Below are 63,628 nucleotides of genomic sequence, written 5' to 3'. Positions count from 1 at the left end.
TAGGCACACTTCTCAATCTTTCACATGACCACACCGAAGCTATCCTGCATGAGGGTCTTTTCGAACCCCACGTTTCGACCAACGGCGTATGCAGCTCTTAAGGAAACGCAGCTTCGAATGTCGTGTGACCGCCCAGTAGGTGGTGTTTGTTAGCCCACCGTAGAATTAAACAGTCGCCCCGGAAAGTCAGTCAAGACGGAAAGAATGAATTGAAGAACGGAATAACATTCCCCTAATCGCCACACAGAACACCGGAAGATTCCTGTTCGGGTTTGTACGGTGTTCTTTTTCCCGGCCCATCGCCCGGTGCTCCTTTTTCCGCTCGCTAATTGATGTCTCATTTTCAGTCACACGTGGTGGTCCACCGGACGGGTGGTCCCGCACGTACGATCTGCCATTTCGTTCGCCGTACGCGACGAAACCAACCCAAAAATGCCCATCGCACAGCGAGAGAATGAAAATTGCACCGCGGACGATCGTGATCGTTTCATGCTTCCTGTCGTTGTACATTGTTTGCTTCCGTTTTTGCTATCATTATTGCGAAACGCATGTAAGGGAGCTGGATTGGGCGCGTAAAGAAATTGGAGATAGGGTGTACACATCTCGTCCATCAGCCGGCAGCCGAGCAGGAAATTATTAGCATACGTTAAAGAAACTTGGACGTAAGTTTTTGGAGCGATATTGCGGTCTGTGGTGACCGCATGGGTTTGGCCAAATTTTCTAAAAATGTGTACCAAATATATCGACCCACTGCATGCGGATTCCCAGCATCCCGCATATGTCTACCGATCCACCATTCGAAGATTGTGTTATATTGCGCGCGTAAGACGAACGATCTTCTCCGACCGATAAGCAACATTGCACAGCGTTATCGATTGTTCGGCACTTTCGCTCATTCCCCCTTAATCAAATGCAGCGTAAACGCACAGAGGCGCGCACAGAAGGAAACCAGATTCTTATGCTTTGGCAGTGCACCCGCGGCGCATAATGCAACCATTCGTATCTGGGGCGCCTTTCAGCTCTAGCAGGCATCGCGGTTGTATAAGAAAAGAAAACCCTCTCGAAACAATAGGATGACCTTTACCACTCAATTGTTCTTCGAGCGGACAGGAGCAGGAGCGCAATATTGCTTGAGAAAATGTTTGCTTCACAATCGCTACTAGTCCGCTGGCCGAATAATAAGTGTCAAAAGATCGCGAGAAACTTCGTTAGTCGATGCGAGTTCGTCTTGGTGAGAACGTGTTCTCATGGCTAGTGTGACTGTGAGATTTCTCCGTTCAAGCGTCCTGGCGTTTTTTTACACACTTTATCCACACCGCCTACTGGGTTGCCGTTTGCTGCGGGGCCTAGCTCATGGGCGAACCAACCGTGAGAAACTGTTTATGTGAAGCTTCCTGTGATAGTTAAAAAGATCGTTAATATGATAATGAATGCTGCGCACAAATAAATGGTTTAAATGCAGTGATACTGGCATATTTCTCGAATTAGTTGTAACTTTTTGCTTGGTTGTAACTTTGCAAATTAGTTGCAGCTTCACAGGGATCATCTCGTGACGATGATTCTGCTCCTTTGGCAACCTTCGTTCGCAGCGTATATCGCCGCCCACACGAACACATCTGCAGGCCAGGAGCGTCGAAGTCGTGCGAGGCAGCCCACATCCGCAACACTAGGATATGGCTTGGCCGTTCCTGGTGAACTAAACTAAATCTCAACGATACTATGTGTATCACATCGTGGGAAGATTATACTTAGGAAAGGACTAGAAAAATTATAATAACTACTCACTTGTCAGACTCTTGGCGATCTTGGTTTGCTCCAGATAGATTGACGCCAAACTTTCCATTGCTGTTTCAGCGTACCACGCGTGCTTTAAACCCTACGTGGACGGCTCAGAAGCACGGCCCCAATTACGGGTTGGTTCGTACGGCATCGTTCTAATGACATAACCAACCCTCTAGAGCCTGACGCGTTTAATTTGTCCTCAAGTTTTTAATCAAATCAATAGAATCTCTTTGTGTTATACACCTTTCAGCCCGTGGCATATTTGTTTGTGATATTATCTATCCTTATGTTCTGAAACGAACTTATACGATGCGTATTAAAACCATTGATTTGGTTTTTTGACGTGGAAAAAATAAATAATCTAAATTCAAAATTAATAAAGTGAGAATACACCACAGCCGTCGACGCTGGCGACTCCACTATAATTATTTCACGGCCAGCAAGGAATAAGGTGTCCTAATTCAGAGCCTTACGGGTTTAACTTGCCGCGACATTCAAATCCTACAGCTGGAACAAGCGGAATTAATATGAGGTGATGTCAGGTGATGTCCAGGTTAAGGGTTGATCATACCGTATTTCCACATATATCGTTTCGTACATCGTTTTGTCGAAGTTTGGCCATCAAAATCAGGGACAATGCATCTGCTTACTCACGGGTGTCACTATTTATCAGTAAACAGAATACAGAAGTCATAGACGACGCTGTTGATGAGGACAGTGATTCATGTGAAGATGAAAGTGGTTTAATTGGAATTGCGCGGATATGTCTGATTATAGAGAAAAGACATTTATTTGCTTGTCTAGTGAATAAAACTGACATTTTTAAGCATTTACAACTTTTTCCTAACCCGTGACTTTTACTTTTTACTGGGAGCACATGAAGAATAATAAAAGTATCAAGGAAGATGAAGTATACTACCATATAATCAATGCTTTCGGATTACAAAATAAGGTCCCATTTATCATGCGTTACTTGATAAAAGTTGCGTCAACCGTTTAATATTCATATATTACGGTTAGGTTTTTAATTTTATGTTCCATGCAGTAATGCGTTCAAAAGCTGGTTTCACGCTGACGAAAGACCACACACGCATGAGCCAGGGGGGTGCGCGGAACGCTTTCGCGCATAGCAGATGTACTGCACACACCCACCGAGTGTCAAACTAATTACAGGGAAAAACGTACACGTTCAATGATACAAATGCACTTTGTACGCTGACGATCAGTCATATATAGTAACGCTACCACTACTACCATGATATCTATCAACTTGCACAGTTTTTTTTTTCTACATCGGTGGGGCAACGTAATGTTTCTTCATTGCAAGAAACAAATGAATAATTTGCCCTATCGAATCGTGTTTGCTGTCCCTAATCGCCTTACAACGAATCCCTTTACTTGCAGCTTAATTTCCGCTTTATAAAATACTCCTATTTGTACCTTACATTCAGGACAATAATAGGTTTTTTGTTGAAATTTAAATGTTGCTTTGCGCATACTTTCTAGCTTCGGCCCAAATCCATTGCACCGTCGTGCAGTTTTACATATTTGAGAAATGCTCGATTCCCGAAAGAAGTTGAAATTGAACTTATCACAAACGAAACTAAAACCTCGGAAGGGAACGATTCCGTCCATTAGTATGGTCTGCGCTGGTTGTTAAACCGATTATTTCTGCCCCCTCTCGACGAACCATAATTGTTCTGTCCGTAGCGATTGTTGTTGTTGTTATTATTCCAATAGTTCCCTCCTCCACCACCATTTCCGTAGGGTCTTCCTCCACCACCACGACCCCCAAAACCACCACCACGGCGTCCACCGTTGTTGTTCGTCCAGTTGCTATTGTCGCGGGGATTGTCGTAATTGTAGTTAACCTGATTGGCGAACGGGTTTGGCAGTAGGTTCGAGGCCGAAGGCGTCGGTGAGGTATTGCGCGAAATTTCGTTCATCATCTGCTGCTGGTACTGCTGTATCTGGCTGCTGAGCTGCTCGAACACGCTCCGATTGCCGGCGGTGTCCGATGCGCCGTTATCCTCCTGGCCATCATCACCCTCTCGGTTGTATTGCCGGTTATATGCATTGTCCGCTGTATTACTGTCGTAGCCGGAATAGTTGTGCATACCTGGAGAGAAAAATGGGAAAAAGGGAAAAAAGCTAAACATTCGGAACACATTGCCATCATAACTATCGGGGCTCTTTCGAAGCGTAGCATATCAAGCAAGGAAAATTATTTTCAAGCACTGTCAAAACAAATTTGCAACACTGCGTGCAACGCAACCACCCATCCCCATTGTGCCCCATTCCAATATGCACCCGTTGCTATTACATCACTTGAGTTAGCGCGGTACATCGGCACATCTAGTGATGATCTCCACCGACGAACCAACTAAATGTAGTACCGTTGCTCCAGTTCTTCGCAGGTTGGGACATGAACGTCCCATTCCTGCATGTCCTACAACCTCAATCGCACCACGTCGTAGTGAGCAGCACTCGAAACAACACTCGTCGCATAATTATGCCCCACACATACGCTTCGTCGGTACACGGAACCAACCAACCAGCACGGACGCTTGCCAAAATCAAACCGACAAAGAATAATAGGTCAACTCCTACAGCGAAGGATTATTCCTGCCTGCCTGCACTAACAAACACCACCACCACCTGCCTGCCTGCTGTATCGCTCCAACGTTTTTCAAGTGTCGAACATTTCCACACCAAGGATTTGAGTGGGCCCAAAAGAAGACTCAACCCCGCGCGAGCCAGCAGAGTTTTCTCACCCCCTTTGGCAATGTATCCTGGCAGGCACAATGCTTGCCAAACTGCCAAACTCCACAATAGACCGCATCGGGAGAGTTAAGTGGCCAAACCACAGCCAGCGTCCTTGCGTCGATGCGCGCCAGTGCTCTCTAGTGACAATTTGTATTTGTTCCGCTTAAAATTTACCGATGGTTCCACACTTTCGGGACAGAGCTCGGTGTGACCGGAACGAACCCTTAACTTTATTATTTTTACTTTTCAACCGCACGACATTACCCTCGTATCTATTCCATATACTAACGATAGAGGTATTGTTAAGCGAAAACCTCACGTATATGAGTTTAATATTAATGGAAATAGAACGAATGACTATTTATCGGTAATCTAAGCAAACAATTTTTAAGCTAATCTCACTCAAACTGAACTCAACTGATTCATTATACAGATAATGATTTATCTATTTACTTTGTGTCAAACAAACAGCAGTCAGCCCTATCGGTTGGACACCATCTATTGGTGTTGCTAATGCTTCTGCTACGGTCTTTCATTCGTCCAAACGTCACGTCACACCTGTGCAGAACCTGCACAACTGCATCATTAGCGGGACGAAAGTGCACCGAACAGATGACCATGATGAACCCTTCAACTAGCGGTGGACCTATGCAAATCCTGGCTTTCTGTTGCATCAAGGGTGCCGGAAATCACTTGACTTACAGCGCCTTTCTTTGGGATCGTTCCCTAGGCGAATATCGTCAATTTCAATGATGGAAGAATGAATGAATACAATAAAACCATGGCTGGCAGAAGGCTTTTGGATGATGAGATGGTTTCGAATTTTCAATACCCGACCTCCGTGTTGAGCGATGCGAATTTATAGGAGAGTACTGTTTTGACGTTGAAATGCGCCCTGCATTAAGCCTCTCGAGATCAAATTGCAATTTATTGTCCCATTGTCACACGCACACGGGGGGGCAATGCGTAATGCGCGATAGATACAAGCGACAAAAAAGCGTGAGTGTGAGGAAAAAATCTTACACAAATTACCCGGCATATATGCCACTGGAGACAGTATTGTCAAAAGAAGGAATAGAAAGTCCCTCTTCTACTCGAGAATGCGAAACACAGAGTCGAACGAGAACGAGAAACATAGAACAGACACGAGTGTCTCAACCATATATAGTAGAACCTCTTCTTAAAAGTCAACTTAAATACGGGAATTCTCATAACTACCGACTTAGTGGGATGGTGGGATCAACTAGAAGTTATGTACTGTGAGCAGCTCGATTCGTACTGCAATTAGAGGACATTTGGAGGACACATTTTGTGAATAGTGTTCCGACACGTAACACAACATCCAGATGGTAAACCAAACGGGATCACTGTGAGCTGTCGGCCACGTTGACAACTACCAAGAGTAATTAGCCACCAGTAAAATTCGAGGCCTAACCTAATTACCCTTAAAGAAAACATTCCGAAAGCTTCCAAGTTGCATTATTTTTTATCTAAAATCCCGATAATTATCAGCTTACAAGACAGGGAACGTATTTTCAACAACAACAAAAAACAAAGCACATATTTTGCTAGCTTTCACTGTGGCGGCTTTTTAAATCTTGCTGTCTGCATGCTACACTTCACTTCAATGCAATCGATCGATCCCTGAGCTTGTTTTCCAGAAGCTGTAATTTGATACCAATCGCAAACCTAGCCGAACGGTAGTGGAGCAGACCATTATATGACTTCGGCAGCAAACTAAAAAACCGCCGTCAGGTAGGAGAAAGCGGCCACAACCAAACAATGCATTTGTTGGCAAACAAAACTGCACCCACAAGCATAAGCAATGCTACGGCAAACGGCAAAGCAAAACAAAAAAAATGCTACGGATTAGTTCGAACACATAAAGATGAGTCCGTGTAATCGGTTCATCATCGACACCGGGCGTATGGTGGTTCGACAGTTGACTCCTCAAGCCTCAATTATTATCTAATCCAAATCCAGTTTCGCAAAGCTCTACAAAGAGAAAGAAAGCCTTGGATTGGTAAGGCGCAGAAGAAGGATCGGTCCTCGTTTTTTTTACAAGAGTTCCACTCTTGTGACACAGTGATAGGGCCGATTTCGAAGAGAAAGGATACCTGCCCAGAAATTTCGTGGAAGATCATCTGTTCCAAGGATTTTTTCCACATTAGCAAAAAGGTTCATTCAATACCAACCGAGAGTCGAGCAGGAACAGTCGGGTGCGATCAGTTCAATGCTTCTTGATCCCCCGTGTTATATGCGCCTTTGCGATGCAGACAAACGGATGGATGTTATCGAGCTGATCTTATTAAACAAAGCGCATTTATTTCCTGCATTGTCACTTACAACAGAACCTATTATTAGCCTCCCGATGCTTAGATTAATTGAGACTCGTATCTCCTTTATGTTATTTTCCTGATTTACAATAAAAAGTGTGAAGCACATAACATAAACTAATATACACATGGCGCTAATGGGGCGACATTTTCCTATATCTACGGATTGTACCCGTAATGGAAATGATACAATTTTTACGTAAAAAATACAACCTTCTTCCCCTTATCCATTTGACCAGGCAATTATCACGTTGGCTAAGCCGCAAAAAACGGCTCCATTTATACGCTCTTTCGGATACTTCTGCATTATTTCCCAAACTTGTTCGAGCCGTAGTTTTCGCTCCGTGTGGTACCTACACTACACGTTCGATTATTTGATCCAGCAACACTTCAAAATTGAAGCTTCACATGTTTTTAGAGATTTTCACCCAAGCGTGTACACGGCTGTGTCCGCGCATATATGAAAACACATTCCAGAAGCACAATATTCGGAGATCCTATCTTCCAAATCGGTGCTATCGTGCCACACCAAAAAAAAAAAACAACAAGGAGGTTTGTTTTCTTTTCGCTTCTATTCATTTTATCCCTTTTCCAAACCGTTTTTCCTTTTCACATGTTTTGTTTATCTTTCTTCGATACTAACGACCGACGGGTGGGAAAAAAAGAGAACTGTAGAGTGGATATCCTTATTAGAAACAAATAATCATTCCCTTTCTTCCTTGCTTGTGTGGTGAAGCACTTGTGCATGTGAACCCTTTCCACTTGAAGCGTGGCTCTAGGAAAAATTTCTTTCAAGTCCGCAAATAAACAACAGCGAACGCGACAAAGCATGTGAAATGGAGAAAGGAATGGTATAAAAACGAAAGGAATTGATAATCTTGGTATAAAAGACAAAAAAAAACCTTCTACACGTCCTCAATTCACACATTCCAGCAGCATAAGAATATGGTTCTATGTGATGACATCATACGAAAATATTCTATTTAATGCGATGTGCTCACAATTTGCTGCGTTGCGTTTTGCTATTTAACAACCGATGTGTCTTTGGTTGAGAAGCAAATGCAAACAATACATTTTATATTTCACCCACCAACACCGTGTTCTGCGAAATATAAAATAATTTGCATTACGTTTTAAAATAGAATTCTCCCTCCACAGGGACAACAACACGCACTTGAAAACACTGCCAGTGAGCACGATAAGCATCTTCCAGCCCCCGTGGGGCTACTTAAACTACGCTAGGCACTGAGAAATAGCTGATGGGATGCATCATTTGTCGATTGTCCCCGAAAAAAAAAACACACCGCCGTACGTGCGTTTGTGCGATTGTTGATGTTGATTGCATACGCTTATCATGCTTCCGTGTTGTGCAAAACCAAACCAAAAAAAAAACTTCCCACTAAAACCCACAATCCATCATTATCAAGTCACAGCCGCCATCCAAATGAGCCGCTCCTTCCATCCATGCACACACCCCCACACACACACACACACTCATTAGTGAAAGATATTGCAACCAGTCCGAAAAAAAGTACTACCACACAACAAAACCACACTGTCGGAACTAATTAACCGAACAATATCAAACCCGGTGTCGGCAGGCACGCGTTGGCCGTGGCGCTCGGGGAACGGGAGTAGAAGGAGGCAAAAAACGTGCCAAAGTGGCAATCCTGGTCCGGGATACGCTTAGCGTGTCTCGCCCATCCGGAAGAAACAAAGGCCTCAACCGACAATGAGCGATTCTGTCAAGAGGACACTTATCGTTCTTTTGGGGTTTACGTGCAATGGATGTGCGGCGGGCGAGACAGAGACAACACAATATTTAGCAAAACTGCAGGACTGTTTCTAAACCAACCTCGTTTGCCACCGTAAATTCATCATTATCTGGAGGCTGGTTTCCAATCATTCCTTAATTGATGCCTAGAGTTTTTGACGGCTTGTATTACGTGTCCAAACTGCACTGTGGAATGGCTGACGCGAAGGAACTGCAACATGTTCCGTGCATTAGATTCGTACTATTCAAACCATACATTATTCGTATCATACGATATACATTATTGGTTTACGATTCTCCTGTACAGCAGAAGCATACTAAACGATCGTGCAGACTACGAAATAACCTTGGGTTAGAGATTAACGTGGCAAGGAAAAGTTTAGATCGTCCACATGGACACAGGAGGCGTGCTAAGGACAAATTGACCAGGAGTTAAGGTGTTGCTGTGTCCGCCAGAAAGACCGAATTATTACCGGCGCCTGACCATGAGCGGTATAGAGGAATCCTGCAGCAGGACAAGCCGATGAAACGGGTGTAAACGAAATTTAACTATTCAACGTTCAACACAGCCTCCGTATGATTAATACAGCCTGGCACCGAAAGCTTCAGTAGCGTTTCGTTACACTAATTGTTTCTAAATCGCTAAAATTTACATTCATTCCTACATTACATTCATAGCTTGTTATAAACTGTACAATATTAAAAGAAGACTTACCACCTTCACGGCCACCGTTGTGGTAATTGTTGTTGCCATAGCCTCCCGATCCCCGGAAGTTGTTGTTATATCCTCCTCCTCCGCCTCGTCCGCCACCACCGTACCCCAGTCCTAAACGATTATTCAGCATCCGATGACCGGACTGATCAAGTTGCGCTCGGTCTGTACGTTGACCGAACCCAATCACTGGACCTTCGCTCGCGCCCAGCACCTTCGGTTGATCCGTAGCATTGGACAGCTTTCGTGCGGGGAACACGAAATCGTTTGCAAACTTTGGATCCTGGAAGCGCACCGATAGCACCTGATTTTCGGTCACTGCTGGCAGTCCAGGAATGGGCGATGGAAGCATACCCTCCTTGGGTACATTTTCCTTCGTGGGAATTACAAAACCCTGCAGACAATCGACCGTGACAGGCATCTCGCGTTCGTAATCTACATCGTCACCATCCGCATATAGGCCGGCCAACGTTTTGTAACCGGCGGAACCGGGTAGAATGAAAAGTTTCGCATCTCCATTCTCGTTGCGAAGTCGTTCTTCTACCGTTAATAACGGTACCTTCGGATCCGTTGCCTTGAACAGTCGTTTTTCGTCGACGAACGGTAGCAGGGCTACACCCTGCCAGGCAAACTTTTTCCCATTCAGATCGATGCGGAAATCGATCGGATAAAAGTCAATAATTGGACTGCGCGGATCGATCATCAGTTCGGCGAATGCCTCCGGTACGTGACTACGACTGGCGGCCGGGAACACGCCCATTAGCTGCTGAAGTGGTTTGAACGGTGTGCCACGATCGAAGTGTGTGTTTACATTATCCAGATGCTTCAAGTCCGATGCAAACGGTGCATAATGGTACGGGAAGTACCATTCCCAGGAGGCACAGCCCTGGTAGTAGTATCGTAACACCCAGCAAAGCCCTCGCACGTACTCCCAGGCAACCGTTTGCCGGAAGCTGATATTCTGCGTCGTAACGTCAAACTTTGATTCGTAGTAACGATCCTTAAATCCGTCCTCCCACAGCCGTACCTCGTCAGGCGTTTCTTCCTCGGCTAACACTGCCGCTAGTGATTCTTCTGCTTTGTGCTTGGTGCCACGCCGTCCTTGCTGGTATGCACTGTTACCTGCGGCGTCATCTTCCTTCGCATTCCCATCTTGTCCAAGCATTCGAAAATGGGCCGCTTCTTGGCGCGGATTCACAATTGCCTGCGGTTGCACACCACGACCGAGCGGCGTCGGAGCGAACTGAGAATTGTTGAGCCGTTGAAAATTTGGGCGCTGATAGCGTTCTTTCTGCATTCGCATACGCTTGTTGCGCTCCTTGAATCGATCCTCGCTCACTTTACGCTGCCGAAAGATTTCGTCCTCCGCATAACCCAGATCGGTCATGATCATTTCCACCCGGTCGAGCAACACGCTGCCCGAGTCGGTTAGATAACCACGTGTTTTATACACACACTTCTTGTAAAGCGTCACCAACCGATCGATCGCGTTCTCGCGGATCTCCAAGCTGGGAAGGTGTGGCAGGAAGTCGTTACCGACGAAAAAGCACATAAACACCCAATCGTCCAGCACGCGCTCGAAATCGTACTCGAACGGTAAGTTGGGCATATTCAGTTCCTTCTGCAGATACTCCTTAAGCACGTTCAGTCGCACGAATATGTACTGCGTCTCCTTGCCCGGTCCTGGTGGCGTCCGGTTTGCCAATTCGCGTTCCGACTGTAACCCGGTGCAGCACTTCATTTCGTGCCCCATCTGCTGACAGATGTCGCACGGTCGTTCACGGTTCGGGAGGAACTCCTCACGAATGATGGTAAAATGCGTTTCGTGCGTGGCTAGCCCCAGCATGATCAGATCCGCATCGGCACCACACAGCACGTGATGCGTGTTCGGATCGTAGTCCGGCTGCACGCGCTGTTTCCGAATGTAATCCATAATTTTGTGTTCGCCCTCGCCGGGCACATTAGCATCCGACAGAATAACCTTCAAATTCTTCCATCCCGGATTATTGTTCATTCGGTCATGCACATAGTACTGCAGACACTTGCTCAACCGATCCATAAACGGTGTGCCGGGTGTAATGCAGTTAGAATCGAAGTGACTTCCCTTTTCTTTTTCAGGTGGCAAAATTGCACCCTTGGCCGCCAGCTCCTCCCGGATACGGGCCATTTCGGCCGCTTTTTCGGCCGACTCCTTCGACGCCCGGAAGCGACGAGACCGCTGCTGGTTCATTTTGGCGCGTGGCGCGACACCATCAATGGCCATGTACAGCACCTTTCGCGGTCGAACGATGTTCATCAGCCGATCGATGCACTCGAAGATAGCGACCATCATCTCGTCCTCGTTCTTCGGTGCCGGTTTATCTTCCGGGTGTGTACACGGATGGATGATACCGTTCATATCCAGGTACAAATTATCAAACTCCACCCTGTTCGGGTTCGCATCCGTAAGATTTTCGTACACAACATTTCCCTGATCGTCCACCGTCTGCGGAAGAATGAAACCTGGTAATGGCAGCACACTCACGTTCGCTTTGGAAAACACAAACGCACATTCGTACGCATCGCCGAATGTCGCCATGCTCCATGCCATACTTACCTTCTGCTCCACTGCTTCGATTATCACGGACGGATATTTCCGCGACAACCAGCGAAAAAATGCTGGTACTCCCATCGTGTAGACAAATAAGCGGTGGTTTCGTTACGAGAACTTTAAATTTCCTAAATATTTGCCCTAATTTCTATGAACGTGTTTATGTACCTGCAATGCTTTCCCACGAGATTTTGTAGCTGTCAAAATCAAGCATTTTCCACATGTCAAAACTTTACTTCAAATTCGAGAGGAGTTGGGGAGGATAAAGACAATTACCGCCAAAATTGTTAGCAAAACAAATTTCCACACGACACAGGCAGTGTACAGCAAACAAATACGATTCTGCTCAAAGTAATGGGGCTAAAATCGTTAGAAGAAGCGCTAAAATATTAGAAAGCGCGATGAAAAAGCACAAAGAATACAACAAAACATCAAAAAGTTGGTCACATACCTTGTGCAGACACCTTGAGCGCGTGAAATATTTCTGAAATATTGCATTACGTTATCACATGTACTCTTTTTTATGATTAATATTATACTTTCGATACATAGTAAAGTTAAACAACAATTAATAAAAATGACGAAACTCTCTTAGCCGCGTTCGAGAGGAAGCACAATTCCATACATAACTGTTTTACAACGCCCTACTTTTGCTGCACGATTCTCGTTATTGAAATATTTCACTTTATGTACACAAGATGTGTACATAAGTTTTTGAATTTTTGAACCATTCTTTGAGCTTCAATATGTAGTCCTCCTCGTCCCTCGTTCGGATTTTTAAATATTATTACCAATTAGCTGGAACTTCGCTAAAGATTATAAATATACAACGTCGTTTCTAAATTTGTTTCCCGTTGTTTTCGAAATGTTTCTGTCAATAGTTTGACATAACGCAATCCCTTGGGTGGCGATCTCACCACTACCAGCACAGCTAGGCTATGATCGTCAACAAAGTGGAATCGAACAAATTGATGACGGACGTGCGCGGCAGAAGTTGGTTTCATTTTTAGAAGAATTTGGCCATTTAGCTGGGTGCTGCCGTAGCAAACCGTTGCTGCTTTGCTCAGCATACAACCGTGAAAGATGTAGTGTATACAATCAACCCAGCCGCGCAATAATCGTACGTGTCTGTTTTATCGGCAGCTATCTGGTGTGTTTGTGTTCCTATACGGTGATACGTTTTGCATTTGCGTCGTAAAAGATTGGGGCAAGTTTGCTAGTGGTGTGGTCCCGTTTCAAAAACCCACACACGGGGTCAGAGAGTTGCATGAAACGAATGGTTGCGAATGGATTAGTGCGATTGTTGAAAGGGGAACCCACTTCAGCCGACGTAGCGCAAGAGTCGTCGCTGGCGAGCGAAGACAAACCTCACATTCCCTTTTTTATGGTGCTACCGTACGAGGGTTCTTATAATCGCACTCTGCAGTGCAACTACGCTTCCGTGCTCATTCTCGTGTAGTGGTGTGTAGTGTAGAAGATAAAGAAACGAATTGTGTGGCTGAGCTGCTGTGTGCATGCTATACCCATATCCATGCGACAGACCATACATCGCAGCAGCCGTGTAGACATACACGTACCAAGAACGATTCAGCAAACGTTGTAGCGAGCTCGAATGGTGAAGATGAAATCATTCTGCACGCGTATAGGTGCATTTCTTCAAAACATGCATATGGTGTAGTGGTGTGTGCTCGTGTGTGCATCAATGTGTTTTCCAAGTTACTCCGACTAAACGGTCGCTACGGTTTGAAACGCTCCGTGTGTTGGGCGTCTGTATTCTGGTTACTCATTGTCAGCCAATAGCGAGCGGATAAAGTTTTTCGCTGAATTAGCTAAACCACCAAACAAAATAGACTGGGCCCCAAAAAACCCAATGTTACCAGATTTGGAGTGAGCAACGATTTCGTAAAGTTCAGTGTCAGCGTTACCGACAATTTAGATTCGCATCAGCAAAACAGGCAACCGGATGAACAATAGTGAGAACGGCCTAGAAGGCGCCTGCGATGGTGATGAAGCAGAATATGTCCCACCGGAAATACCTGCTTCCTCCACATCGTCGTTAAGATGTCCAACCGACTGGATGGAAGTGGACAGTTTGAGAGATATTTTCGATACGGCAATTCAGTCGAACGTGGACGCCGTACCGGAAGCTGCAGGTAAGTTTAAGTCATCTCCAACATTGCCCCTTATGTTGACGGTTTGTTTCCTGTTCCTACCAATTCTGCAGGGTCCAACGATGGAGATATCGAACCATCGCTGTTTGCAAGCGGAAGCAACTCGCTCGATTACACACCGGCTCCATCCACACCGGTGCGAGTTTCCCGACCAAATCGAGAGTTTTCCCATGCCATCCAGAACGCTCTTGCGGAGGAATCCCCCTACATGTATGATACGAACGGTGGAGAGCCTAGCTATTCATCGGCGACGAATCGCCGATCATCCGCAGCAGTTGATCCGCCAATAGCACCAATTCCTATTATGCCCATTCCACCGGCCGCCGTGTTTCCTTCGGCATCTTCATCTCTACCGTCCCGTACCCGTGTGCGTTATGACTATTCAAAGCACAATCAAGTAGGCTTTGGTTCGATGTACCGGCAGTACCCCCAGCACCATCATTCCAGCGGCAGCAGCAGTTCATCGTCGGGAACATTTGGGGCGCATGCGAGTCATGGTGGACGTACGTTTGCCAATGATACACCCGTGCCAAATCAACACCCCTACCAGGTGCACTATCGCCATCAGGGCACATCATCATCGTCATCGGAATCGCTCGGTTACACTACTAACGAGAACGCCGACATGCCACCGAGGGCGACTAGCGGCGAGGTAAGACGCGCTCGCAAACGATACATCGACGGTGATAATGCGGAGCGGTGGCAGAACAGCCGCTGGAACCGAGCCACCGTATGGTCTATGGCACAGTTTGAGGAACAGATGGCAAGAGAAGCAGCTCAGCCACAAACTGCATCTTGTCCTGGGGTGACAAAGCTCGAACCAAACACCCAAGGCACATCCACCGCAGTGGTCAATGGGAATGGGGCTACGGTTAAAACTGAACCTGAATCAGCAACACCAGTCCACCATGAGATTCGGTGCCGGACACCTCCCACTCCGACAAGGGATGAACCACCGATTCCAATATTTTCAACACTGTTTAAAGTTGAACCGCTGGAAACGGGGACAAGTGCTGATGATACGCCAGCGACAATACCACCAGAACCTACCGACACAGTCGGTTCTTCTAGCGTGTTTGGACGGGTGCAGGAACAACCGAACGTTCGTCCACAAGCGTCCACTAATCACCCTGCGGTGAAGCAAGAAACTGCAGACTGCTTTTGTCAGGCATGTGTACATTACAGCACGCCAGTAAAGCGAGAATGTTATTCGTGTGCTCCACCTGCTCCACAAGCGCCCATCGTTGCCCCTTCTACCTCTGCTGGTGAACAATCGGCCGAAACGTCGATGCCGGAGTCGAAACACACAGTCGTTAAAGTGGAACCATCGGAAGATCAAACGAACCCACCGCCTGCTCATTCTTTCCTTCCTAATGAGATTGGTGTGATTGTGAAACAGGAACCCGAAGCATCTTCCGCATCGAAATGCTGTAACAATGCTGTCCCGACAGAAGCAGATGTACCGATGAAACTGACTCCAATAGATACAGCCGCTGAACAAACGATAACATCCGCGCATTCGGAAGAACCGACAGTAAACGGTGCAGAGTCGGTAGTTGAATCGGCCCGGCTGGATCTGACCAACAATGCGTCCAAACTCAATGAAACGACTGTCGCATTGTCGCAATCGTGCCTTTCGGATTCTAGTTCTTCTGGTACGGTAGGTACTAACGCAAGTACTGGAGCGCAACGGGGAGATTCCTCGTCGAATGGATTGATGGAAGAATCAGCGTCAATGCCGGGACCTAGCGGGTTGAACCGGATTGGAAGAAACAGCCGATCCTTTATGCGTCGTCCAACGTTTGTTAACAGTCGGTTAAATAGACGAAGAAATTACCTTCCGTACTACAGTGATGATGATGACGACGAGGACGATGAAGACGACGATGATGACGATGATATAGATGATGATACAGACGATGTTGCTATCACTCATAGCTCCACCAGCTGTATCAAAAATGAAGCGGATGAAGACGTTATCCTTGTGGAGGACGATGGCAACGGGAGGAACGACGAAAAATGCTCAGTGGACGCGGTACAATCGCAAGCCAAACCATCCGTTCCGAAGCCGGCAACGGATCAACCGTCGGTTTCGACCAATAGCAATGGGTCGGACATAACGCCGATAGTTTCAACGGCAGCCAAAACGGAAGAAACCCCAAAAGTCTCATCCAGCGGTGGTAGATTGTTCGGTTCCGATGCACTCGATCCACATCCGGATTTGCAGCTAGATTGGATTACGGATTCGAGCAGCATCAGCATTAGCGATGACAATGAAGACATGGTTATGCTGATTCGATTGGACGGTGGTTCGTCTGCTGCTGCTAGTAGCACCAGCGCGGCACCGGGCTCTAGTACCACGAACCATAGCACACCCGGGCCAAGAAGGCAGCGTCGTACCAGGAGCCGACAGCCGGCGACTCGTGGCGAACCGATCGATTTAACGAACGATTCGGACGATGATACCGATCTGGAGGTACGGTCAATGTCGGAACACTACCCGTCCCTAACATCCCGCCACGAGTTCGCTCAGCGGCATGTCGTCGGTTTAGGGCGAATCCACCCGGAGCGAAACGATTCGTCCGCTATGAGACGGTACCTAGTGCACACGCTACTGCCGCACATTAATGCCGAACGAAGCAACAGATCGAGTGATTTTTTCCCACTTCATTCGATGTATTCGCGTGATCTTGAGTTCCTGTCGGGTGGATCATCGGGTCGTTTGTTCAACGCGAGCAATATGCGCACGGATACACCTCCACCACCACCACCACCCCGTTCGTACCGTAGCTACACACCACCACCGCCTCCTTTTGCACACCGGTCCTGCCGGGAGAGTACTAGTCCCGGCCGGCACGAAAGATGTGCGCTGTCGATGAACAACACGCCCCCACATGCGTCGCACCCAATGCGACCGGGAACTCTCGGTCATAATCGTTTTCAACTTTATACGCGGGTACGGAATGCTGTCCGCCGTTTTAACGTGCCTTATCATGGGTGTGGTACGCATCATCGCACCGGTCGAGACTATCGCAGGGCGCGCTGCCCGGCACCGTACCGTTCGGCGAACGAGACCGTTGCCGAGCGACCGGGACTGCTCGGTTCAATGCGTCCACTGCCCGTGCACGGTGCGCGCAACGTGCATACACATGCGCCTGGCTGCACGGTTTGCCAGCATCGATCCCGCGGTCGTCAAAGCTCACCCGCCCTGCAAACGATCTCTCCTTCGCCGCTGCTTTCTACCTCATACTCTCCCGCATCGCGCTCGATCGATACCGGCAACGTGAACGGTGATGCAGCGGCGGAAGTTCCCGACGTGCCACCCGATGTTGTGGTTGATCTCGTCGCATCGAACGAGGAGGAAGAAGACCCGTACGGTATGCCGCACTGTGATCGTGCGGATGTGCTGGTGCCATCACCCGGTGGCGAGGGTGCTGCTAGCGTTTCGGCCGGCGCTGCGTACGGTACAACTGCCGCCGGTGCTGTAATCGACAACACGTCGCTCGGTAGCTTTGCCGGGTGCAGCAGTAATCGCAATGCGAATTACACGTCCAACTACATATGGCAAAATCCGGCAAGATCCGGCTACGAACCACCGTTGCTAAGAAGGCGCGATAATGCTGCTCCGTCCGCCGTCATCACCGTGAGCGATAGTCCGATTGATTATTCTGCCTCCACAACTCCGTCCCCGCAGCAGCCAGTCGTCGCGCCGGCACCGGACGGTACGGCACAGCCCGCGGCAGGAACGTCTACAATCGGACGACAGCAGCAGCGTATCAATGATCACAACAATAATAATGCTCCGTCTGCAGCGACGAGACCACCGCCAACGGACGGCCGGGATCTCAGGGCAGCATTCGACGGCATAGTCCCGGATGTTGCCTGGGGTCCCTCCGCATCGCTCGACGCACGTGTTCCTTTACCGCCGGCCTCGGTATCACCGCCACCCTACGGCAGCTCGCGTTACACCACCGATTGGCGACGGTACGAGCCACCGACCATTTTCAGCGGCCTCGGCACGAACCGTTTGCGGTCGCAGCGGCTGCCATATGCGCCCCACGAATCGCTCTGGATGCGGCAGCATCAAGCGTTGGAAACGCAACGGCGCATGATGACGGTCGTGAATGCGAATGATGTCGCTTCGCCACCGCTCCATCCTTTAACGGCCGGTGGTGGGGGTGGACCACCACCACCATCGTTTGCTAGCTACGCGGCCCGAAACGGACAGTACGACTCGATGTACCAGTACGGACCCCCGACTTCGAGCACAGCAGCTACCCACGGTTCGTCCGCTTCTTCGTCCTCCTCTTCATCCTCGTCCGGTTCGAACGTTGCCCAGGCAAATGCTTCCTCTTCCGCCTCGATTGGCTGTTCTCGGCATTATATGCTGTATCGCCATCACCACCATCATCATCATCATCATCCCGTTGGTGGTGGTCAGTTGGCTGGATCCTCTGCATCCGGTTCCAGTACGGGTGCGGTTCGTGGACAACCACCGCCTCCACCGACCTCGGCAACTGCTAGCGGTGGTGGTGGTAGCGGTGCTGATGGTGAGGACTACGTGCGCCTTCCGACGTCCATGCGCAGTACCGTCATTTTGCCATACCATCGCTACCTAGCGAATCTGCACACACCCAATCCCCGGAATAATCCTCCACCGGTAGCTGACCACGGGTTAAATCTTCGTGTACAACGGCCGGTTCGGCGTGTTGCAAACGAGCAGAACTATGTCTTCCGGTGGGTAGCCTCAAGAGGGCGAAAAACGCGGAACAACATGATTAATGGTGTATGTTTTTTTTTCTCGATCCACAGTCGAAACGATCACCAGCACGTGCATCACCACATGTACCATCACATACCTTCGCAGAGTAACTTCCTGGGTAGTCATCCGGAGATTCAGTTCAGCATAGGGGTGGGTATACAGTTGGCATGTTTGAAAAGTATTCTCTTTTAAGGCTCTTCAGGGTTTCAAGCTCCTTATTTCTGTTTATTTTGTGGCACTACCACTTACAGAGGACCTTAGACTCTCGCAATGAGCAGCTGAGGGCCTCACTCACTCTGCTCATCTGTGTGAGTGAGTGATCATTTCTCTCTCTTTCTGTTGGATGAGGTACCTCTTTGAAGTCATATTTTTATGCCGAGTCAATCCGGCGTATGCGTTCTTCAGTTCTAGTTCAGCTAAACATATTAGTGGTGGATCATTCGATTTTACGGATCTCTCTTGAATTTTGTTACGAACGGCGCATTCCGACCCGAACATGCTGTACCAAAGGATCGGAGTTGCTTCCGCTTTTTTATCCTATCGGAAGCTTCCTATTTCTGTTTATTTTGTGGCACTACCACTTCCAGAGGACCTTAGACTAGGGTTGGGCAATGAGCAGCTGAGGGCCTCACTCACTCTGCTCATCTGTGTGAGTGAGTGAACATTTCTCTCTCTCTCTCTGTTGGATGAGGTACCTCTTTGAAGTCATATTTGTATGCCTAGTCAATCCGGCGTATGCGTTCTTCAGTTCTAGTTCAGCTAAACATATTAGTGGTGGATCATTCGATTTTACGGATCTCTCTTGAATTTTCTTACGAGCGGCGCATTCCGACCCGAACATGCTGTACCAACGGATCGGAGTTGCTTCCGCTTTCTTTAACCTATCGGAATCGTAGAACTGGGTCGATTGTGAACGTGCAATGTTTCTGAGGCTGATCATATCGCCTCAACCAAAATGCATTTCATCTTGTCGACCTCTTTCTTCGAGCTTGTGACAATCGTTTCTACTGTGTAGATCACGAAAGATTGACCAATGTGCTTTAATTGTTCTCTAATTACAGCTGCGACCGAGCTTACTGTCCAGCCTGAATCGGTTTGTGCGCGTTATGGAAGATTCCTGCACGAGTCGTGGAGCAACACAGGTACTTACGCTTTGAAACAACTGTAAGAACAAATGTAACTAACAAATCTGCCCCTTTGCAGGAAATGATTGAAACGCACACGTTCCCGCACAAGTACAAACGGTTACGGCGCGTTAGCGAGACGGATGAGGATAGCGAAAAGTGTACGATCTGTCTGTCGCAGTTCGAAATCGACAACGATGTTAGGTATGGGAAAGGCCATCTGCCTACTGCCAACATTGAACCCCCTTCTGCAAACGCCGGAGGCATGGACCGACCTCTCTTTCATTCCCACTTCTCTCCCACACCTTTTAGACGACTGCCGTGCATGCACCTGTTCCACAAGGACTGTGTCGACCAGTGGCTGGTAACCAACAAGCACTGCCCCATCTGCCGCGTCGACATTGAGGTGAAGTTCAACAAGGACTACAGCATTTGACAACCGGCGGGTGAAAGTTTTCTTAGGCCCACGCACGGTCGGCGAACGGTGACCGGTACGCCACAGCGCCCGTATCATCACTACGCAGCAGTTGCACTTCCGGTCGTGGTAGCACATCTGGACGATGACGACGTGGACGATCGAACCGTGGAGGGAGAAGCGTCCAACGAGGAACCATTTACCATCCTTCCCGGGATCTCAACGAATGGTGATTGTTTCCTGCCGTAGGTTTACGTATGTTTTCACAGCGAAGAGAACCGCAGCGGTTCCATATGCGTATTTCGTTGTACAATTATCAATAATTATATGGCGAATTGAAGAAAGAGAGAGAAAGTGAGAGAGTGAAACAGCAACAGTAGTATTTATTTCTCTCCGTTGTAAAACTATTGGAAAGCTAAACTATACACTACTGTAACTATTTACCTTTCGCTTATCGAACGAACTGCCAAATTTCCGCAAGAAATGGAAACTTCTTCAGAACTCTAGATAGCCTATAGGTAGAGCGAAAGATCTTAAAAACTCCAAGCTAAGTTCGATAAGTGAAAGATGGACATTAATGCTTTCACTATAACTACTACTACTAATGCAACTCCTTCGCAAGGCTCAATTGCTTTCTATCAAAAGCGATTCTTTCTGATAGACACATGAAGCCGTCGATAAGAAAAGGGGGGGGGGGGAAATCTTTTACAACCACACATACATGTAATAGGGGACAGATTCCTATAATCGCCGGAGATTCCGGAAATACCATCTAAGGTGTGTTTTGTTTTTGCTTGTTTACATAAAGCCGTATGTTGGATGTTTCCGTTAGTTTTATTATTATTATTATTGTTCTTTCTTCTTTATGCAAAGGACTGATTGCTTGTCCCGTTTTCTTCCAAATGTCCTTTTTTCTTCTAACAATTGATGCTTAGCAAAACGGAAGGGAACGCAAAATTCATACAAATAGTGGGGGAAAATGGTGGTAATTTAATTATTAACAATCATTTCCTCACCCATTTACCTCCCTAGTCTGTGAAAATAAAAAATAATCAAACATGACTCCCCGGCCAAACAGATCGTCTGTTCGCATGTGCTTCCACATTTCATTTTGCTTGTGTTTTTCGTACTATGATGACCTGCGCATGTGTAAGTTCAATAATATATCAATAAATGTTCATATGTTTTCTAACTAAGATAAAATAAAATAGACGAGAAAATATAACGGGTGCGCGTATAATTTTGTTCCGCACTGTATTGGATACGATTGTTGATAAGTATATGGACGATCCATGATAAAGCAGAACAAATGTTGATGTGTAGGATCGACGGAGGAGAATTAGTGTTACCTCTTGTTCTGCATGCTCCCTTGGTATACAAACGGTTCGTTTGCATGGAATTTCGCATCCGTTGAAGAGGTGTATGAAAGAGAAGGAGGATACTTTCCAGCTTTAGCTATCTCACTCGCACTAACGATCGTCCTCGGGAATTTGATAGTATGCGAAATTGATCGCCAATGTAGTAGAAGATCTGCCATCACGTTCAGTGATAACATGCCAGAGCGGAACGGCGATATGCACGCTGGAAGGGAATTGATGCTACCTCCTCAGAAGATGATCTCCTGGTATCCGAAATCTGAAAACGCTTCATTTGCATGGAATTTCGCATCCGCCGACGAGGAGTTTGAGAGAGAAGGAGGATATTTTCCAGCATTAGCTATCTCACTCGCACTAGCGATCGTTCTGATGAGTTTGATAGTATGCGATATTGATCGCCAATGTAGTAGAAGATCTGCCATCACGTTCAGTGATAACATGCCAGAGCGGAACGGCGATATGCACGCTGGAAGGGAATTGATGCTACCTCCTCAGAAGATGATCTCCTGGTATCCGAAATCTGAAAACGCTTCATTTGCATGGAATTTCGCATCCGCCGACGAGGAGTTTGAGAGAGATGGAGGATATTTTCCAGCATTAGCTATCTCACTCGCACTAACGATCGTTCTCGGGAGTTTGATAGTATGCGATATTGATCGCCAATGTAGTAGAAGATCTACTATCACGTTCAGTGATAACATGCCAGAGCGGAACGGCGATATGCACGCTGGAAGGGAATTGATGCTACCTACTCAGAAGATGATCTCCTGGTATCCGAAATCTGAAAACGCTTCATTTGCATGGAATTTCGCATCCGCCGACGAGGAATAAGAGAGAAGGAGGATATTTTCCATCTTAAGCTATCTCCCTCGCACTAACGATCGTTCTCGGGAGTTTGATAGTACGCGAAATTGATCGCCAATGTAGTAGAAGATCTGCCATCACGTTCAGTAATAACGTACGAGAGGAGAACGGCTATATGCACGCTGGAAGGGAATTGATGCTACCTACTCAGAAGATGATCTCCTGGTATCCGAAATCTGAAAACGCTTCATTTGTATGGAATTTCGCATTCGCCGACGAGGAATAAGAGAGAAGGAGGATACTTTCCATCTTAAGCTATCTCCCTCGCACTAACGATCGTCCTCGGGAATTTGATAGTATGCGAAATTGATCGCCAATGTAGTAGAAGATCTGCCATCACGTTCAGTGATAACATGCCAGAGCGGAACGGCGATATGCACGCTGGAAGGGAATTGATGCTACCTCCTCAGAAGATGATCTCCTGGTATCCGAAATCTGAAAACGGTTCATTTGCATGGAATTTCGCATCCGCCGACGAGGAGTTTGAGAGAGAAGGAGGATACTTTCCATCTTAAGCTATCTCCCTCGCACTAACGATCGTCCTCGGGAATTTGATAGTATGCGAAATTGATCGCCAATGTAGTAGAAGATCTGCCATCACGTTCAGTGATAACGTACGAGAGCGGAACGGCGATATGCACGCTGGAGGGGAATTGATGCTACCTCCTCAGAAGATGATCTCCTGGTATTCGAAATCTGAAAACGGTCCGTTTGTATGGAATTTCGCATCCGCCGACGAGGAGTTTGAGAGAGAAGGAGGATACTTTCCAGCTTTAGCTATCTCACTCACACTAACGATCGTTCTGATGAGTTTGATAGTATGCGATATTGATCGCCAATGTAGTAGAAGATCTACTATCACGTTCAGTGATAACGTACGAGAGCGGAACGGCGATATGCACGCTGGAAGGGAATTGATGCTACCTCCTCAGAAGATGATCTCCTGGTATTCGAAATCTGAAAACGGTCCGTTTGTATGGAATTTCGCATCCTCCGACGAGGAGTATGAGAGAGAAGGAGGATGCTTTCCATCTTAAGCTATCTCACTCGCACTAGCGATCGTTCTGATGAGTTTGATAGTATGCGATATTGATCGCCAATGTAGTAGAAGATCTGCCATCACGTTCAGTGATAACATGCCAGAGCGGAACGGCGATATGCACGCTGGAAGGGAATTGATGTTACCTCATCGGAAGATGATCTCCTGGTATCCGAAATCTGAAAACGCTTCATTTGTATGGAATTTCGCATCCGCCGACGAGGAGTTTGAGAGAGAAGGAGGATATTTTCCAGCATTAGCTATCTCACTCGCACTAACGATCGTTCTCGGGAGTTTGATAGTATGCGATATTGATCGCCAATGTAGTAGAAGATCTACTATCACGTTCAGTGATAACATGCCAGAGCGGAACGGCGATATGCACGCTGGAGGGGAATTGATGCTACCTCCTCGGAAGATGATCTCCTGGTATTCGAAACCTGAAAACGGTCCGTTTGTATGGAATTTCGCATCCGCCGACGAGGAGTATGAGAGAGAAGGAGGATGCTTTCCATCTTTAGCTATCTCCCTCGCACTAGCGATCGTTCTCGGGAGTTTGATAGTATGCGATATTGATCGCCAATGTAGTAGAAGATCTGCCATCACGTTCAGTAATAACGTACGAGAGGAGAACGGCTATATGCACGCTGGAAGGGAATTGATGTTACCTCATCGGAAGATGATCTCCTGGTATCCGAAATCTGAAAACGCTTCATTTGTATGGAATTTCGCATCCGCCGACGAGGAGTTTGAGAGAGAAGGAGGATACTTTCCAGCTTAAGCTATCTCCCTCGCACTAACGATCGTCCTCGGGAGTTTGGTAGTATGCGATATTGATCGCCAATGTAGTAGAAGATCTACTATCACGTTCAGTGATAACATGCCAGAGCGAAACGGCGATATACACGCTGGGGGGGAATTGATGTTACCTCCTCAGAAGATGATCTCCTGGTATCCGAAATCTGAAAACGCTTCATTTGTATGGAATTTCGCATCCGCCGACGAGGAGTTTGAGAAAGAAGGAGGATGCTTTCCATCTTTAGCTATCTCACTCGCACTAGCGATCGTTCTGATGAGTTTGATAGTATGCGATATTGATCGCCAATGTAGTAGAAGATCTGCCATCACGTTCAGTGATAACATGCCAGAGCGGAACGGCGATATGCACGCTGGAAGGGAATTGATGCTACCTCCTCAGAAGATGATCTCCTGGTATCCGAAATCTGAAAACGCTTCATTTGTATGGAATTTCGCATCCGCCGACGAGGAGTTTGAGAGAGAAGGAGGATATTTTCCAGCATTAGCTATCTCCCTCGCACTAACGATCGTTCTCGGGAGTTTGATAGTATGCGATATTGATCGCCAATGTAGTAGAAGATCTACTATCACGTTCAGTGATAACATGCCAGAGCGGAACGGCGATATGCACGCTGGAAGGGAATTGATGCTACCTCCTCAGAAGATGATCTCCTGGTATCCGAAATCTGAAAACGCTTCATTTGTATGGAATTTCGCATCCGCGGACGAGGAGTTTGAGAGAGAAGGAGAATACTTTCCATCTTTAGCTATCTCCCTCGCACTAGCGATCGTTCTCGGGAGTTTGATAGTATGCGATATTGATCGCCAATGTAGTAGAAGATCTGCCATCACGTTCAGTAATAACGTACGAGAGGAGAACGGATATATGCACGCTGGAAGGGAATTGATGTTACCTCATCGGAAGATGATCTCCTGGTATCCGAAATCTGAAAACGCTTCATTTGTATGGAATTTCGCATCCGCCAACGAGGAGTTTGAGAGAGAAGGAGGATACTTTCCAGCTTAAGCTATCTCCCTCGCACTAACGATCGTCCTCGGGAGTTTGGTAGTATGCGATATTGATCGCCAATGTAGTAGATGATCTGCCATCACGTTCAGTGATAACGTACGAGAGCGGAACGGCGATATGCACGCTGGAGGGGAATTGATGTTACCTCCTGGAAAGATGTTCTCCTGGTATCCGAAATCTAGAAACGGTTCGTTTGCATGGAATTTCGCATCCGCCGACGAGGAGTATGAGAGAGAAGGAGGATGCTTTCCATCTTAAGCTATCTCACTCGCACTAGCGATCGTCCTGGGGAGTTTGATAGTATGCGATATTGATCGCCAATATAGTAGAAGTTCTACTATCACGTTCAGTGATAACGTACGAGAGCGGAACGGCGATATGCACGCTGGAAGGGAATTGAAGTTACCTCCTGGAAAGATGATCTCCTGGTATTCGAAATCTGAAAACGCTTCATTTGTATGGAATTTCGCATCCGCCGACGAGGAGTATGAGAGAGAAGGAGGATGCTTTCCATCTTAAGCTATCTCACTCGCACTAGCGATCGTTCTGATGAGTTTGATAGTATGCGATATTGATCGCCAATGTAGTAGAAGATCTGCCATCACGTTCAGTGATAACATGCCAGAGCGGAACGGCGATATGCACGCTGGAAGGGAATTGATGCTACCTCCTCAGAAGATGATCTCCTGGTATCCGAAATCTGAAAACGCTTCATTTGTATGGAATTTCGCATCCGCCGACGAGGAGTTTGAGAGAGAAGGAGGATATTTTCCAGCATTAGCTATCTCCCTCGCACTAACGATCGTTCTCGGGAGTTTGATAGTATGCGATATTGATCGCCAATGTAGTAGAAGATCTACTATCACGTTCAGTGATAACATGCCAGAGCGGAACGGCGATATGCACGCTGGAAGGGAATTGATGCTACCTCCTCAGAAGATGATCTCCTGGTATCCGAAATCTGAAAACGCTTCATTTGTATGGAATTTCGCATCCGCCGACGAGGAGTTTGAGAGAGAAGGAGGATACTTTCCAGCTTAAGCTATCTCACTCGCACTAACGATCGTTCTCGGGAGTTTGATAGTATGCGATATTGATCGCCAATGTAGTAGAAGATCTGCCATCACGTTCAGTGATAACATGCCAGAGCGGAACGGCGATATGCACGCTGGAAGGGAATTGATGCTACCTCCTCAGAAGATGATCTCCTGGTATCCGAAATCTGAAAACGCTTCATTTGCATGGAATTTCGCATCCGCCGACGAGGAGTTTGAGAGAGAAGGAGAATACTTTCCATCTTTAGCTATCTCCCTCGCACTAACGATCGTCCTCGGGAGTTTGGTAGTATGCGATATTGATCGCCAATGTAGTAGAAGATCTACTATCACGTTCAGTGATAACATGCCAGAGCGAAACGGCGATATACACGCTGGGGGGGAATTGATGTTACCTCCTCAGAAGATGATCTCCTGGTATCCGAAATCTGAAAACGCTTCATTTGTATGGAATTTCGCATCCGCCGACGAGGAGTTTGAGAGAGAAGGAGGATACTTTCCAGCTTAAGCTATCTCCCTCGCACTAACGATCGTCCTCGGGAGTTTGGTAGTATGCGATATTGATCGCCAATGTAGTAGAAGATCTACTATCACGTTCAGTGATAACATGCCAGAGCGAAACGGCGATATACACGCTGGGGGGGAATTGATGTTACCTCCTCAGAAGATGATCTCCTGGTATCCGAAATCTGAAAACGCTTCATTTGTATGGAATTTCGCATCCGCCGACGAGGAGTTTGAGAGAGAAGGAGAATACTTTCCATCTTTAGCTATCTCCCTCGCACTAGCGATCGTTCTCGGGAGTTTGATAGTATGCGATATTGATCGCCAATGTAGTAGAAGATCTGCCATCACGTTCAGTGATAACATGCCAGAGCGGAACGGCGATATGCACGCTAGAGAATTGATGCTACCTCCTCAGAAGATGATATCCTGGTATCCGAAATCTGAAAACGGTTCGTTTGCATGGAATTTCGCATCCGCCGACGAGGAGTATGAGAGAGAAGGAGGACACTTTCCATCTTAAGCTATCTCACTCGCACTAACGATCGTTCTCGGGAGTTTGATAGTATGCGATATTGATCGCCAATGTAGTAGAAGATCTGCCATCACGTTCAGTGATAACATGCCAGAGCGGAACGGCGATATGCACGCTGGAAGGGAATTGATGCTACCTCCTCAGAAGATGATCTCCTGGTATCCGAAATCTGAAAACGCTTCATTTGCATGGAATTTCGCATCCGCCGACGAGGAGTTTGAGAGAGAAGGAGGATATTTTCCAGCATTAGCTATCTCACTCGCACTAGCGATCGTTCTGATGAGTTTGATAGTATGCGATATTGATCGCCAATGTAGTAGAAGATCTGCCATCACGTTCAGTGATAACATGCCAGAGCGGAACGGCGATATGCACGCTGGAAGGGAATTGATGCTACCTCCTCAGAAGATGATCTCCTGGTATCCGAAATCTGAAAACGCTTCATTTGCATGGAATTTCGCATCCGCCGACGAGGAGTTTGAGAGAGATGGAGGACACTTTCCATCTTAAGCTATCTCACTCGCACTAGCGATCGTTCTCGGGAGTTTGATAGTATGCGATATTGATCGCCAATGTAGTAGAAGATCTGCCATCACGTTCAGTGATAACATGCCAGAGCGGAACGGCGATATGCACGCTAGAGAATTGATGCTACCTCCTCAGAAGATGATATCCTGGTATCCGAAATCTGAAAACGGTTCGTTTGCATGGAATTTCGCATCCGCCGACGAGGAGTTTGAGAGAGAAGGAGGATACTTTCCATCTTTAGCTATCTCACTCACACTAACGATCGTTCTGATGAGTTTGATAGTATGCGATATTGATCGCCAATGTAGTAGAAGATCTGCCATCACGTTCAGTAATAACGTACGAGAGGAGAACGGCTATATGCACGCTGGAAGGGAATTGAAGTTACCTCCTGGAAAGATGATCTCCTGGTATCCGAAATCTGAAAACGCTTCATTTGTATGGAATTTCGCATTCGCCGACGAGGAATAAGAGAGAAGGAGGATACTTTCCATCTTAAGCTATCTCCCTCGCACTAACGATCGTTCTCGGGAGTTTGATAGTACGCGAAATTGATCGCCAATGTAGTAGAAGATCTACTATCACGTTCAGTGATAACGTACGAGAGCGGAACGGCGATATGCACGCTAGAGAATTGATGTTACCTCCTCGGAAGATGATCTCCTGGTATTCGAAATCTGAAAACGCTTCATTTGTATGGAATTTCGCCTCCGCCGACGAGGAGTATGAGAGAGAAGGAGGATACTTTCCATCTTTAGCTATCTCCCTCGCACTAAGGATCGTCCTCGGGAGTTTGATAGTATGCGATATTGATCGCCAATGTAGTAGAAGATCTGCTATCACGTTCAGTGATAACATGCCAGAGCGGAACGGCGATATGCACGCTGGAGGGAATTGATGTTACCTCCTCGGAAGATGATCTCCTGGTATTCGAAATCTGAAAACGCTTCATTTGTATGGAATTTCGCCTCCGCCGACGAGGAGTATGAGAGAGAAGGAGGACACTTTCCATCTTAAGCTATCTCACTCGCACTAACGATCGTCCTCGGGAGTTTGATAGTATGCGATATTGATCGCCAATGTAGTAGAAGATCTGCCATCACGTTCAGTGATAACATGCCAGAGCGGAACGGCGATATGCACGCTAGAGAATTGATGCTACCTCCTCAGAAGATGATATCCTGGTATCCGAAATCTGAAAACGGTTCGTTTGCATGGAATTTCGCATCCGCCGACGAGGAGTTTGAGAGAGAAGGAGGATACTTTCCATCTTTAGCTATCTCACTCACACTAACGATCGTTCTGATGAGTTTGATAGTATGCGATATTGATCGCCAATGTAGTAGAAGATCTGCCATCACGTTCAGTAATAACGTACGAGAGGAGAACGGCTATATGCACGCTGGAAGGGAATTGAAGTTACCTCCTGGAAAGATGATCTCCTGGTATCCGAAATCTGAAAACGCTTCATTTGTATGGAATTTCGCATTCGCCGACGAGGAATAAGAGAGAAGGAGGATACTTTCCATCTTAAGCTATCTCCCTCGCACTAACGATCGTTCTCGGGAGTTTGATAGTACGCGAAATTGATCGCCAATGTAGTAGAAGATCTACTATCACGTTCAGTGATAACGTACGAGAGCGGAACGGCGATATGCACGCTGGAGGGGAATTGATGCTTCCTCCTCAGAAGATGATCTCCTGGTATCCGAAATCTGAAAACGCTTCATTTGTATGGAATTTCGCATCCGCCGACGAGGAGTTTGAGAGAGAAGGAGGATGCTTTCCATCTTAAGCTATCTCCCTCGCACTAACGATCGTCCTCGGGAGTTTGGTAGTATGCGATATTGATCGCCAATGTAGTAGATGATCTGCCATCACGTTCAGTGATAACGTACGAGAGCGGAACGGCGATATGCACGCTGGAGGGGAATTGATGTTACCTCCTGGAAAGATGTTCTCCTGGTATCCGAAATCTAGAAACGGTTCGTTTGCATGGAATTTCGCATCCGCCGACGAGGAGTATGAGAGAGAAGGAGGATGCTTTCCATCTTAAGCTATCTCACTCGCACTAGCGATCGTCCTGGGGAGTTTGATAGTATGCGATATTGATCGCCAATATAGTAGAAGTTCTACTATCACGTTCAGTGATAACGTACGAGAGCGGAACGGCGATATGCACGCTAGAGAATTGATGCTACCTTCTCGGAAGATGATCTCCTGGTATCCGAAATCTGAAAACGGTTCGTTTGCATGGAATTTCGCTTCCGCCGACGAGGAGTATGAGAGAGAAGGAGGACACTTTCCATCTTAAGCTATCTCACTCGCACTAGCGATCGTTCTCGGGAGTTTGGTAGTATGCGATATTGATCGCCAATGTAGTAGAAGATCTGCCATCACGTTCAGTGATAACGTACGAGAGCGGAAAGGCGATATGCACGCTGGAAGGGAATTGATGCTACCTCCTCGGAAGATGATCTCCTGGTATCCGAAATCTAGAAACGGTTCGTTTGCATGGAATTTCGCATCCGCCGACGAGGAGTATGAGAGAGAAGGAGGATACTTTCCATCTTAAGCCATCTCCTTCTCACTAACGATCGTCCTCGGGAGTTTGATAGTAAGCGATATTGACAGTCGACGTAATTGTATTTACACAACTATAATTACTATTTTTTGGCTCTCCCCTTTCGATCCCATTTCTACGTGTTGGCACTCTCGATAATACCAACATTCTAACACACTTTCTAGTTCTAGTCATCCACGATCATCGGATACATGCAATTACGCCCAAACATAATGCAAGAAATGAATCAACAGTTGAGTCGTGTGTTTACCGATACTAATATGATAATAAGGGAATTTAAATTTATTATTTGTTCTTATGCTTATAAATCGTCTTATTGCCTTCTAATAATAAACCATGGTAGTAGAGTGTATCGCGGACCTCTCTAAGTAGTATTGTTCCACATTGCCTACAAATGTGTGTGCGTCAGAGACTGTATCATCTGGAGTGTGGCTGCCATATTTAGCTTGCCGCTACCAATTCGTCACCTTAAAATGTCAATATAAACGATCGATCTTCTGTTTATCGCGACAGGATAAAAATGACGCATCGTACATGCGTACGCGGCTTGTGGCACTATTGCGCCACAACATTACAGGGGGTGGTTAGGAAGTGGGCTAAACTAAAGTGGCGAAATAATACGGCTATCAAATTAAAGCAGACACTATTGAAGCCTTGTCATAGAGCGCCTGAGGCAAATGCCGCGATCCGTTCTGTGTCCGTTTGCATTCTACACGGGTTTTATCTACGATATTACACCTACAGTTTTAAAAAAACAAACCCACACTCATACACACACATACGTTTAGACAGGAGCCATATATCCACATAAAGTGTATCCCGCTCCCTGTGTTAAGTCAAGGTTTTGTTACTATAAGACTCCGGTTAATCGCTTACAAAGATTCATCGTTATGCTTCAATTTTTGTTTTGTCACCCACTGTAGTAACACTCTGTACACACATACATATCTGCTCATATTCATCTTCATCGACGGCTTCAGCTGCCACGCCGTCGGGCACGGCCACGTACGCCTCGATTCATCGCTGACGGGTTTGCCTCCTGTTGTTGCTGCCGCTTCCGGTGGAGGTTGTTCCTACGGAGTTATGATGGTGGCGTTCCGGTCGACGGCGGGGCACCGACCGGTGGATGCACTGGTCCTTCACTGGAGGCGGTTTGCTGTTGCTCCTGTTCACTCACTACGGCCGTGCTCGGCGTTGTCGCTTCCTGCGACTGCGTGGTGGTAACCGGTCCCGATTCTCCTAGGGATTCGGAGGATGGCGACGGGTTCGCCGTGGCCACTGCTGCTGGCATTCCCTCTCCCGCTGTTGCTGGCGGCAGGGAGGGATCCGTCGCGGGTCCGCCTGTTGGGGGTGGTGCTGCCGCTAGCAACGGTGCATGTTGCTGGTCCGACGGAGCCTGATGCTGCTGTTGTTGTGCCCCCCCAGGGCCAGACGGGGGCACCATCGGGACACCGGCGGGTCCGGGTGCGGCCGATGCTCCCATCACTGCCGAGTGGTCGCTGCTGTGCGGACCACCCCCGGCCGGTGATGGGGGTGGAACCGGTGCTCCGGGAACACCCAGACCCGGCGGCATTATACTATTTGGTGTAGTACCGTCGGTAAGATTCGTAGAGGGCGGCTGGGTGGAGCTGGGGGTGGAGGTGGTAATAGGGGGGACGATACCGTTGGAGGGCGTTGGGTGCACTGCTGTGGGTGCTGCTGCCGGCCCTTGGTTGACCGATGGTAAGGATGCTGTTGCTGGCAGTGCCGGTGATGCTGCCGCTGCCGCTGCTGGTCCGGACACTTGTTGGCCCGGCATGGGTTGGTTGGGGGAATGTATCGCACCAGGCGCTCCCGGCACCACCATCCCCGGGCCACCAACGACAGATGGCGGCTTTGGAGTGTCTGAAAGAAGAGGAACAGGGCAAACGAAAAAAAAAAGAAGAACATTCGCTCATGTTAGTTGGGTGCTTCTAAAGGAGGCGTGGTTCGCAGCGCATGGGTCTGAATATCGGACTCACTAGTTCCCGGATTGGTGGTGGCCATAGTTGCTGGGGTAAGATGATGTTGACCCGGTGCCGTCGTTCCCGGTACTGCTGCTGCTGTGCCTTGCTGTGATGGTGCTGATGCAGGCGGAGGTACTTGTCCCGGCACACCGACCGTTCCTGCGGGTCCATGCTGGGGTTGTTGTTGTTGCTGCTGTTGTTGTGCTTGCGCTTGTGCTTGAGCTTGAGCTTGGGCTTGAGCCTGCTGCTGCTGCCATTGGCCCTGTTCCAGCTGGAACCGCTGGTGGGCTTGCTGGCGGGCCCGGAATTCGGCCGCCTTTAGCTGCTCCAGATGGAACTGCTGGCGTTCCTGTATCAGCTGCTGCCGCTGGTACTCGAGACCTTCGCGTTCCCGTTCCATCGTCGTTTCTAGCTCCTCGAAGTGTCGCAGCTTTATTTCCAGCTTTTTCATCTGCGTCTCGACCAGCAGTGCCACCAGACTCTTGATCTTGCGCTCCTCGACTGCGGCCAGATGCTTTGCCTTGACGGCAGCCGCGGCCAGTGCGGCAGCAGCAGCCGCTTGCAGGTTACCCTCGTTGAATAGCTTCGGATCGGTCGAACCGTTCTCTTTGGCAACGGTGGATGACGTTTCCGGTTGGTTGGCGCCGGTGGCGCTGGGCGTTAGTGCCGAACCATCTTTTCCATCCTTGTCTTTCGCGTCCGAAGCTACCGTAGCACCGTCCGGTGTTGCACCAGATTTGTTGCTGGCGTCAGTTGCTGTCGTCGCTGGGGCATCGGAATCAGGCGATTTAGTGGTTGTCTCTTCGGAAGTTTTCTCTTTATCTGATTTTTTTGACAAAATGCAAAATGAGAAAAGGAAAGCTAAGCAACCGTATCTATGGCAAAGAGATTTCGCACTAATACACTTACCGGCATCATCCTTTTTCGATACATCCTTCATTTCCACGTCCGTGCTCGGTGTGGCTGGGGTGGCCGGTGTTGTTGTACCAGCGGCAGATGTTGCCGTACTACCACCAGCGGTCGCCGCTGAAGCTGATTTGCTCTCCGATTCATCTTCCTTATCCTTATCCGGACCGGTGCCGGCGATACCACTGTTTGCTAGGCCAGCGTTTGGATCAAACTTGCCACCGAAGCTTGATTTCTCTACGTTCTTCAGATGAGCGTCCATCATGGAAGCCGGAACTTCATCCTAAAAATATAAAAGCACCATTGAATGTTAAGTACGATAGCGAGTGAACCCACACTTCCACAAAATTACCTTTATAGCAGCAAATTCTTCCATTGCCGCCTTAGCAGCACTGGCCGCAATACGGGGATCGACCACGGAAGCGAGAAACGCAACAGTGGACATGATAGGGTTGCCCGCCTTGCTGAACGGAATCGGTTGATATGATAGCGGCCCCAGGAACGTGTTGTCATCCTCCAGATAAGGGTCCTCGATTGGCAAACGCAGGAAGTGCAGAATGCACTCATCCTGCGTCCGCGATCCAACATGTTCGCACACCTTGTTCCAATCGTCCTTATACATTTCGAGCCCTTCGAGCAGTAACAACGTTTCCTGTTCGGTCCATTCACGCGTCATACTGGCCGCCGTCTTGTTACGCATGGCAGCCGGTTTCTTCGCGTACTGGTCCAAGCGCAAACCAAACTGTCCGTTGGGATCGGCCGTCGGGACGGTGCCCTGTTCCACCTTGATGCCATCGGGACCAATCAGGGAACCAGGAGCCCCGGTACCACCGTTTGCGCCACCACCGGCCACGGCCAACGCACCCGGAGCAAGTTCATCTTTCTTTTCGCCCAGCGTCGCATTCTTTTTGTCCAGATCGAGCAAATTCTTCGCAGCGGATGGTTGTGCCGTTTTAGGTGGGTTGATCGGTTGCAGCCCGGACGGTGTGTCACTCAGGACGTGGAAGTGTGATGTAGGTGGTGGCCCCATGGGCGTTGGCCGGGAATCGGCATCGATCTGGTAGTTGATCAGACCCCACTGCTCCAGGAACGCATGGACGCGCATGATCGCACAAACATCACCAGCCAAGTTGCGCCTGCAGGCCGTGCTGGTAAGATACTCCGTCGGGTTGAGCCGGTACGTGTCGATCATGAAGTTCCGGTAGGCCATGTAAATTTCCGGCGTCTTCGATTTGTTCTTGCCGTTGAAGAACTCCGGTAGTGCACGTTTTTCCACCACATGGATCGAATTGTAATCGAACCAGGCCGAGTACGACGGCACGATTATGTGATGCGTTTGCTCCGTCACGTTGTCCTCCAAATCGTCTTTGCCACCGACGGGGAAATCCTGCGTGTTGCTGCTATCGCTCGTCTTGCCCGCCTGGCTATCGTCACCCCCAACACCGGGACCAGAGCCACCACTGCCACCCCCCATGCCAGAACCGCTGCCCCCAGCCCCGCCCGCACCGACCCCACCACGCTCCATCTCATCGTCCAGATCTGCCACGCTGGCGTACTTCATCGGTATCATGTCCGGATCGCGTTTCGGTTGCGGTGTGGCCGGTCCCGATGCCGAGCTGCCCATATTCGGCTTCACCTCGGTAATGTTCGTTTCCGGCGTCGGATCATCCATGTCCTTCGTCAGATCTTCCGACTCTTCGTCGTCGGCGCGGGGTTTCTTCTGGAAGGAAGAAGCTGCCGCCGATGCGGCCGGTGACCGATAGCTCTTCCGCTTGCCACCCTTACCCGCGGCCGGTGAAGGCGATCGTTTGCGTTTCGAATTGACCACTTTGGGCGTTTTCTTCACCTTATCTTCCGAACCGGCACCACCGCCGGCAACACTCGACATCAAGTCCTCCACACCGAGCCGATGCGGATGCACCTTCTTCCGGCCCACCTCATCTACCTCGTAATCTTCCTCCGACATCCACTCGTTATACTCGTCCAAATCAATCACCCACGAGGCAGACACACGCCAACGTTCGGCCGGAGACGGTGGACTTTCCGGCACGTTGTCGGGCAGATCGAACGAATTCGGCACCCAGGTATCGTACGACTCCGGGAAGTAGTACCAATGGATCATGACGTGTTTGTCGCGCCGGAACGTCGGACGTGCGTAATCCTCCGGCAGCGGATCAATTACCGGGTATATTATGTGTGTTGCTTCCTCCTCGTCCACTGTTATCTCGCCCTGATGGTTTGTGACGATGTCGGTTATCTTATTAGCCGTCGCGCGATCCACTTCCGGGCGTATGTATACGATCGGCATCCGCATACATTCCGCCTCGATCAGCGCCGCCTCAATGTCGAGCACCATCTGTCCGATCGGATCCTTGCGCATCGGGTTCTTGTTGACGGTGAAGTCAAACTTGCGCCAGCGCTGTTCCGCCTTGTAGCGGTACATCGTTGACAGAATGTGGCACAGGGCACCGCCCGGTTTGAAATCCATGAAGCATCGTATCTGGAAGGCAATTAAACGATACAGACGGATTGAAAGATGTACGAAAGAGCGATAGAGACCGAAAGACTTCTTACCGGCAATCGGGTTGTTGGTGGATCTTGAGAGTTTTTGCCCAGTTTTGCTTCCTGATACTGTATAAATTGAATGATCAAATGTGCCAATGATTCCTTCGTCGGAGGATCGGGTGCGAGAAACTAAAAAAAAAAAAACAGATGATATAATAATTATTACGCAATAAATAAAACTAGTTCACAAACATTGCATAGTAAAATAATCGTTTAACAATAGTACATAAATACAATAACACAACAAAGCTGCACTGTTTCGTTGCGCATAAGGGTTTAATGCATGCGATGCTAAGGGTTGCGTGCCCCTTGACAGCTCGTTACCCAAGCTCACTGTGAACCCGGTGTTCGACACCTCTCTCTCTTCCCCGGTCACCCCACTCTTCTACTTTTTCAACTTTTTTCCTCTGAAATATCTTTCGAACAATGCATGGCGACCAACGTTTCGCCTACTTTTCTTCCACAATCGTCATCTACGCACTGGATTCAATAAACACAATCACGTTAGCATAAGTAAAATTACATTTAATCCTCCCATCACTTGGTCAGCGCAAAAAAAAGAGCGACATACAAAATGGCTCACCATCGCTGAAGCATCACCCCCACAGGCGCAAACAGAAAGCTTACCTTTTTGAAGTGTTTCTGCAGCCACAGCCGCACCGTTTCGAAACCTTGCAGTGTTTCCGGTGCGGTAAAGAACTCCGCATTAGGATTTCCATCCTTTTTCGGCCCCAAAGACACCATTTCCATGAGTTTTGTCAGCGACTGCTCGGTGCGCTGTGTTTACACGACTACGAACCGCTGCTGCTGCACTTTTCTTTGTATGCTCTCACCGACGCTTGCCTGGTGTAGGAGCGATGGGACAAACGATGACGACACGTACGAAGATCACGCAATTGCACAGATGCAGTTAGTTTTTTTCGGTAAATTGTTTAATACACGATAAGAAAGCTGCTGAAACAACACTACATAAACTGTTTGTGAATTCTTTTTCTCTGAACTGAGGCGTTTTTCTTCGACGTTTTTTTTTTACCGTCGTGTCCACGACGAAAATGACAGGACGCCAAAATTTCAGTTCAATGGATGAAATGTCGACATTTCAGAAATGTCAGGTCGACATTCGGTGGCGGTTTGAAAAGTAGGGAATTTTACTTGTTTGTGTTGTGTGTTGAGTTGTGATGCAAATTGTATTCTAGTATATTTTATATAAAAAAAAATATACATAACAGTATCATACATGATGTGTATATTAACGGCGTGTTTTAGGGAAACAGATCTGAAACCCGACAATAGCGAACGGAATGAAATATTTCAACGTCGACAAATGGCGCCTGACCTGAACACGTGTTCGATCCGAATGAAGAAGTTGGTGTTTAAATTTTGCAGAAAATTAGTGATTTCAACTAACCCAAAAACAATCCAACCGAAGTAACCGAAGCAAATGATACATTTTTCTTCAACATTTGTTTATTTGGGAGTTTTTTTTTATTTATTTCTTGCACCTGCCGTTCAGTTTTAACTAACACAAACCTTTTCATGTCCTTGTTCATGGTTTTGTTTTGCAGTTTTGGGATAAAAAGATGTCGACGTCAAGGAAGTGGACAAATGCTCAGCTCGTGAGCTGAACATATCGCAATATGTCAATCGGCGAATATTGAAAAATGAGCAACTTCGGTTGGTCCCAGAACTCAAAAGCCGGCCATGATGATGGTGTGTGCCGCCGCAATAACCGCCGATGGTCGGTCACCACTCGTATTCATCGTCCATGGGGTGAAAATAAGTACGGAAATCTAACACGATACACATAATATTTTGGAGGGAGCTCTGATGCCCTGGGCGTGCGAACATTTTGGTATCAGACCTTGGACATTCCAACAGGATTCAGCACCATCGTACAAGGCACGCGCCACCCAAGAATGGTTACGAAATTAAGTTTGTCGCTTCATTTCCACCAGATGACAATCCGTTGGGCAATTAGGCCTAGGGTATTTTGGAAAGTAAGGTTGGCACTAAAAAAACCCAAAGTGTCGAACTTCTCAAGCAAGCGCTTCGCCGAAAATGGGCCAAAATACCGCAGAGCCACTTTCGGGCAGCATACGATGGCTTCATCAGCCGTCTGAAGGCCATAATTTGTGCCGAAGGTGGCCAATTCGAACAAATCTGTATGGATTATGAAATTTAACGTTATTTCCGACATTTTTTGCTTTCATTCAGTAAAATAAAAAAAATACAAAACATATGATGATTCACTTTGTTGCAGTTTTTTTTTAATCTCACCCTGTACTTCAGTTATTGTTATACGATTTTTCTTTCTTTATCCTTTTGTTGGTTGTTTTCTAGTGCGTTGTATATCAAATGTTTACATATCAGGTCGCCCTAGAGGCTGTTTAACACGTTTGTTTTTTTTCTGTTTGTTTTTAACTTTTCTTGTGTGTTTATACCATTAAATTTGTGTGATCGTTTTGTCATTTCCATTATATATTGTTTTTCTCTCAGCTTATGTGTATACAGTGTTTTGCTTTGCTTGTTTCGTGTGAGATAAGAGGAAAACTTTAGAAATTCGTTCGTTATATTAGCACATCATCACTCGCTTCTTTCCGAGTTCAGGGTTGGCTGCTACATACACACACACACTCACACACTGCCCCATCTAAACCTTTTTTCACACTACATACACACACACACAGCTATGCTCTAAACGGAAAGTTAAATTTAATGTGCTTTCCCTCTGTTCCTCCTATATTACTGCTAATATTGGAAAGAACGAGAGGAAAAGGAAAGCAGTGGATGATGCTAATGTGTGGCGGTGCTGTGTTTGGCTAATATGCGTTTTCATCTCTTATTCGCTGGTAAACGGCTTTGTCGTTTACCTGTGCGATCCGTCTTGCCCCAATGTGCAACATATGCTCCCACTTCTCCCACATCAATCATATACAATATGATAATTCATTTCACAATGCAGTTACATTACGTCGTGTATCTTACCACTTAATGCACAACTACTGAAGGATATAGCTCACTCTTTTACTAGATTAATTTGTTTTTCCTTGCTTGTAAGAACGGTCCACTACTACATCATGTCCTGTAATATGTTCTTGATGTGTCAATATAAACGTCTACCAGTTGTGTTTGTTTCCCTTTTCACTTCCTTCTGGACTGTTTTTTTTTGCTTCACACTTTTTCTCTCTCTCTCTCTCTCGAAAAACAGAAGATAAAATAAACGCACATAAGTCCCCTTCGAAAATTTCACTTTTATCGATCTTATTCAACTAATAAAAACAAATCCCTCCAGCACACGATTAACTGAGAGGGGAACAAACAACAAAACATTGTTGTTACGTTCCCACCCCTTTCCTATGGCCCAGAGCAGTGTGCTGTCCTGTGTGTAAAGCAAATTAGTCACCCGGTAGCGATTTAAAGATTATATCTTTTCATTTTCCCCTTTTACTAAAACACATTCCACAGACGGTGTGTTGTACAATAGCTGTTTGCCACCATTGTTTAACCTTTGTGACAAGGACCTTCGGTGACACACCATTAGCTGCTTACATACCGATACAAGGAGCTGTTGTGGGAGTGTGCAAATGTCACATTAACTAGTTCAATTTCTACGACTTGCACGTGCTGCTTTCTTGTGTGAGTGTGTTTTGTTTACTACATCCCCATAAAATTATGTTTGTTTCTCTGTTTTGTTTTCGTCGCAAAACAAATTGGGAATGACTTGCCACTTAAGAAAGCCGTTTTTTGATAAGGAAGAAACGTTTGTGTGTGTCGGAGAGGGAATGAGAGAAAGAGAAAGAGAGAAAATGTTGGGCGAGCAAATTGATAGCATAATAATCGATGCCGCATATGCCAGATCTTGGCCACAATCACAGGCGAAATGTTCGTCGGTTTTCGATTTTATATTATACACCAAACAGGCAAAACGCACCATTATTCTCATGCTTTTCATTCGCTTTCCCTATGTAAAACCGATTGTATTGAATGTGTTTTTGTGAGCTTGAAACCTAAGCACGTTGTGGTTTGAACGTTTCCCTTTTCTGACTGAAATTGTTTCAAAGAACTGAAAAAGTTTCTCGCCTTGAAAAATCTTTTTTTAACATCGAAGCCTTTTGAATGGCTTTAAACTCAATTGTATCTAATTAGGGAGATTACTACCAGAATACTAAAAACATGCTTGTCTTCAATCTGCGAACAAGAACTCGCTTAGAGTAATGATATCGTTCATGAATGATAGGTCCATGTGTTACATTTACTTAAGCAAATATGGAGCATCGAGCAAATTAATCTCTTTTAGTACTCGTATCTCTCTTTCTCTCTCTCTCTCGCTTTCTCTTCCTCTTGCTTTATGTATTGTTTTGCTCATATGTTATTGTGTTTTAATTTTTATTATGAAAACACACTATTACGCAGCATTGGCCACTATTTTCCCATTATCACACGTACACATGTTTTTTCTCTATTCTTCTCTTCTTTGCACACTATTTTTGCAGGTAAAACCCTATTCCTTACTAACTTGGTTGTACTTTGCTTGTTACAATGTGTTACATCAATTGTGAAATGGAAAACAGAACTGATTTATAATACAACAAAACTCAAGTGGGTTGGTTGTGTTGTATTTTTTTTTGTCAAGGAAAAATGGACACTACGAATCCACGTGTTCGTGTGTGTTAAGTTTACTACATATGTACAGACACGTTACACCTCACTTGGGTCGCCTTATATGCTTGCAAAGCCCAATGCCATGAACTCGGCATCACATCAGATCGCATATAAACCCTGATGATTGGTATTCCTAAACTGAAGATAATATCGTGAAGAAGATAACTTTTTTAGAACGGTTTGTTCTTGTTTTATATAATCTTTTTTTTTGCCATCGAACTTACAGAACTAAAATCACCGCATTTTGCTCCCATTTGCGCATCGATAAGGGGATGGAGGTTGTTTCATCTATCAAGGGAAAAACGTTTGCAAATTTTGCATATTGTAACATACTCCTTCCATGTGGTTACACCCTCCGACTTGCATTTCCAACTTTCACTGCATTGCGACATGTCTTTCAATGATGAACATCGTCGTATCTAATTTGCTGCTGATAACAATAACACTTTGCTTTGTTGGTTCCATGTATTCTTTAAACTTGGGTGTCCTCTTGCAATCAAGCTGACGTTTGTTGCTAATTGCAAACAGCTATTAGCAGAGTGTACCAGGCAAATTTCCCTGCGCTTTCTACTTAACTATTTTATTTTACATCACATGCGCAAAAAATTACAACAAACATCATCAATGATTATTTCTACACACTCGGGGGGGTTTCAACCTACCAACTACTACCACTAGTACTCCACCGGACGCTATGTTTGCCCATGGGCTAGAATGCGAAAAACCAATATATTCAACTAGAAAGTTTCCATGGAAGTGGTGAGGCAAAAAACAAAACATTTACTAGCACGTTCGGAACACTTCTTGCACAATCGAGAAGCATCGGAACAACGTCTCGTTTGTCAATTAGCCTGCGCTGTAGCATTTTTGCATTTACCATTTCTTACATCAATCTAACGCACAATGGCAAAAGATATAACTAGAAACGTGTTTTTAACGCTCGGATAACGAAACGAACGGTGGTGCTGGTGAATTGGGTTAGGGTAGATGTGTAAAATATATGGAAAAAACGAGAAAAAACATGTTTAGTTAAGCTAACTTTCATAGGGAATTTAATCGTATTGCTGCTATTATAGTGGATCTATGTTGGAGTGTAGATTAAGCAATGGCTAGGGAATGGCTATTATTTGATTATGTGTGTGCTTTTTTTTCGGCCTGAATGGCCGTACTATTGTAGTTAATGTATTGCATGTGATTTCAAGTGTCGAGTATTTCTGCTACTGGAAAACAATATATCAAGAGACCGCATTCACAACTGCTAACCACTTGAAACGTTAAACGATTCTTTCTCTAATAGCACTGCAATGTTTAAAACAATAGAATAAAATAATCTTGTCTAATGCCGATGTGTTTTTTTCACTTTGCTTGAATTATGTGTTACACATTTTTGTCGTTTTTCCGTAGTTTTGCATACACTACACTGATGCTTTATACATGTTTGCCTAGCAAATATGCAATCAAGTTATGCGTGTTTTTGTTTCTTCTTAATCGCAACCGTATAAACGCGAGGAAACCAGCCCGTCCAGCCATTTTTGTTTTCTGAGGTCTTTCCAACCATTTTACCATAATTCGCCTCTCTCTCTTTCTCTTGATGCCCAGCTATTATTAATTTAATTTATTTGATGCTGTTCCTGTTGCTGCGGTTGATGATGATGGTGAATTTGCTGCTGGTGTAACGTATGTTGCTGGTTGTTGTCAGACTGACCTAAAACGCGAGTAACAGACACACACACACATGTGAAAAAATGCGATTACCATAATGCCATTGGGAGGATGTTTTCATTGTGCCACAAGCTCTACGGACCACTGTTAATTTCTGTCGGCGTGATAGGACCAGCTGACTGTGGCGTAAAACCAGGCTGCTGGGCCATCGATTTTTGACGCACTTCACGTATCTTCAGTTGCAGGCTCTGTTTGTTAGGAAATATGTCGCTGTGCGCCAACTAGAATGGTGAAGCGCATGATTAGAAGGAATGTAACCGGTACCCGTAACAATGTGACGTATGCATGGAAAAATTAACTGTTGTAAGCGTATTTAGCCTTCGTATGGTTCACTAAACATCTCTAATAAGAGTTGCAGCACGTAAATCACAACTAGCGGCCGATTGAACGGTGTCGATTAAATAAAATAATAAATTACATGGAAACGTTTGATAAGCCATCAGCAAAGGCGTTTTCGAGGCATTGGCAATCAACCTTAAAAGTTCTGTCCGAGGCATTTGAGCGCCTTTGACGATCTTTAACTAGTCGGAAAGAATATTTTCTTTTCAAACTAGGCAGGAAGTTCATCATGCAATATCATGCATCATGCAAAATCATGCATCGATTATATCCTTCGGACATGAAGTGTCTTATCACGGAATTATTTTTCCCTGTCCGTGTGCCGCTTGTAATACGAGTACAGCTTCGAAATCAGTCCATGTTTTCAATGCATACGTCTGTAGGACATGTGGATATCTACCTGAAAGCTGTTTGTGGCATGCGTTGATGGAAACATCCCGTGCTCGTTAAACAGCTGCACCACCAGGTTGCGCCGTTGTTCGAGTATCTTCCGATGACCCTTTTCTTCGGCCGAATTGACTGATCGCTGCGATGGCGTCTTGGGCGTTCGAGGTGAACGATCATCGGCCCCTGGGCCGCTAGCTGTCCCACCGCTTCCAACTGCTCCTCCCCGTCCCATATCGGCCGACATTTCTGCAAAGTACAATGGTAATTTATTGATTTATTAATTGATCAAACTTGTCCACTTGGCTAAACAAGTACAGTGTGTTGTTGAATTAACGTCACTTTGGACCAACGACAACGGCAACTGAGGGACGAGATTGGTTCGTTAAAGTCAAAGATATTGTATACGCTGTTAAATTCTCTTGACATAGCTTCAATAGGGTCATGTACACAAATGTCATGTACAAATGCTCGTGTCCAGAATGCCCATCTGTGTAAACACATTGATAGCACTGTCTAATATGATAGGAGCGTTAACGGTTCCTCTCTAAATTCTTGCGACAAAAAGAACTTGTGCATTTTTTCTGTGGTATTCCAATGTTTCGAGACCTAGCAGTAAGCAACATAATGGGCGCTATTGTCATTACAGTGTAATTTACATAATATTGTCTCCTTTAATACTACGTCACTTTTTGAAGTAACGGGGTTTTTATGCTCGAAATTGATTGAATGTAAGAGTATATGATTAGGAGTTAGCCGTAACCATAACTAACCTTTGTACTGTTCCATGTTGAAATCCGGTCCGAAAAACCGATTCCCGATCACGTACGAACTGGACGGTGTAGCCGTGCTGGATAACGGTGGAACGCTACCGTCCGAATGCAGATTATTGTGCTGATCATCGTCGGGCACTGGAATAAAATGGCAACATTAACACACTTGTACAATTTACACAACAAACAATCATCATGCACTCAACATACGCGTTTTGTGAGTTGTGGTTTGCTTTTTGCGATAATTCTGCGTGAACACACGTGGCGACGACGCCATAATGGCACTGGGTGAGTGACAATCTTCCGGCTTAAACTGGGGCAATGTTTTGAACTTTTTCTCAAAGTCAACCTGTCGGAGCACACTGCAAGAAAACGAGGAAAATCACAAGGTTAGAGGCTCATAGGATAAGACAATCGTGTCTCTATTGCATTATCACAACTCTCGCTTACTTATCCATATCATCCGGTTTAGCCTTGCGAAAGAAAGCTTTCTTAGCAGCGGACGGTGAAATTTGACCGTGGTAGTCCTCCATCGAGGCGGACGTCGGTGTCGGCAAAGCGGACGGCATCGAGGCATGCTGGTGATTGGTTTGACCGTTCGATGATGAATTAGCCGCATCGTCCGCTCCCACATCATCGTCCATCGGTGTGGTCTGCTGTTGAGCGATACTGTTGCCGCTCAGTGGTTGTTGCTGTTGCTGGTGTTCCGGTTGCATCATACCACTGTTACTGTTGCTGTTACTGTTGCAGCCGCCACCGCTCATCTGACGGCGCTGTAGTGGTGCGCGACCCAACTGGGCCGGTGTCGGTGCCAGAATAAACTTCTTGCTCTCCGGAGGCCCTGCCGACCCGGTGCTACCCCGCCGATCACCGGCATAATCCTCCTCCATGTCTTCTTCGTTAGACGCACCGGTATCGGAAGTGGTACTGGCCGCAGCAACCATTGTGACATCACCACTGTTCTGGTGGTTACTGTTACCGCTGCTATGCGAAGACGCAATGTTGGCGGCGGTGGTACTGCTGGAAATCGGTGTTACCGGTAGGTAATGTTTCACACCGGGCGATTCCGGCGATTCCTGCTTGATCGCTGCATATTGTTGTTGGTTGTGATGGTGCGACTGTTGCAACTGCGTCGGATAGCCCTGTGTCGTGGAGATGAGAAGATTCGGTATCTTGCCTTGGATCAAATATTGTACGGGAATGGAGGTGGTGGTGGTGGCGGTGGTGTTACCAGCAACATTTCCCACCCCATTGCCATTGGCCACAATTGCGGCCGTTGCCGACGGTTTGATTAGCATACTCGACGAAGAACATGAGATGGTTGAGGTGGAACATGATGAAGAAGTAGTAGTAGTGGATGATGAAGAAGGTGTTACTGTTGTCGGAAGGATGTTTGTTAGTTTCACGTGAGCCATCGTCACCGGCTGGATTGTTCCGTTACTGGTCTGCCGCAAAGCGCCAGTGGTTGACGAGGAAGATGATGTCGGTGTTAGTGCAAAAGCGACGGTGGCGTTCGAGGAGGGAGAGGAAACAATGGTGGAACAGGACGACGGGGCGGAGGGTATTGCGGTAAAGATTGTGTTGGCCTGGGCCGATTTCATGGTTGCCGTCGAAAGATTCGCGAACGAAATCTTCGAACGATCGGTCAGCGTGAATTGCTGATTATCGGGAAGGACTAGGGCAAACTGGAATTGAGAGAAGTACAAGTAAGTAAGTTGGAAGAACCGTTAGTCAATCAGGAACTAATACCACAAAAAGAGAGAGAGAGAGAGAGAATATGCGTAATGCGCAAAAAGGAAGCAGTTCAAACAGGCGTACTTTCAATTTCATTGCTAGTTAACCTACTAAAAACGATGCCCAAATGGAGCACCGCAACGACTGGCAAGCATATGGCACATTTGGACGAGAGTTTGAGAAGTGTAAAATTCAAAACTTATATGAGACTAAAAGGTGCTTTTAATAGTAACAATCCGGAGCACACACACACTCCAGCTAGCAACTACGCAAATAACGAAAGAGAAAATTATAATCCACCGAGAGGGCAGGTCTACATACCGCACCGCCTCGGAAGGCGAATTTCTTGTCGATCATTATTACTACACTTAGGCTTCGCTAATTGTTCCGATTGGTTTTTGTCGATTTCGTACGTGTAATATCTACAGCATTCCAGGGATCAAAATGGGATGAAAAAGGATTGGCTACAATACTACAACCAAAATTAGGTGATCAGCAGCAGGCTAATGATGTTTTCTGTCAATTAAAATCCAATTTTTGATTGCCAATCCAGGAAAAAAACGACAAAAATGAGCATTGTTCTCTCATTTTTGTTTTGGACCTTCGTAACGCTGTGTTGTGGTGCTGCAAAAGATTGCGGGATGTGGTTTTTGGCTGGATAACAGATCGAGCGTGACTTTTGGGCAAGGGGGCAAGGATTATGTGTGGGGTACAATCAGGGTGGCATAGTATAGGAAGGTAATATGAGCGCGGGAAACATGAGCAACATGAGTTTAAAATGAGGTAATGAAAGCGAGTATTTAGCTAAAAACGAAATTTCTAATCAAACTCTACTGAAGTATATGCTAACGAGAAGAAGACGAAAAAGTAAAAAAAAAACTCGACAAAAGCAGCTGATGTGCAATGCCTTGCTACTGGCGATAAAGGCGTTAACACTCGTCACACTGCCGCACCTTACCTGTGGACACAGCATCAATTTCTGCCGACCCGGTAAGCGCTGCGATGCGGAGGCAAGAATGGTTGTTGTCGTGGTGTTGTTAATGCCAGCACTCGCTGCTACACTGGCGGGTAGCATCGTCGTCAAATCGGTAGCACAACTGTTGCTGGTGGATATGCTTGTCGCCGGAACGCTACCGCCACCGGAGCTGACAGTGGACAGCATGGAGAACCCAGCATTGCCAGGGGGCGCTTGCAGTGGGTGTAGCGCTGAACTCAGTGTCAACGATGCCGGTAAGGAAGCGACGGACGACGGTGTGGAGGATGATGATGATGCCACCGGTAGAACTGTTGAATTTGTTGGATTAATCATTATAATCGTCTGTTTCGTGTTGTGGCTGTTGTGGTTGATGAGACTCGAATTGTTTGTAGTGGGAGCAGTAGTGGTGGTGGTAGTGGTAGTAATGGTTGTGAAGGACAGATTGGATAGTGGATGGTGGTGGTGATGGTCGGTCGAAAAGGAGGTAGCTGTTGTGATGCCTTTTTTACTTATACTGTACGTCATTAGTTTCGTAGCATTGTTAGGGCTGGAAGTATCAATACCAATGGCGGATGTCTTGGTATTGCTAGTGTTTGTAGTAACAGCGTTGGTCGTGAAGGAGTGATGATCAGACACAACGATACGATTAGTAACATTGAGGGAAGAACTGATAGGGATGCTATTAGTACACACATTTGCATTCACTACGCTAGCACTAGTAGAGGTAATGGAGAGGGACGCGGAGGAGGAGGAGGAGTTGTTCACAGCTCCTGTGGTGGTTGCACTAGGTTTGACGATGTTAGTGATTGACGTTGCTCCTCCACCAGCTGTTAGTACTAGCTGCTGATCGTCATCTTTGCTTGCCGCGCTTGGTAATATCTCTCGACTAGTGGTAGAATCATTCGATTGTTGCTGTTGTTGTGACGCCGTTGTTGATCCACCACCATGCAACAGGAGTTCGTTCAATGAAGCTTGAGAGAGAACGATAATGCTTCCACTCGGTAGCGCCGTGGTGGTACTGTTCGTTGCAACGCTATTCGAAGTCGATCCTAACAACAGTCCGTTAGTGGCGATTGGTCCAGAAGCGTTGTTGAATGGAAGCGCAAATGTCGATCCGATGGTTGGATGCTGTTGCTTCACTTGTGCTGGACGTTCGATTAAGATTGTTTCATATACAAACGACGGTACAGCAGCAGGTTGGTCCGGACCGGTGCTCGAGTCATCTAGGTCGGAACGAAGCTGTTGGGTGTTGGTTGAGACTAACGGCACGTTAGCCATTTTCGCAAACAATGGGAGAGATTGCTGGGTAGGACGAAGGATTGTACTGCCTGCACCACCGGGAGTGTTGATGATAAATGCCGTTGCCGTAGCATTGGCACTACTGCTGCCGTTTCCATGAACGGCTCCACTAACTAACGTTGCAGTCGTTCCGTTTAGCGATGTCGTTGCAGGTGGTACCAAGTGTGCATTCGCTGTTACATTTACAACATTCACTACATTCAATGTTTTCTTCGCTGGATGAGCTAGGCTGGTGGTGGTGGTGGTGGTGATGTTAGATGGTGAAGAAGAAATCTTATCGCTATATACAACATCAAACGAACAGGAAGGCTTTGCGGTTGCGGAATTTGTAGTAGAGTTAGTGATAGTAGTAGTAGTAATGGTAGCAGTATTGGATGCCGTACTACAGGTACTAGCATTATTGATGATAACAACACCGGAAGTAGTAGAACGAGCTGTACTATTTATGCAATGTGTCGTGGATGAGGAAAGCTGATGGTTAGAATGATGAACAACATCTAGATGAGGAGTTAAATGATGATTGCTTTCGGTATTATCTGTACGGCTGTACGGTTTGTGATGATGATTAAGTTCGTTTGCACTAGCAGTGTTAGTGGTAATGGTAGTAGTAGAAGTAGAAGTAGCAGTGTTCACAACATCCATTGTTAGTTTACCTTTTTTCATGCTCATCACTATTGCGTTAGTATTAGGCTTAAGGTTTGCATTGCTACTAGTGGTCGCATGGCTACCGTTAACATTCGAGATCGTGTAACAGATGGTGGGATTAAGCTCTAGCAGCGATTTACATTTGGTGCTGTTGCTGAGACCGCTTCCACCGCTTTCCGACGAGCAGCTGCTGCTCGGTGGTGTTACGGTCAACGTCGTGGAGGTTGCTGCTGCCGCCGTCATGGATTCTGCACCGCTGTTACTCACGGCAAGGAGCAATTTGTGCTGTTGCTGATCGGTGCCATGATAGTGTGCCGTTGGCTGTTGTTGGTGCTGCTGCTGCAAATATTGTTCCTTTATGGCGGCGGTAGAGAAGTTAAATATTGTATCGACATTGCTTCGGGCGCTGTTACTGCCGGTGGTTAGATTTTCCGCTGGTTCCATCTTTATCGCAGAAACGGTTGGAGTTGAGGCGGCAGGTGAAAGCAGATATGATGAATGGTCCTGTTTACCCAGTGTTTTGGGGCTTTGAGGCATCGTTTTAAATGCTCCTCCTGTAATGAAGTGGAGAAAATAAACAATCGTTCATATTGCACGACCTACTATTATTCATCTGAATTGGGCCACTAAAGCACCGAATAATGAAAAGCACTCTAACGTGCATACCTCTCCACTTACCCGTTGGCTGGAATGGCGAAACACCAACTGGATTTTTCGGACTACTGTACGCGTACCCGATCGGATGATGGTGATGGTGGTGTGGATGGGTATGGTGATGTTGAAATATGCTACCACCATGCCCTCCGGTGCTACTGCTAGAAGTAATATTGCTACCACCATTACTTTCTCCTCCCGGACCGACGGCGTTACTAGTGCTCGTACTGTTGCCTACACTGTCACCCGCCGTTAATGCCATCGGTTGCTGTCGTAGGGCACCCGCTTTAATGGGTTTCGGTTTGCATGTCAGTAACGAACCGGAAGACGACTCATGCGAAGATGAATTAGGCCCACCGGGTGTTGTTGGTGGTCCGCTAGCATTTCCACCATTGCTTGCCGTTGTCAAAGTTTTTATCGAATAATCCGTCGCTACGTCTCCATTACTACCGTGTTGGAAGTCGTTTGAAACCGTCGATTGTGAAACCTGCAATATGGCAAAGAAAACATTAATACCATTTGAAACAAATGATCATCCCCCAGGCCAAGAGCGCACAATAAAAAGAAACGAAAAATAGCACAGATACAAATCGGCAAAATCGTACCTTAGTAGAAGAACTAGCAGCATTAGATGTAGCAGTAGTTACTTTGTGCCTGATTTCCTCATGCTCTTGTTTGCCCTTAGCGTTGCCAGAGATATCTTCCACATCCGAATCGCTTACCTTTTCGGCACATTTCAGGTCTAGTTCAGCCACGTCGGCAGGCTGCGAACATGTGGATGGTGTGTTTTTCGTTACCGCTTCTTCATTTGCGTTCGTCATATGCTGATCTTCGTCGGAAATACCACCACCTGTCACACCATCGCTCTCATCCATCTGCTCATCCGTAATCGAAATGTCCATCCGATCGTCGTTCTTTTCCCGATTTTCCTGCTCATCGTAACGCTGAGATTGGGACGAGGAGTTTGCTGCTGCATCGACGATCATCGCTTCGGGATTGTTGTGATTTCCCGTATTGCTTGAAGCTGCTGAACCGTGGTTAGCCGTCGTTGTCGGTGGAAGCATCATCATCACGGTGGAGGACGTTGCAGGGACCGAAGTTTCAGCTGATTCTTCGATCGTGTTGTAAGGTGCCACCGTTAGCGGGATGATATCGTTCGCTTGATTTCCGCTTCCACCCGACCCGGCAGAACTGATCGATGGCATGACTTCCGATGGTGTTTTCGGACTCTTTTCATCGAACGAATCGTTTCCGTCGAAGGAATCGATCCGGCCTCGGCTATTGCTACTGCCAGCTGATACTAGTACACCTCCTCCACCAACACCACCTGCTGGCGTTCCACCGACGCCTTCCTTCGCCGAGGAGGAAGATTTACGACGATCTTTTGAACACCATTTCCATTCAGGGTGTGCCTTAAAGTGGGCTTCCTTCACTTCGCTCGCTAGCTCGTGGTATTTGGTTTTCTCTTCCGGTTTTAGTGCATACCACCATTCGCCAAGTATTTTGCTCACCGTTCGATTGTCCTGATTCGGATGCTTCTGATGCACTAGCGCCCTGTGCCGCTTGGAGAATATCATGAACGCGTTCATTGGACGCCGAATTTTTGCATCCTTCTTGTTGCTTAGAGGACTCTGCGGTTCCTTTGGTGTACCATTGCCACTTCCTCCTCCGCTTCCACCGCCATTTGATACTGCGGCCGCCTGCAGTGCCGCACTGCACGATTGCGTCCGACGCTTGGCGATTGATTCGGCACTTTCGCCCGAACATCCCTTATTGCTAGGTACCGTCGTTGCAGGCGCCTCAATGTCCATTCCTCGCAGGAGTTGATGGCTTCCGGCACCACCACCACTGCCACCACTAGCGTCACTGACCGCATACCGGTTGCTTGTTTGATCTCCACCGTGCGCGGTGGAACTGTTCGTATCGGGTGCTGCTGTTTTCACGGGCTCTGCTTCAAAGACATCATCGTCTCCCTGGTCATCGTCGTCGATGGAAACCATATCTTCCGCTGCCGGTTGGGGCGGTGGCGGTGAAGCGTACATTTTCGATGGTACGATGATCATCGAGGATGTCGCTGACGACGACGACTTCGCTGTCGTTGTGGAGGAGCTTCCAATCGACGATGGTTGTGTGGCAACCGTCGCCGCCGCCGCTGAAGATGGAGGTCCAGCAGCGGAAACTGCTATTGCTGCAGATGGTCCGTAGGTCTGCGAGTGTGCCATGTGCGCATAGTGGTGGTGTTGATGATGAGGATGGTGGTTGCTCTTGGCGATCGCCGACGGACTATGTATGATCGGAAGCAATGCATGCCATTGATAGGTGGAACCCGTGCTAATGCCGTTTTTTGGCACAGTTAAAGACTGTTGATGCTGACTGGTCAACACCACGGTATGTTGCTGTTGCGAAGTCTGTGAAAGTTGTTGTTGTTGTTGCTGTTGCTGCTGCTGCTGTTGTTGCTGTTGTTGCTGCTGCTGCTGCTGCTGCTGTTGCTGCTGCTGCTGCTGTTGCTGCTGTTGCTGTTGATGCTGCTGCGGCTGCTGTTGCTGCTGCTGTTGCTGTTGCTGCTGTTGTATGATCGTGTGATGGTGGTGGGCTTGTACAGGTGGCTGCGAAATGAGCTGAACCTGGCCGGACGTTGGCTGCGATCGGCTGGTCGTTACCAGCGCATGAGGTTGCTCTTGCTGCTCATGCTGTGGTTGTTGCTGCTGCTGCTGTTGTTGCAAGGAAAGTGGTTGATGTTGCTGCTGATGTTGCACAACACCATTAGTCGCTAAAGATTCCACGTGAACTTGCTGCTGAGAATTTGAGGATGATTGTCCCACTGAAGAACTGGTCCCTCCCACATGCAACGGATAGCTGGCGTAAATGGCAGACGGGTGTGCCGAATGCTGCGAATAGAGTGGTGACATCCGTATGACACTGGTCGCGTGGCCGGTCGGTGGCGGCGCAGTTGCACTGCTTGTTGGCGGTTGCGTCGGTCGTAGCGACTCGGGGCGAATGAGCGGATGGTGATGGCCTCCGCCAGTGTTACCGCTACCGCCAATACCGATACCACCACCAAGGACGTGCGACGGATTTGGGCTCGGTGTGTTCGTTTTGTACTTGCTGCTGCTACTACCAACACTACCGTGTGGTTCGCTGGACGGTGCCGGGCTTCCGATAGGTAGGAAAAGGTTCTGTCGATTACCGATCATTACCGGCGATTGTGTTGCTAACGGGGAAGATCCGTGACCCGTTGGTGACGAAAACGAATTGCTAGGTGTCGCCGAACGGGAACTACTGAGCGATACTGCAAAATAAAGGAGGAAGGCAACGAACGGGATTATTAGACAATGCAATACTGTTTCATATACACTTTAAACTATATTCTTGTTTGGTTCAGACACTGTTTTTTTTTAATCTTCATGCATAGAAACAAAGAACCCATTAACAATTAAAGATTCTCTTATCAATTTCCAATTTTGTTAAAAAGTATTTCCGAATGGAGTTTTTTGTTGTTTTTAGTATTTTCTTACGAAAAATTTGACATTTCACCGATGTGAAACATAATCCTCACTCATACACTCATCACGCATAAAGAAACTAATTTTATAAGATGGAGGAAACCGTACAACCGGCGCATCATTCACACGTATGGAGGTTAGCTTTGGAGGCGTTCACAAGAAAAGGATATAATCTCAGTTTCGTGTTGACACAATCCACTGTAGCACAAACGGCAATTAAATGGTTTACAACAAGTTAACCATCGTCACTTAATAAAAAGCTTGAGCAATTCACTTACTCAGACACTGGACGTAGAGCTCGGCTCCACTTTGTAAATCGTACATATTCATGTTCATGAAGTTCATCTATTTGCATTAATAAGAAAACCTGCACGGTTATTGTCACTCCGTTCCACTACGTTATCGTAAAATGTTACAACAAAGGTTAGAAAATAACAAAGTTTTGCTTCAACTATATAACTCTGCTGTCACTCTGAGCTGGTGTGAAGAGCGCGTATTGCTTTACCGGCGCACTAAATTGATACTGTGTGGATGCGGGCATACGAATGGGAACCAATCCTGCCCTGAAAAGATTCCCCCATTGGACATCTACTATTACCACCACCACCATCACAGACGAAGGAACATTCACACGGAAGCGTTCAAACCCATTGTCCGTTTTGAATCCGTGCTGTTGATTCAACGATCGGTATTACGTTGAACGTGTGTGTGAGTGTGATCCTTAGTATCACAGAGAGACCTGTGTTGAACCGAGAGGATTCCAATTGAACTGGAACGCCTCGTAATACAGGTACAGCTAACGGGATTTATGTATGGATGCGATCGTATATAATTGCCAATTTCCTAGTAAAGAGCAGCAGGAAGGGCTATCGACGGCCACTGTGAAATAGCTCGTATTTTGTGTGTTTCTCTTACACATGTGTAAGTGCTACTAGTGACATATGTTTGTCTCATTCTTGCTCGTTGATTCACAGTTTCGATTTGGTGAAGGATTTTTTTTTAAAGATTCATGGATTAATGTGGAATTCTAGACATCTCTTTTTAATCAATCATGCCAAATCGAAGAATTTCAGAAATCGTTTCGTGTTTACAACACTGTTAGTTACGTAGATGTATATTATTGCACCCATTTTTTTTTGTTAATTATATAATTAGTGTAGCAAACAGTTTTTGAAATAGTACAGCCAAAAAACTTCTATAACTTTTCCGCTAAGGGAGTTAAATATATCTTAAATTAAAAAAGCGGAAAAAGTTATGTTAAGCAGTAAAACAGATCATTCTTTTCGAAATTACTCTAAACAGAACGTTAATCACAGAACGGATCGTATGGGTTCCCAATCTTGCAATAAACTTACCGAGCATATTGGCGGCATCCGTTTCATCCTGGTCGAATCGTCCCGCGACACGGTAGTGGGGTGAAGTTTCGGAATCTCTAGATGTTTCCTCATCCAACTGCGTTTTACTGCTTGATCGACTACTGTTGTAGAAAAGCAACAAAGCAAATATTGAAATTAAAACTATTTTCTCCCATCTGTACTGGCGTATAAACGTCAATTTACGTAAAAAAATCGAAAATAGCATACCTATTGAAATGGTTCGTGACCGAGCTGGTGGACGAACGGAGTGTATTGTTGCCTTTCTGGCTGAGATGCCGCGAGCAGTAGCCTCGTCGTTGAGATTCCTTCGAACACGTTTCGTTCGAACACAGCCTGCGCCACTGCTTGCCATTGAATTTCTTCCGTATGCCAGTCGGAGTTGAAACAACATCTCCCTTCTTGAATCGGTGCGGTGTTGCCGCTTGAGATCTGTTCGTCATTTTGAGGATGGTCAATTAAGGGAAATAAAGCAAATGTTATCAAAAGCTAATGGGTAACGACATGATCGGCAACAGGTCGAAGGGATCGAACGCGAAACGATACCTTGGGGTTGCAGGTTGAGATCGGGGTGTACTTCGTTGATCCAGTAAGCTTGAGGTACTTCCACGGCTTTGCATACTGCTTCGCTTGCTGCTGCCTGAGTATTTTTCCGTTTCTACAACAACAACACGTAAGTTTAGCATTTGAATAGCAATTGGTAACAGATTGACGTACCTCCTTCCATGGGAAAACTGCTGCGTACTTCGTCGTCGCTTTCGTTATCGTAACTACGGTTCGTGATACGCAGATCATCCGGACTGAGCGTTCTTAATACTGAGCTGCTGCTGGTGGTGGTACCACCGGCACCACCGGAACCTGATGTCCCACTGATCGTGTTACCGCTGTGGGCCGGTGCAGGTGACAGTCCAACCTGCACCGGATGGGAAACATGATGGAGCGAATGGGATCGTGCATGAGCGCCGGTATAGTGCCCGGCAGCTGCTACGTCCATGCCATCCCGATCACGATGATCACCACGATCCGCACCGATCGTTAGCTGTACAGACTGAAAAGGCGACGTGGCGGCACTGCGGTAATGGTGTTGCTCCTCACCCGTTCCCGCCGGCAGAACGTGCTGCAACTGTAATGGCACGTGCAGGTGCTGCTTCAGCTGTTGCTGTTCCAGCGATGATCCTGCTCCCAGTGTTGGATCGTACCGTATGCCGGCACTCGCTACACCGCGTCCCTGCGTTATGCTGATGCTGTTTTTATACGGTGCGCCACTGGTGTAGATAATGGTGGCAGACGGTTGTCCCGGGGTTCCGCTCGAAACTCCGGTCACCAGCTGATTCGTGCCGCTGCCGTGCAAATGATCACTGTTGGCCGACGTGGCCAGTACGTAGCTCACAATGGCTGGTTGTTGGGGTTGCTGCGATTTCCCGGCGTTGTCTCCATCCTGAGCGCGATGCTGGTCAAGGGTGATTGTGTTACGCCTGGTTGATCCACAATCAGCAACCAGCCCTGATGGCACTGTATGGCCGCTGTAGTTGTCCAACGCATCTTCCAGCTCATCCCACCAGGGCGGTTTAAGCAGACGCATATCGACACGTTTCACTATCCGAAGCTGAGAAGTTTGAGATGGAGAAGATATTGATTAAATTAATGTACAATAATTCTACATTCGTTCATTTATCAGGTTAAATTTAAAAAATATACCTCCTGCTTATCGCCAACGACAGTGCTCAAAATCTGTACCGAAAATTGTTTTTTATTGCCATGCACTTCCTTCACAATGCCCTCGACAAATACATCGCCACCGTTGGACGTCACCGGATGTGGATGTACGCAGGTAGCCCTTACGCAAACGCGCACACCCGGTTGCAGATCGGCCAGCCCGGGGCACACATCATCGATGATATCCTGTTGTCGGTGCGTATCGTCCAGCACACCGTCGTACGTCTGATGGCTGCCCTCGGGTTGATCGAACCCGATCACAACGGTGCCCGGTGCGGATGTGGCACGGATGCGCCCAGAGTCGTACACGTCTTTTCGTCGTGCCAACACCCGATGGTTAATCCATTCGCTGAGGTCAATCAGTGGAGTTGTGGTGGTGGCGGTGATGGAGGAGGAGGAGGAGGCAACGACAGAACTACCATACTGCCCTCCGCCGCTTGTGGATAATGATGGTTCCTGCTGGGTGGCAGCGGCGGATGATGATGGTGGTGATTGCTGGCGGAACTGCTGCTGGGAATGCTGACCGGGCGGATGGAGTGTATGCTGCTGGTAGTGATGCTGCGGTACGGAGAACGACGTTGCTGCTGCGAGCTGATGTACGGGCGAAGGTGTCGATGTGGCAATCGCACCACCAACAGATGGTGGCGTTGCCGATGGTTTGTAGCTTCCAGGTGAGCTGCAGAGCAGAGGAAAAGAAAACACGCGGTAAGTACGGTAGACACACAACCAAATCCCAGGTCGATTCTAAGCGTGTGGAGTGAAACGGGGAAACCGTACTATGCTCAAATGTTTATGCATGAATTTGGCCGCCCCATTGTGTCCGCTTGTGAAACAGGCAAAGCGTGTATCAATAGCGAGATGTAACAAGACGATTGCCCATAGTATTCAAATTTACTATCGTACGGTGATATATTTTAATGCGTTTTTCAGACGGAAACGGTATGTACGGTATTGTTAGTATTCACATGATCATGATTGCAAAATTTAAACCTTCGGATCGCGTTGATGGAGCGAGCGGCAACGGGACGTACTATGAATGAGGAGGACAGGTTACGCATATGGACCTGAATCGATACACTGAGTGCACTATTTTTACTCGAACATTCCGCAATCTATTCGCGTTTTGCCCATTCCAATTTACTGCAATTGGGTCTAAAAGTAAATTTCATCCATTGTACGATAGATTACGCCACCAATTCGTTACGGACATCATTGTCAGATCTCGCGTAGAATTGGTGTTCGCATCGTTATACTTGCGCAGTTTTAAAAGCGTCAGTCAGTTTTTTTTGCCACCATCATTGGAGAATGATATGCAATCCAACCAATTGGTTTGAAGTGAGCGTTGAAGGAAAAAATGGTCGGAATCGTAGACTAGACATGAGTCAAAGAGCTTGTGGATGCGAAATTTCCCGATATGCCTCCATCAAAGTTTAACTTGTTTCAATCGATAAGGGAATACGTTTGTTGTTCGGTAGGGTAAAATTCACACGTTTCTTACACGGCAGTCCACAAAAAACCTTCAACCAAGAGCAGGAAACACAACTTACCCGTACGATGGTGCCGTATGGAGTTTCTTATTGCTGATGTAGTACGTGTCGGCTGGTGTGGACGAAGGTTGCAACCGCAATATTTGTTGCTGCTGTTGGTGCTGATGGTGGTGCCTTATTGCAACCGGATCGACAGCCAGCAGTATCTGCCGATTGTGAGCAATTAGCGGATGCTGCTGCTGATGCGATGAATGCTGATTATTTAGCTGCTGTTGATGTAGCTGGCTGGATGGATCGATGGCACCCGGTGGCGACGCTGTGTTCGACGGTGATGGCTGTTGCAGCGTAATCGTGGAAATGGTATAGCTCTGAGATCGATTCATCGTGGCGATGGACGAGGAGGAGGACGAGGCGGCGACGGTGGCGGCAGACGAGGAGGTCGAAGTGGCACCGTTACTATTGCTATTATTAATGCTACTGGTATTATTAGTACAACTTATAGTGCTACCATTATTACTACTGCTACTACTGGCAGCGTTCATGCCCGGACTGTGGCTACCAATGGTGGTTGGTGGTTGATGATGGTGTGGCTGATGCGGGTAGTGGGTAGATACCGCTGGACGATGGTGCAAATGGTGTGCCTTCACATTACCGCCACTGTTGGCCGGTACCATCGTGAGCAGCGTGGCGGTCGTCGGGACGGACGTTAGATTGATCATGGCCGTTTCCGCACTGCCCGGGCTGACGCGATGTTGAGCGACCAGCAAACCACCGTTGCTACCATTACTCGTCGCCGGTGATACTGCTGTGGACGATCCCTGGCCGGGACTATTGCTCGCCTGCGAGCGATGGCCAGTACAGTTCAAGATCCGTTCCCGGTTTCCCGGTTCTCGCTGCATTCGTTCCGATTGGATCGCGCTTTCATACGCACTCTGATTGACCGTTCTTGTGTCTGTCGCCATATGATTGTTGGTGCTGCTGCTGCCGATACTTTCTCTACTAAAATTACCATTGGTGCTAGCACCGTAATGGTACGCAGTAAAACTTCCATTTTCCTCGGATTCGCCGTTTCTAAATACCGTCGTTCCGGTACACGATGATCGCGATGATGTTTCTGCTGCGGCACACCCATCCCCACCACCACGAACCACTCCATCTCTATTGTCCGTTTCACGACAAACATCTCCCCCTCCTTCCGTATCCATCGGTTGTGCCACCGGCGGCTTTCCTCCATTGGTTCCGGCGGGCGTCGACGTAGGCGTGGGTGGCGGCACCGGTAACGGGGGTGGCGGTACCGGCCGATGCGATTCCATCTCTTCTAGCTCAGCGAGATCAAACTTTCGCTTTTTCGGATGCTGCCGTGGTGTCGCATTCTGGTTGGCGCTTTTCTCCACCAGCATCGTACGATCGATGGTGGTGGCGGTGCCGGCGTTCGATGCCGTTCCCGTCCCGGAAGTAGTACCCACCGTCGCTGCCGTTCCGGGACCGGTACTAACGGCGACGACGGTCGTTGTCATGCTGATACTGTTGGCCGCACTGCTGGCATTCACCGACTGCTGCTGCGATAGCAATGACAAGGACGATGACGATGATGATGATGGTGGTGGTACTGTTGCAGGCGGGGGTTGTTTTTGCGGTATCATGCTTGCCCCCGGTACAGGACTGACACTGGCCACATCAAGGCTTGGCACTTTCTCCGCGTGCTGACTGGTTTTGAATGTATGCTTGGCAACGGGCGCGCGCTAAAATCGCGCTCGTGTGTTTCTTTTGCTATTGTTTGTTGTTTGTTTGCTGGCCGGGCGGCGAAGTGGCGACAACCTGCGGGAGCTAATAAGCTCGGGGTCGACACTGTACGCCACTACACCACGCACAAAGCACAATGCGCCGTCTGATGATCGCCATACATAGCAGAGTCAGCTGGTTCGGCTCTATCCGGTATTGCCACCGTGCTGCAGTGATTTTGTGATGCGATCGGATCGATTGCCGGCGATCGTGTGCGCGTGAATGTTGGAGCCACTTCACCGCGGAATGTGAGCATCCCCGGGGGTACCTTCGGTATCGGTTGGTTTTATTTATTGACGTATATTTTAGATTGTCCTAGCTTTCTTCTTGTGTTTTCCGGAACTCTATAGACAAGGAAGAAACAAAGCAGTAAAATTAATAAGGTGGAATAACGTTAGAATAATTTGTTGTACAAAATGTAAAAGACAATTTAGAACTTTCTACATAAACATAACTTTCCACACGCACACACACGATCTAGACGTAAAACATAAGTTTATTGTATCGTTTTTACGGATACAAAAATTCATTCTGTTTGCCTCCATTGGCTGCATCATCAGAAGTAACTTGAAAACGTTGATCGTAAACTGCTAAACAGCGGATATCACAGAAAACGCAACGTGGAAGTTAAAACAAAATCTATTGTTTTTGTTTAATGTTGAATAAATTTGCCGTCATCGTACCCACACAAGAATGAAGATAAAATGTTTTGCTGAAATGCCATTTTGTGAAGATAATTTTAAAATTAACAAACGTCTAATTATGAGGATGGAAAAATTGAGTAGAACACAAAAAATTACCCGTTATTTAACACCTTGCAAGTCTAGTTATCTATATATATATCATATCTAGTCAACATAAAGGAAAAATATCATAATTTTATCTGTAATTTAAAAGGAAATCCTTTCACAAAAAGCAATATAAACAGTTTATGATTCCATTTTTTCAAAATATCGTGACTGTGAAGGGTTAAAGCAAACGAATTGTTAGTGAGTCGCAATGTACATCAATTTTCAAAGAAAAAAAAATTCCAGATGATCGCGATGAAAGTCCTCAAGTGCCTCATTTTTAGTGCCCTAGTACTATGAACTGTAATGCCTCATAATGGAGATGGATGAAGTTTATGGTAAAGTAGGACGCTTCAGATAATGTTTCAACTAGAAACCCAACTTTTGAAAACACATACACAGTGTACTAGCCTGTTAATACCAGCTCGGAACCGGACGGAATGCAACAAGAAATCAACAACAAGATCAAACCAACAATCAACAAGATCACCGCCATCAAAGCGGACCATTCGCACGGGAGAAATCATACGGTGGGGTGGTGTCGTGCATTATGATGCACCCTAATCGGCGCACACCAAACGCACAGGAATGCACTGGCGGAACAACATTGCAGTTCCCGCTAGGGTTGGGACCCCCGGGTTTGCGAAACAATTAAAGCCACCGATACGCATCGGTCATTCACAGTTCGCATGGTGTACTTCTCACCCATAAGCGATGATCGATCACACTCGTTTGTTGAGGGGGGGGGGGGGGGAGATGTTCCGTTCCCACGATGATTGGCGGATGGTATCGACCACGGATCGTACCAATGGCAATCTCTGATAACGCATGGCGGTAGTAACAGTTCACAATGCGCGAAACCCCACTTTCGATGTTCGCGATGAACCGTCAATGTAAATTAAGGTAGAAACCAGAGGTCCAATGTTTCCCGTCTATGGCACGTTCATTAAACGTTCGCTACCGACTAGTGACAAAGGCGGGGAAATAATTGTGGCTGCGTGTGAGATATGCAAATAAACAGGCTGATGCTTCTAATCATTAAGGGGTGGATCGTGGATCGCTTACCGACAAAACCTTTTTAGTGCAATTTGCGCTTTCGTGCATCTAAAAGTGAGCATTAGATAGGATGCCCATCATTTCGGTATGCGCTTTTTGGGTTGGAGTGTTAATACAGGGTTTACACGCCCAATCGATCAGCGTGAAGCCACTAAATGTAGTCATTAATCAAGAATTCAAGCATAACATAAGGGATCATTTATGCGGAACAACAATTTGAGAAAAATCGATTCAAGTTTAGAAATTGAACTTTGAATTCAGTTCATTTCAAACAATATATAAATCTGATTATTCAAATAAATCAGTGCTTCAGTTGTTTTGTTTAAATCGTGTCAAAGCTACCAAAGTCATTGTTCGATTTACGCTGCCGAATTGTGGGTTTACGGTGGCAACGTGACTGTTGACCACGACATTCAGTGCATTTACGATGACCGAATGGGTGTGTAAATCCTGTGATGATCGGAATAGTTAATAGTGGACAGTATAACTGCTGCGGTTCATCTCTTTTCTATCACTTTAAGTAGAGCCTTTAAGATCGAGCCTATATTTAGCTTCATATGCCTTATGTTCCGCCCATCTTTTCTACCAAGCTATTTAAACCCATCCTTTCCTATTTCCGTGGGAGTAATGTGTGTTTACCCCGCCCAAACTTCCTTACCGATGGCATTCATCCTTAATTTCCAGTGCAGGAAAGGATGGTACCCTTTAAAAACAAGCTGTTGCCAACATTTTGCGACCAACATTACGTGCGTAGGTGGTGCAGATTTTGTACGACGCAGAGTCTTGTTTGTTCACTAGCACCTACCACTCACCGTAAATTCGTTTCGCAAAGGACAAACCGAGGAATTCAGATGAAAAAGAGATGAACAGCCTAGGGGTAGGTTGTTAAATGGAGCCAAAATGAATGGCAGGATGCTATTGTTTCACAATGTGCGTTAATGCATCTCTACACAACCCTCCAACAGTTCGATTGAAGCATCTCATCTGAAAGATATGTAAAAACATAAAATGGGGGCTTCCAAGATTTTCTCCTACTGTGGCACATTCTTGGGATCTTGAGCAACTCAAGAAATCGCCACGCTGTGCAGGGGAAGAATAAAAACTGGAGGCAGTTGTAGGGACACCCACCACCGAACGACGGCAATCGGAAAGGATTTATAGCACAAAGGCAACTTTTCTTCGGGTGCTGTGGCACGGGCACACAAAGCACCAGTTCCCCCAGCGGGAATTTTGCCGACTAAAGTTTATGTACTTTGCGTGAGCGAATGAGATCTAACGTTCCCGAACATCGTACGCACTATAACTCAGACCCCTTAGCCGTTAATTCATGGGGGCGAGCTTCCCATTACGCAACACGGAAGTAGTTTATGCCTCCATCGGGAGCAACATACCTAGATGAGAGTTACGAACGGTACGGAGTTACATCCATCTTGTTTTTAATTTACATGGGCGTTCATGAAGGTCACAGGCACAGGGTGTGACTTTCTATTGCTTCGGTTGATAACAGTGATGAAACAGAAAATGGGACATTTCTTTACAGAATAGCTTAAAACACGGAGGATCAACCCTCTTTGAAGCCCTGATACTGCCTGGTCTAAACCTGAATTCTTCAATTCCATCAATTCCTTTTGCTTGCCATGTTTCACAGCGTGGTTTACGGAGCCGCGCGTCGATACCGATCCCTCTGTTTGGAGTTTTAAAGCTTCAGTCAGTGCATTAGAAATCATTTTCCCATCGGTGCCATCCACAATCATCCCTAATCGATCTCGTGTGTCATTCTTTGTCTAGCCTCTCTCTCTCCCTCTATCTCTCTCTCATTGCTCGACCGTCTCTGTATCCGCTTGGTCGTGGGGTCAATTTCACCTGAAAACCCTCATTAACCGTTATGCGGGGCTAAGATGCACTTCTGCACCCCTCGGGGAGAGCACGTACCATTTTCATCCCTTCCATCCATCCATTCCATGGGGAGCAGGCCGACGGCACACTTGCCAACAAATACAGCTTCACCATCAGGCACAAACCCCACGAATGGTCCCGCCGCACACACCGGTGCAGGGATTTATAAATATAAATTTAAAGTAAATATAGCCAGCCAGCGTGTGTTTACACAGGCCATCCATCCTCTCGCTTCTTTTACCGTTCATTAACCCTTCCATCTTCCCTTTCTTTCCCTCGATCCCATTCGCTGGTGCTATCATCTTTGTTTCTCTCCATTTACCTTTCGGTTCGTCGTAAACGATGTGTGGCGCGGTGTTTGGATGCGTCCCGCGTCTAAGAGTTGGATGAGATGCTGGCGTTAGGGTTTACTAGGTGGCAACAGTCAGGGCCTGGGATATCCTTTGCAAAACGAGCAGTGTACAGGTACAGGCAAAGGGAATTATAAGCCTTTTTTTAGAACTCACATTCAAGTGGAATAAGAAGTATTGAACAAAAGCTCTTCTCATAACTCAATTAAAATTGCAATTAGATTTTGTTGTTCTTAGAGGAGTATCAATAAATTATCATTTATTAATAAATTACCCCGTACTAAGTAG

At 46.8% G+C, this 63,628-nt stretch overlaps 4 protein-coding genes across 4 annotated transcripts; 1 reads left to right on the top strand and 3 right to left on the bottom strand.

Moving 5' to 3' along the window:
* Nucleotides 1–3,416: 3,416 nt before the first annotated feature.
* Nucleotides 3,417–12,041, bottom strand: LOC128706905 (5'-3' exoribonuclease 2 homolog). The gene is made up of 3 exons (XM_053801848.1): nt 11,967–12,041; nt 9,374–11,855; nt 3,417–3,901 (listed from the first exon to the last, which is right to left on the bottom strand). The coding sequence occupies exons 1-3, from the start codon at nt 12,039–12,041 to the stop codon at nt 3,417–3,419; spliced, it is 3,042 nt and encodes a 1,013-aa protein (XP_053657823.1).
* Nucleotides 12,042–12,898: 857 nt separating this feature from the next.
* LOC128715932 (uncharacterized) lies at nt 12,899–20,453 on the top strand. Its single transcript, XM_053810858.1, has 7 exons — nt 12,899–12,953; nt 13,916–14,113; nt 14,185–18,868; nt 18,944–19,043; nt 19,955–20,035; nt 20,097–20,221; nt 20,330–20,453. The coding sequence occupies exons 1-7, from the start codon at nt 12,899–12,901 to the stop codon at nt 20,451–20,453; spliced, it is 5,367 nt and encodes a 1,788-aa protein (XP_053666833.1).
* An 11,373-nt stretch (nt 20,454–31,826) lies between these two features.
* On the bottom strand, nt 31,827–36,951 carry LOC128719542 (SWI/SNF complex subunit SMARCC1). The gene is made up of 6 exons (XM_053813168.1): nt 36,829–36,951; nt 36,211–36,330; nt 33,989–36,136; nt 33,640–33,919; nt 32,746–33,552; nt 31,827–32,629 (listed from the first exon to the last, which is right to left on the bottom strand). The coding sequence occupies exons 1-6, from the start codon at nt 36,949–36,951 to the stop codon at nt 31,827–31,829; spliced, it is 4,281 nt and encodes a 1,426-aa protein (XP_053669143.1).
* A 5,522-nt stretch (nt 36,952–42,473) lies between these two features.
* LOC128715921 (putative transcription factor capicua) lies at nt 42,474–59,111 on the bottom strand. Its single transcript, XM_053810846.1, has 17 exons — nt 57,529–59,111; nt 55,964–56,657; nt 54,983–55,871; nt 54,812–54,923; nt 54,476–54,697; nt 54,248–54,369; nt 51,914–52,678; nt 49,995–51,817; nt 49,414–49,876; nt 48,744–49,289; nt 46,774–47,099; nt 44,532–45,766; nt 44,292–44,443; nt 44,082–44,219; nt 43,325–43,557; nt 42,668–42,806; nt 42,474–42,568 (listed from the first exon to the last, which is right to left on the bottom strand). Exons 1-17 carry the CDS (start codon nt 59,109–59,111, stop codon nt 42,474–42,476), a joined length of 9,537 nt encoding a protein of 3,178 aa, XP_053666821.1.
* Nucleotides 59,112–63,628: the final 4,517 nt, after the last annotated feature.

Source organism: Anopheles marshallii, chromosome 2 (assembly GCF_943734725.1).
Source record: "Anopheles marshallii chromosome 2, idAnoMarsDA_429_01, whole genome shotgun sequence".
Taxonomy (NCBI): Eukaryota; Metazoa; Arthropoda; class Insecta; order Diptera; family Culicidae; genus Anopheles; species Anopheles marshallii.
The sequence above is the reverse complement of the archived record's forward strand: the minus strand, read 5'-3'. Positions and strand labels throughout refer to the sequence as shown.

What these genes read in the sequence shown, in the direction of transcription:
- LOC128719542 (XM_053813168.1), bottom strand. Translation starts at nt 36,951, where the DNA reads ATGGAAATGGTGTCTTTGGGGCCGAAAAAGGATGGAAATCCTAATGCG. An exon ending in CACCAACAACCCGATTGCCG is followed by an intron (nt 36,137 to 36,210) that starts GTAAGAAGTCTT and finishes ATTGCCTTCCAG; the next exon opens with ATACGATGCTTCATGGATTT. An exon ending in AAGAATTTGCTGCTATAAAG is followed by an intron (nt 33,920 to 33,988) that starts GTAATTTTGTGG and finishes TTATATTTTTAG; the next exon opens with GATGAAGTTCCGGCTTCCAT.
- LOC128715932 (XM_053810858.1), top strand. Translation starts at nt 12,899, where the DNA reads ATGATCGTCAACAAAGTGGAATCGAACAAATTGATGACGGACGTGCGC. An exon ending in GACGGACGTGCGCGGCAGAA is followed by an intron (nt 12,954 to 13,915) that starts GTTGGTTTCATT and finishes TCAGCAAAACAG; the next exon opens with GCAACCGGATGAACAATAGT. An exon ending in AGATTCAGTTCAGCATAGGG is followed by an intron (nt 19,044 to 19,954) that starts GTGGGTATACAG and finishes CTCTAATTACAG; the next exon opens with CTGCGACCGAGCTTACTGTC.
- LOC128715921 (XM_053810846.1), bottom strand. Translation starts at nt 59,111, where the DNA reads ATGATACCGCAAAAACAACCCCCGCCTGCAACAGTACCACCACCATCA. An exon ending in CATACGGCACCATCGTACGG is followed by an intron (nt 56,658 to 57,528) that starts GTAAGTTGTGTT and finishes TCTGCTCTGCAG; the next exon opens with CTCACCTGGAAGCTACAAAC. An exon ending in TCTCAACCTGCAACCCCAAG is followed by an intron (nt 54,698 to 54,811) that starts GTATCGTTTCGC and finishes AATGACGAACAG; the next exon opens with ATCTCAAGCGGCAACACCGC.
- LOC128706905 (XM_053801848.1), bottom strand. Translation starts at nt 12,041, where the DNA reads ATGGGAGTACCAGCATTTTTTCGCTGGTTGTCGCGGAAATATCCGTCC. An exon ending in TCGAAGCAGTGGAGCAGAAG is followed by an intron (nt 11,856 to 11,966) that starts GTAAGTATGGCA and finishes ATTCTTCCGCAG; the next exon opens with ACGGTGGACGATCAGGGAAA. An exon ending in CAACGGTGGCCGTGAAGGTG is followed by an intron (nt 3,902 to 9,373) that starts GTAAGTCTTCTT and finishes TTTTCTCTCCAG; the next exon opens with GTATGCACAACTATTCCGGC.